This window comes from Python bivittatus, unplaced genomic scaffold (assembly GCF_059951505.1).
Source record: "Python bivittatus isolate LINGU-HERP-01145 unplaced genomic scaffold, Pbiv_v1 ctg000610_np1212, whole genome shotgun sequence".
Taxonomy (NCBI): Eukaryota; Metazoa; Chordata; class Lepidosauria; order Squamata; family Pythonidae; genus Python; species Python bivittatus.
Genome location: NW_028277088.1, coordinates 29953325 through 30025413, shown reverse-complemented (window position 1 = coordinate 30025413; position 72089 = coordinate 29953325). Strand labels below are relative to the sequence as shown.

General features: G+C 38.3%; 1 protein-coding gene across 1 annotated transcript; it reads right to left on the bottom strand.

The window, feature by feature from the left end:
- Positions 1-25173: 25173 nt before the first annotated feature.
- On the bottom strand, positions 25174-64917 carry ABCB5 (ATP binding cassette subfamily B member 5). The gene is made up of 28 exons (XM_088150539.1): positions 64869-64917; positions 63756-63840; positions 63616-63673; positions 62708-62855; positions 61746-61812; positions 61253-61444; positions 59205-59376; positions 57626-57750; positions 56577-56754; positions 54940-55053; positions 53854-53964; positions 53356-53481; positions 52953-53156; positions 49425-49595; positions 46698-46859; positions 44706-44981; positions 43806-43952; positions 41897-42001; positions 41322-41399; positions 39761-39844; positions 38816-39019; positions 37665-37765; positions 36510-36650; positions 34339-34495; positions 33326-33523; positions 28107-28313; positions 26091-26237; positions 25174-25956 (listed from the first exon to the last, which is right to left on the bottom strand). Exons 1-28 carry the CDS (start codon positions 64915-64917, stop codon positions 25759-25761), a joined length of 4005 nt encoding a protein of 1334 aa, XP_088006665.1. The 3' UTR covers positions 25174-25758.
- Between the last annotated feature and the right edge of the window lie 7172 nt (positions 64918-72089).

Sequence of the window (72089 nt, the reverse complement as noted above, 5' to 3'; positions counted from 1 at the left end):
TTAAAAAGAAGGCGTGGAAGGGGTATTGCGCTGCTGCTTTTCTATAGCTCACATATGTAGTTCATATATATAATTCATATATGTCGTTTTATATATTCCTCAGTGTGCCTGGATTAAATTACACTTCTCATTATCATGGGGGGGGGGGAGGAGTGTTACCTCCAGCAAGAATGCTGGTTGTGGATGAAGGGAGTTGTAATCCAACACATTTGAATGGCTCTAGGTTGGGAGTCACACTGAAATATTTATCTTTACTTCTCTAGAAATAAAATTAAGATGATTTCTGTGAAGATATCACAAACTGGCCATTGATATGGTCTTCTTGGAAAGCACAGTTGGTTACAGCAGAGATCATCTTCTATCCCACTTTCCCTCTGGCTGGTTCATGGGGTCACGAAGAGTCGGACACGACTTAACGACTGAACAACAAATTCCCTCTGGCAGCAATCCTATGCCAATGTAGGCTATGCCAAGAAATTTAGTGGTAAGCCCAAAGTCAGCCAGTGACCTTCCACAGCTAAAGTTGGCCTTGAAGCTGGGTTTCCCCAGACCCAGTTGAGTATCTTAACTAATACGCCATACTGCTGTTGAGAAGAATAGACAGTGTGTGGATTTATGTGTGAAAGGACCGTGCTAGCAATTCTAGCTGGACCTGGTTTTTCTACTGCCACCAGGAAATTACTTGCAAATGTTCATCACCATCATTACCATCATTATCATCATCATTGTCAAAGTATAGCATAGTTGCTAATATGTATCATGAAGTTCCCTGTCCAAACATCCATCAGGCCATATTTGTAGGAGTGCAAGTGGATATGGCATGTTAAGTGCTTTAAGTCCTTGTGCATGCTACAGAAATGTTTGCTTGTTTTGATGACACTTTCTTTGTAAAGGAGTTAAGGCAGGTTCCTAGGCACTGAGGAGACCAAATCTCTCCACTTCAGTTGCTTTCATACTGGGGTTAAAGCTGACCTTTTAAAAACAGTATTAAAGAGGACAGCACCCTTTTGTGTCCTTGAACATTTTATGTAAGACAACAGACAGTGGTATACACTGAGCCAAATAAAAATCGAACCAAAACAAATTAATTTCACTCGTCCAGATAATGTGCCATGTAACAGAATACATGGCCAGAGTAGTTTCTGGAGCCTCTCTTACTGGGGCTTAAGTCAGGCTGGATCAGCATGCATCTGTTGGAAGTGGCAAAAGGTATGATTATCTTGTGTCTGCTATATAGGTTAGATTAAACTCTACACCGACTCTTTCTCACCCAAGTCTCACTATTCAATCTCTTCAGAAATCTTGGCCTGAATACGGTGCAGATTAATGTCAGCAACCTGTCTGATTTAATTTTCCATCCGTAACACGAGGAGAATGCCTCGATATCGGATCCACTTGAACTGATTGTCTGGTGTTTCAATGGCACTAAGGAAATATGCTTAAACCTGCCAGGATGCAAAGTAGGTTTCTGCCAAACGAAAGTTTGGCTGCATTTTAAATGCACCCGTAAAGTCTTGTGGATTGCCATTTCTGCAGATGATGTGTTACAGTACAGCTAGCAGGCCTCTTGATTCCCAGCAGTACTTTTTGAAACTTTAAATATAAATACCTACACCTAAATGAGAGTCTTGGTGCTTCAGCAAATTGATAATGAAAAATTAGAAATCTAATGATCTAGAAATGTTGCCCAGCGTATGCAATTCAGTATGGGGAGAAAGGGAAGAATACCAAAGATGGAGCTATATTCTGGATTTGTTTTTAATGTTTTCTTGGGTTTTTTTAAATTATCCTTTTCTTTTGCAGGTGTCTTATATTGCACAGTGCTGCTTAAAAAGAGAGAGCTGTACTGCCAACTGCCCCTTTAACCCAACATTTGGCAAAGATGTCTGTAGCAATATTCATAAATATTGATATTCTGTGTTAATACAAAATCCCAGATTAAGCTCGCAAATACCTGCTCCCGCCCCTTAAGTTCAAACTTTCCACTTTTTGACATATGTCAGTGCACTCTGCATGCTGAGGATCCCATTTACTTGACTATTAATATTGATCTGTATTTCTAACTACATTGCTGACTTTTTTTTTTTTTATTAAACTTCCTTTGAACTGTCAATGTTAACAAGTGAGATTTTGGATACTGAATATTAGACAGAGAGTAGAATATCTGGCCGTGAACACTTCAGTGCAAAATCTCACAGGTACTTTTGTGATTAAGGTGACGCCTACAATTTCTCTGCAAAACAAGTTTGATCTAAAAATAACCAAGCTATTAGATTAATGTGGGCAGTATCATGTTGTGCACAGAATTCTGGTGCGTGAATAGAGATTGCCCCATCTGCTTTTGGGATTAGACAATGCCCTGCTTGTATAACAAAGATCTCTAATATGATCTTTATGGATGTCAGAGTTTCTGTGGATATGTAGGTTATCTTTATGGTACTTGCCAGACTCCCTGGCCCTTTAATTTTCTTTGCAATATTTTTAATAAAAAACTTTAAAAAGCATCAGGGGAGTCTGGCATGCTGCACAGAGAAGTATGAAACTGCAATGCGATCATTGTTTCAAGAATTTTTTAACACAAAAATGGTGGATAGCTGCAGTCCAGGGTTGGGTTTTGAAACATGCCCAGATGCCTAGAAAGTGAAAGGAAGTTGGGATTGTAGAGAAATCTGGTAGACTTGAAGTGACGTTCTCAGCACAAAGAAGGTGGTGGAGGATAAAGCAAACATTTTGAATATTTTAAAAATGTATGTGATTGTTCTTCAGTTGTGTATGTTTCACTTGTTTCTTCTGATGTGCATATGGGAGTTTTGAATTTGTAGATTTCAACCACCAACCCTGCATTCTGCAAAATGAATATTTTGTTCTTCTTGGGAGAAAATGTATGATTCAGCATTTGGCCTCTTGCCTGACTTATAAGCAGCTTCTTGACCAACCAGTTTATCATGAGTTTTGTTAGATTGCCATTTGGAAAATGGGAGTTTTGTGACTGGCTGTGCCACTATGCCTGTCATTTTGACAGCGGCAAATGACACACTCTGAACATTCCAGATGTACCCACCAGTCCAAAAAGATACATCAGACCCCTACATTGTTGTACTAGCAGAACACTTCCTGGTTCCGAGTGGGCAGTCAGCAGAAATGCATACCGTAGATTAGTTTATCAGAAGCTGCTCTTACAAAGATGTTTTTTTAAACCTGCACTTGGTTTTCTAGGACTTCCAGAAAATCTGGGCTGCCAAAATTTGGTTGGCCATTAGGTGGCAGGCAAGAGAAACATAAACATAAACATAACATTGCTGTTCTCTGGTGGCCATCCGGATTTTTTGCAGCCCCGGTTCTGGTAGCTTTATGTTTGGGGCACTAGTTGGAGCTTCAGACTTCAGACTCAAAGGCTGAATATGGATTGCCTCTGTTTCTGGAATAAGATTCATTAAATCAGAGTTGCTTGCCTCAGAGCCTAACATGGATTTTTTGGGGTGGGGGGAGAATGTCGCCAAATGTGCAAGCAAACCAAACTTTTCTGATCAGATCTAGGGAGTCAGGCATGTAAAATGAAACAGGGATGTTTTAGCTAAAATCTTTTAAAATCAGTGTGTGTGTGTGTGTGTGCATGGAGGGGGAAGGAGTTGCAGTAGTTGCCAATCCTGGCACCACTGAAAAACAGGTGGGTCTGAAACCAAGGGTGTCTCTAGGCTGCTCTTTGTGCTCCTGCTCACACATCCCATTCTGTTGTAACATGTTTAATAAAGTGGTTTTAAAAATGAACCATCAAAGGGAGTCACAGAAGGAAGTGAATCACTTGTAGCATAGAGTGGTGCTTGGTCCTCCCATTCTACTGCTAGACTGCTGCAGCCTGGCACAAAACTGGCACTGCAACAGAGAAGGGCTTCTCAACAATACCAGCTGGGTGATCTTGCACTATAGTGCACTATAGTGCACTATAGTGCACTATAACCACCAACACAGTGGCAGCCTTTGCATCTGCCCCAAGTGTATGTTCAAAAATTACATGAAGCCTCCTTGAAGATGAGCTCAAGTGCACTTCCCTGGTGTTTTCTTTGCAACAGCATGAAAATGTGCAATGGTGAAAACAACCCTATCCAGCTCTTTGGGGGGCAAAATGCAGAACGGTGCTCTCTGGTCACTGCCACTACTGTCACCTGACTTCATTTCCAGTGTTGGGGGTGGCAAAGCGTAATAGATTTTACACGTTTTGAAGCTGCTACTTGAAGGCTTCCAAATAAGGGGAGAAACATTACTTTGACAGTGGTAAGCTACAGATGGCTTACAGTTGTCTAAGTTATGGGCTGGTGATGTGTGTGTGTGTGATTGCTGTTATCCAGGTTAATTTACTGTTGCTGTCATTGGGTATAAGTGGAGCCCTAGAATAAAGGAGCTACTGCAATGGCTTGAAGTTGCACAACTACAAACTGGGGGTGAAGCTTTTTGAATGTCCAGATCCAAACCAGAGCCAAAGTGGGTTACTCCTGCTTTGTTTCCAGGTACTGAAAGATCAGTCAAAATTCCCATTGCTTTATTCTAGATTTAGGCTTAGTCTGAATCTGATGCGTACTCCATTCTTTAATTGAGCCATGCCTTTTTACTTCTTTTCTCTAGTGTTGCCTACACTATTTTGTAGAACATACGTGTGGACATATCCCAGTTCTTGCCTTCTGATAATGCAGGAGTCCCGGTTAATGTATCCTTGCACACAAGAGGCTGCAATAACTCTTGAGAAGGGCTAGCATGAAAAGTAGAAAGGCTACTTTTTCTTCTTGTCTTGCCTCGTTTTAACAGGAGTCGACTTGCAAGCTGGGCTATGTCCCAGGTGTTTTGTGGCTATATCAAGAGGAAGATAGTTCAATGTGCATCGTTTCCTTCTAACTCATTTTCAAAGTGGGGCAGAACAATCAGCTTATTTAACAATTTCTGACGTTTTAAAGCCAGTACCTTGGTTTGGAACAGATCATCTGAACACTTTGTTACATCACAGCTATGCATTAAAGTAATATGTGTCATCACTAACTGAACCCTCTAAAAGTTGGTCAGGAGATTTAAGTTGTTGAGAGAAGCCAATATAACCATGCAACCTATATATAATACCTGTTACTCAGCTTAACTAAGTTAATTGCCTCTTGATAACTGAATTCGTTCATTCAGAAATGGCATTACCTTTTTCCTATGACAAACTATTGCTTCAGTGGAAGTCAGTTGATACTAAGTTCACACAACACACTGAGATCAGTTAGTGTTAATTTTGCCTAGGATCTGTGTGTATGTGTGTGAGTCCATGAGGGGGGATTAGCATCATCCACAGACCCAGATTATTGTAGAAGGCAAGATTGCATAGCTCTCTTCTGTCCCATTCCCTACCTTCTCTATCTATGTCACACATACCCATGATCCGAAAGACGAAGTGATACCTAGGGTGATAGTGTGGAAAGCAAAAGTGAATCTGCAACATCTGAAGGGTGTGATGATATAGAAGCTGCATGCAGCCTGCAACCACAGGTTGTCCATCTCAGCTCTTTGAGTATTGGGCTGCAGCTTCATGCCTCACCAAGTGGAATAGATCTGTGGCATATTGAAATATAGATGGCATTGAGAGTATCGCAGCATGTCCTGTTCCTAGTTACCATCAAATACATCTTATCTGGTGTTGTACATATGAATGTGGGACTTCACTTCCTATAACATCTTACCAAGGAGGTCCAAAAGCTGGCCCAGTGTGTCTAATCTAATTGTAGAAATATGTGCTGCCAGTCAACACTTGTAGCATATAATCCTTTTCACGATGATAAGAGAAGGTTTCTTCAGAAAGTGTTGCAGGAGAAGATTGAAAGGAGGACTGAGGGGTCTTCCAGGCCAATCTGGCTAAGTCTGGGGGAATCCTGCAGGGTGTGCTGGAGGCACCCAGGCTAATGCCTCCTTGGAATTAGGGGGTCTGGGGGAAGGTGAGCTAGGGGTACTGCCTTGTCTGCTACCCACCCATTTCCTCTGGTACTTGCTTGCCAAAGTTCCTGATGGACATAGTCTAGTGGAGGCAATCCAGCAGCATCAACCACTTGTCTCCCTCTGAAACTTCGCCCAGGGGGTGCCAGTCTTCCAGAAGTGGCTGGTCAAAGCTCTTGGTCCGCAGGTGCCAAAGAAGGAAAAGCGATGGTGCCACTGGCTTCTCTCCCCTAGGATGTTCTGGTGAGGAGCTTTAGCCACTGAATGTGGAAAAGGTGGATTCTGGTAAGGCCGCCTCCTCTGAACCTGTGCCTGTGCTGATCCTGCCAACACAGCTGGGTCTTCACCTCAGCATTCAGCACTCTAAATAGGGACATCTTGGCTGAACCTTCTTTGCTTTTCAGTTCTCCATGAGTGGGGCAGCTTTAAGTCTGTCAATGAACAGGGAGCACTCTACTAACACATTTGTGGTTTTTGAGAAAAAGATGTGGCAAGGTGATTAATGCTACTTTTTCTGTGCCAGCCTGGTTCTTTGTGGTCTGCTTGTTTCGGGGGTGCTGTATCTCCTGATGTCAGCAGAATCTGCTCCCTCTGATAACTAACCACCTATCATAAAATATTGTCAGCAAGCTGACACTCTGACATAGCTGGGTCCTGTGGGACCTTTCAAGGAATGGACAAGCTTGCTAACCAATGATGGCAACCCTCCTGCCACTCCAGATGCCCCCCCCCCCAACACAGGTGAATCAATGGTCATTCATCTCAAGCCAAGTCTGCCGTCCCTGAAAAATAAAGAGGAACCAGTTTAAACTGTCTTTGATTATTTTTATATTAAAGTTATGGTGGAGCACTTTTTACATTGGTTCAATACAATTAGATCCCATCTGGAGGCCATAGTGCTGTTCTTTCTTCAACCTTGCTATTTTTGCCTTAAAAAAATTGCTGGATGATTTAAAAAAATATTAAGATGAAATTCTTCAAAATATCCTGCTAGAACTTGACAGGGAAAGTGTCTTCCAAAAGCTATATAATCCCTGGTCCCCTTTGCTCCAAAGTATGAAATAATTATAAGTGTTATACTCTATGGATGGGTCTTTTTTCAAAATAATGCTCAACGCTGGAGGCGTTTTGAAGTAAGCTTGGTTATCCACAACATCTCAAGTCTCAAAGTGGCATTCTTCCCACCTTGAATTCAAACTGAATTAGTGCTGATCCATACAGGCCTACTATTCCCAGCACAGACTCACAGGGAGTAATATTGAGCACTACAGAGCAGTATTATTGCAGAGACACCCATTAGAGTCATATTCTTCGAGTTGACATTTTGTTATTTTATCACATTTTGTGATGTATCCTGCTCTCCCTAGCTAAAAACAGCATTGCGAGAATCTCTCTCTCTCTCATCTCCGTCCATACACATACAGACACACACACACACACAAATGAAACTCTGGAAAGAGGAAAATAATGCCTAGTTATAATTGATGTAATAAACTTGTGTCTGAGTGAAGTCAATCCTTCCCGTATACACTGTTCTGAGTTTCTAGAGAAAAGATGGGATATAAATGCAATACATAAATAAAAAGAAAGAATATGCCATAAAGAAAATTTGGATTCAGATATGTGTAAATGCTGCCCACAGGGACATGTTTTGATTGATTACACACCATTAAGTTGATGTCGACTCTCAGCAACCACATAGACAGATTTTCTCCATGCAGAACATGTTTACCAACATTATATAAATATTTAAAATCAGTCAGAATTTCCGTATCTCCAAGGAGGTATATTTTAATGCAGTCACATACTGAGGTATTAATCAGAAAACTATTGAATGAACAGAGAACAGTGACCTCCAAGACATCTGCCAGTGCAATGATTTGAATAGTTGAGGAAAATACAGACTTATAAATGTCTACCAGTTTTCATGTATTTTGGCGTGTTTCCAGGCAAAGCTTTTCTTATACAATCCCTGCCATAAGCCCACAGTTTTATGGGGAATCTCGACAACGCTTTTCATTTCTAACACTCCCATGTTTGCATCCAATTTCAAAGTGACATTCTGTTACATTATGTATTTTCCATTTTAAGCCTGCAGGTGGCTGTTTAAAGAAAAAAAGAACAATATTTCTTGTGTATTTTAATTATTTAATTTCTAAGGGTTGATAACAGATTTTGTGTAATTAAAAAAAAGATTACTTTTAGTGATGGGAAATCAAATGCTGGGACATCAGTTTTTCCACAGAATTAATATATTAATTATAAGCCAGGTAATTGTTAAAATTAATGTCATATATATATAAAGACATACAATCTTCCTTCCTTCCTTCCTTCCTTCCTTCCTTCCTTCCTTCCTTCCTTCCTTCCTTCCTTCCTTCCTTCCTTCCTTCCTTCCTTCCTCCCTCCCTCCCTCCCTCCCTCCTCCTCCTCCTCCTCCTCCTCCTCCTCCTCCTCCTCCTCCTCCTCCTCCTCCTTCTTCTTCTTCTTCTTCTTCTTCTTCTTCTTCTTCTTCTTCTTCTTCTTCTTCTTCTTCTTCTTCTTCTTCTTCCATGGTACATGGTACATGGTACATGATACCAGAATTGAATGTAACTCTTGCCCCAACTAAAATTGTGTGTGTGTTTAATTGACATACTGTGTTGCTATTAAGATCTTTTGGAGGGGGACATGAGGAGTTGTTAGCATTGTTTTCTTATTGTACCACCTTATTTTGTTTACTGAGGTGCTGCTTAATCTAAACAAACAATTTGAAACAAGCCACAAAGGGGAAAGAAGAAGAAAAGGTCAAAAATTAGTGGTCAACTTCATAGCCTCCTGAAAGCTTCTAAAGAGCTCATACATGTTCAGTGACAATAATTAATTCCTTGTAAGTAATAAACATGTTCCACTAGAATAGGCTGAGTTGGCTGGAATAGAGGATATTTCTCTGCTTCATTGTCTGACTGAGAACAAGTCCCTATTATGGAAGTAACTTATGTTAACATATTTGTTAGCCCCAGTGGTGAGGTCTAAGGTTGTAATAGCCATCATCTGCAGGAGCTAGTGCTTGAATTGAAAAAGCAGAAGTCACTGTTTAACAAGAAAAAACAGGCTGCACAATTGGACAACTGGAGTAAGCTAGTCCAAACTGTCAAAGGTAAGACCTCTTTAGCATTTTGGCCCTTAATAGGTTACTCTTTCCCAAAAATCTCTGCTGGGCCAGGTAGATTGATTCCTCCTAAGGCCTGGGCTAAGCATTTTCATGTGACCTACATGACTCAATCTATCTTGAGCTGTCCTCAGCTTACATCCCAGAGTGGCCACCTATGTCCCCTCTTGAGATCCGTTAACCTCTCCTACAGCTGAAAATGGCAAAACAACTGGGGGAATCTTAATCCTGAAACCTTGATTGGGGGTCTCTTTATTTACTTCTTTTAATTATTCTCTCCAGATCTTGAGGGTTGGTCAATAATAGTTCCAATCTTTAAGAAAGGTGCTAGAAACAATCCAGCAATTTTCCACCCAATCAGCCTTCTGAACACAATGAACAAAATATTATTGAGATTGGCAGTAACAACAGAAACTTGCAAGTCTGATTGTGTTGTACCTCCTCCTCCTCCTTATAGTTCAGTTAACTAGGGAAGCTTCTGAGCTACTTCTGAATGTTATCTGGATGTTCTGGACTTTAAAAATATTTTACTGCTTGTTGCCTTGGCAATGGAACTTGCATCTCCATCGAGGTCATTTTCCTTACTCTCTACTGATAGAGAAGGCATGTTTTCTGGATCCCATCAAATGACATTGTTTAATGGATGGTCCTCAGAGCATATCATCTCTGTCTGATCTTATAGGATGGACAGAAACAATGAGAGAGAAGTGGTGCCTCAAATAACTAGGCTCTATATCATCTAGGGCTTTGTAGGTGATAACCATCATCTTGAATTGAACTAGAAGCCTACCAGTTTGCAAAGCAGAGCTTTTAAATGGGCATAATTGCTCCAGAAAATGCATTCTGGATCTACTGAAGCTTCCAAGTGGTCTTCAAGGGCTGCCCTGAGTACAGTGCATTGCAGTAGTCCACACATGAAAGTAACATAGGTGTGATTGACAATAAGAAGGACCCCTGATCCAGGAATGGGTGCAATTGGTGGACAAGACACATCTGTGTAGAGGCCTCCATCTGCTACCTGCTGTTCAAGCAGGAGGTGAGGGTCCAGGAAAACTCTCAGATTATACACTAGTTCTATCTAGAAAGTGCAACTCCCTTCAGAACTAAAAATGGAAGGTCCACATACCCATAGCCACATGATTTTGCTATGGTCGAGCTTAAGCCTGTTTCTCCCTTCTAGACCCCCATAACTTCCAGGCACTGGAACAAGACCTTGGCAGCATCACTCAGTTAGTCAGGGATTGAGATATACAACTTATACCATCCAGCACCTTCAACTTTTCTATCAATTCTATGACTACCTGTGTAAAATAGTAAATTCCTTCCTTCTAATTTGGCTAATAAAACCTGTTTCAATCTTTGTATATGCTAATTATGCTGCCACCTCTCTACATCACAAATAAGCTTAAAGAGAATCTGTTATACTCTATATTGTGGAGAGGAAAAACTCACTATTCCAAGTCATATTAAATGCTGCCCATCTACAGCTATTGGTAGGGGGGAAAAAGCTTGTTCCAGTATAGAACAAGCTAAGGCCTTCAAATTCATGGGAATTATCTTCCAGTCCTCTGCCATTTCACAAAAGCTATCACTGACTAGGCCTATAAGGCTGCTAATGCAATTTTGCATTTTTCTGGGAACAGAGTGGCAATTCTGTGTCCTCTGCTGTAAACATTTATAAGCTGAAGTGATGACCCTTCTGTTTATGGGTTACAGGTTTGTAGTTAGAGCAAGATTTAAGATCCCTTGAAGCTGACCATTCCAAATTCTTAAAATCTATACCCCAAGTCTCTCAGAGTGGATCTCTTAGTTACTTTTGGAATCTGGGCTGGCTTCCCTTATGGCTCATGTGAAGTTACATCAGCTTGGATTTTGGTCCAAACTAATTTTTAACAAAGGATCTCTTGCCCCTTGGCCTTATTGTATAGTTACCCATCATTTTTTGGGCGGGGGGGAGAAATAGAATTAGACAATGAAAATTATGGTCTATTGATCCAATATTTGGTCTCATTCAGGTATGAGGGAGTCAACTTGGTACTTAAGCAATGTATCCTTGATTCCAATCTTCAGAAGAATAAATTATAATGGGGGAAAAAGCTAAAGACATTTTACTCCAGCTATCTAATTATAACATCTTGGGTTTGCTGCACTGGAGAGCCCTCTTGCTGGCAGAGTTTAATACCTTGCCTTCTACATTACTGGAGAGAAGGTATCACAATACCCTAGTTCAGGAACTAACATGCCCCTGCTAAGTTAGAAGGCACTGAGTCTGTCACACACACTCTATGCACTGTCCTTTTCGTAAGGGTCGGCACTCAGACTTAATAACCCTTGTTCTTAGATTGCTCTGGCTGGTGAGATGAAGAGAAATGCTATTCCTTTCAGGGACATGCATGCAGCCACTTCTAGAAAAGTAGCCAAGATCTGTCCTATTGCTGTTGCTGAGGTAAGGACTTATGGTGTAGGTGTCCAAGAGTATAGGTAGTTCCCGGATTAAGAATGCCTGAGTTACGGATGACCCATAGTTAAGAACAGAGCCTATTGTAGCAAAATTCTACACAATGATTTGAGTTAAATACACAATGATTTGAGTTAAATGTACAATAGTTTGCGTTCATTACACAATACTGCTTATACAGTATTATACAATAATACTGTTCCGCCTTACATACAAATGCAATTTAAGGACAGATCTTTGGAACAGAACTCATTCTTAAACTGCAGGCTATCTGTACTCCCATACTCTTCCTGTTTCAGAGAAAATATCAGAAAGCTTCATGCATCCTTAGAAATTTTACCCTTACTGTTTTTACGTTTTTCAACCTACACATATGTACTCCTTTCTGAATGTGTTTTGCTTTTAATGATAGTAAATTTACTATTGTGTACGTGACACAGAATTTGAAAGCTGAGATCTGAATGGCAAAAATATGAATTTAAAATGCTTTGTTTGAAAAAAAATGAAGCATTTTCCTGTCTATCCCTCAAGAGCTTTAGCTGGAGGAAAATGTATTTATATTTAGCAAATAAGATGTGTTTGAAAAACAGATTGGTTATTGCCACAGTTATACAGTATTTTCCCAACAAATTCTTTTCCCCCCCCTCTCTTTTGAAAAAGCAGATACTGAGAATGATCTTGAATACTTTCATAGCAGCTTGTATGGTTTTCTTTGTGCTGTTATATGGTCAGTTTCCCTGTTTTGATTCCTCCACAGAGAGAATACTGCTGCAGTGAGTGTAAATGATGATATGCTATCATCTCAACCTGAAATCCTGTTGGTTTTCTGTGCTAAAGCAAAGCAATCAATTCTCATCATATTCCAGCTGCAATAGTATTCCAACTTACAACACGGTGCATGCATGCATGCACACCCACAAGTCGAAGTGGATTGGGCCCTGCTCCCTTCCATGACAGGGTCTCCAGCCTCCACCCATGTTGCTTCTGGATCTTCTCTGAAACTTCTGGGAAGGGCCACCTTGGTAATGTTGCCGTCAACCATTTTTCCACAGGGAAATCCCTCTTTGTCTTGGTTTACTCAGAAGAAAGCAAGTGTCAATTTTCCTCCTTTCAGTAGCTTGATTGAACAGGAAACATATGTTCTAAAGTCTGGCATTCTTTTTCAGAATGAGTACCGAATATACTCGTGGGTAAGCTGAGAATTTTAGGTACCAAGACACACCCCAAAAGTTGGGTTTGGCTTATTCGTGGATGGGCTTATCTGCAGGTGTCTACGGCATCACTTTTGGGAAAGGCTACATGATCTGCAGCAGGCCATACAGTTAGCCTTAGAGGACTAGAGGTAGTTTCTGGCCCTGCATGGCCTACCTTTATATCATGGTCTTGCTTATTATCCTGTCTTTTACAAATCCTGCATGAGGGAACATGGGGCTGGGGCTGACAAAGAAGCAAACTTTATTTGACCTTGCTGCAGTAATAAAATCCACCATGATGCATTTGCAAAAGCACAATAACCTTCTGGCTATATATTCACTTATTATATTTATATCAAGCTATTCCTCTAGATCAGTGGTTCTCAAAGTGTAGTCTGGGGTCCCTGGGAGTTCCCGAGATCCTTTCAGGGGTCCGCAAAATCATATAAATAAATATTTTAACATTTCTCGGTTTTAATTTCTAATACAATACATACTGATAGATACCCACAAAAACCAAAGCTCTTTGGGGTCCTCAATCATTTTTAAGAATGTAAAGAGGTCCTGAGACCAAAATGTTTGAAAACTGCCATTCTAGATACATAAGGCAGCACACATTTTTATTTTCATAGCTACCTGGGTGCCCCCCAGTCTTAATCCTACACTGACAGCTATACCACATTGACTCTAATTTGAAGGCTGCTATATGGAAATGTTATGACTTTGATCAGTAGATGGCACTAGAGTCAGAGGCTTGGCAGAGTGTTTACACGTCTGGAATCAATAAAGTTGAAACATTCAGTGGCTGGCGTTCCTTTGCATACACAACAGCTGCAATCCTATAAACCATGGGTAAGGACTTGTAGTTCTCCAGATGTTGCCATCAGACCCACTCAGCATGACCAATGGGACCTGTAGTCCAACAACCTACAATTCTATCTCTACAATTGCCCCCCCCCTTTTTTTTTGGTACCTTCAAGTTAGTGTTGACTTCTGGCCACTGCCTGGACAAGTCCCTGCAATTTTCTTGGCATGATTTCTGAAGAGGTTTACCATTGCCTGCTTCCTAGGGCTGAGAGAAAGTGACTGGCTCTCCTTGTTTCTAGGCTGGTACCTTAACCACTGCACCAAACTGGCTCTCTGCACATTTACTTGAAAGTAAGTACCAGGTACTACTCTTCCTATTTTGAACAGACATACATAAGACTATACTATAGAATACTTCCCGTGGCAAACATCCAGTGCTACTCTACTGACTAATTATGCTGGCAAAGATGTGCCAAATCATTCCACTATCAAGCTTTATTTGCCAACAGAGGAGCTCTTGAGCAGATATAAATTGTACTTCATTGTAAAAGCCCAATACTCCTGTGTGCCTCTTAGGGATGATAAAAGACCTGGAGGGTTGCATTCTAACCACATTCACTGATGCATGGTTTGCTAACAATTAACCCTTAGACCAGAAGCTTTCAAAAACAGAGTAGTTATTTACAAAAAGATGATGTCAAAAGAACATGACACAGATTGTTCACTAGTGGAACTGGTTGACAATATACTGATTTTGTTGCTGTTTCATACTGAGCTTAAAGAAGGTTCTTGCCAGATTTTCCACCTGAAGGCTCTGTTTTGGGGGTTTCCATTTGCTTTTGAGTTATTTTGGCCATGCTTTATTAAATTTAATTTTGGGAACAGATTTGTTTCTCCTGTGTTTAAGCTCCCAGGCCTGTGTACATTTTTAAAAATCCTAATTTGCATAAATGAATTATTTTTAAAAATAATTGAAACCAATTTGCCCTTTTAATTAAAAAAGATAAGGGAAAATTGTTTATGAGAGAATTTCACTGTAACTGGTGTTTGTATTCTACAACTCACTTCCATTCTAAACCTTGGACCAGATTGGGGATATTGGAATGCAGAGAAAACGAAGAGGCAGCTTGAATTCAGATAGATTTTTCTCAAATGCTTGAAACAGAAATCTCTGCCTTTACATCTTGAACCATCACTTCCCACAAATAGTGTCAACATTGGTGGAAAGTGAATTAGTAGAGCTTCCAATCAGTGCTCACTTCTCCATACTTCCATTCCATGTTCAGCACCGTACCCAGATGTCTAGCTCTCTTCAACCTGAGGTACTGAATTTGGACTATACTACTTCTGACAATTGGAATAAGAACACATGACTGAATGCATATCTATTAAAGGGGAAAAAAACATCCTTGCCTAGAAAACAAACCCAAAAGGAAGAAATCTAAGAAACTTTTGCCTGCACATATACACAAGCAGAGAGGACACCCCTCTTGTTCTTTTGGAGGATTCCAGTGATGCTTTAAAACTCAGCAGGCTGCAAAACAATGGGGTGGAGGTGGAAGGAAGTGCCTTTCTTGTCTGTTGCTCCCATTCTCCCACTGTGAAGGGAAATCATTGATCACTGATTAATCAGGTATATACTTTATCAGTGTTGATGGGCTACAAATGGCTGGGTGGTGGGGAGAGCTTAGAGTCCAGCACAGACTTAGTCCTGCTTGTCTTAAAAAGACCCTTTGGAAACTCTCAGAAGTCAGTGAGAAAGCAGGAAGAGCAAAATCTGCCTTGGCATGTGTAATATTTCCTATCAAACCAGCAAATTGCACAACCAAATACTGTCCCACCTCCTGTAAGTACAGGTTAGCAACTTAATATTTAGAAGACGCTATTTCTGCTTTTCATGAATTGAGTAAAGTGCAAGGCTGATGAGCTTTGTGTATACGAAATTTTGCAATGACATGAACCTGAAGAAATAGCCCAATGCCTATGTTCAAGAGGTGGTTCGTAGGACCATTGTGATAATCATAGTAAAGCCAGTTTTGTTCTAATTTATCACAATATGCTTACTATTATCATAAAAAAGAAAGCTTAATGGGATGAATATCATAGGACTATTTGCAAGTGAATGGGTGATTGGCAAGGCATCAACAAGAATGCCCAGTCCACAAAAATTGGCATTTATATTATATTAGAAAGGATATGAGAGTCTTGTTTTCCCCACCCCACTTTGCAACATCACGAACTACTAACTTCATTTCAATTACTATCAAGCCACTGAGTTATTTAAAAGAACACACATGATCATGCAAACTTGTCTTCTGAGGGGGTCTTTGAGAATCATACTCTGGATCATGAACTTATTAGGCCATGTAATGGCCCCTCAGAGAGCTGGCACATGTACCATTTATTTATTCATGTATTTATTAGCAAACTCTCTATACCAGCAAGAGTAGAAATTCTCTGGTTGGGATCAACAGCAGTCATAATTAAAACACGACTGCTGCAAACATTCTCTGGTTGGGATCAACAGTTATCCTCATAATTAAAACATGACCGCGGCAAACATTCAACAAAGAACAAAATCAGCTACAGTTGCAGCTAAGAAAAATTGAAAATCCACCAGCATCCAATACATTTTCACAGATTTAAAAACACAGAGATTGCAGTATTCAAATGCTTGAGAGAAAAGATCTTCATTGGATGCTCCCATCTCGCTTCTATGGAGTCCCCCCTGCAGAAGCTCCTGGTGGATGTTTCTCTTATAGCTACCCAGTTTATCTAATGAGGCAGGCTACCTACAGAAGGAGCATTAAAGATGGTCTTCAAGATGAAGAACTTTAAAGCTCAAAAACAGCTTGTAGTCTCAAGCAGCTACTAGGGCTTTCTTTTCCTAACAACAAAAGGCTTCCTAAAAAGCCAGTCACATGAGGCTTTCCCCCTGCACTGAATAAAAAATTAGATTAAGTTTACTCAGTTTAAATCTATGTAATTTCCCCAGTACAATGTCTAATTTAAGTTCATTTCATGGTAAAATGAAAAGAAAATGGGAAGGAAAAATCTAATCTACTTCAATAAATCTCTTTTAATTAATTACTCAATTAAAAATCCATTCATTCCTAAGTCTGGCTTTTTAAACAGGGTTAAGAGTTTTCATTCCATCATAATTAAAGGATTGGTGAGTGTAAAAGGAAACAAGTTGGTCGAAACAGCTAAGCAATTACATCAAACTACTGAGTGGCAGACAAACATTTTCTTGCAGCTTGTAATTTCCTGAATTCACTGAATTAATCATACTCTGATGGAGTATGATTACTTACCAATCATATCTATTGTTTTGAGGAGACAGTGACTACAATAGATTGTTGTAGTAGTATCAATAAAATGTGAGTTTCAATTATTCAAATATGTATGATATGAATAAAAAAGTGAAATATGAGTTTCAAGAATAAAGTAAAAACATAGACCCACTGTGACTCTATAGGAAAAAGATTTGTCTCCTTAATTTTGCCAATTTAAAATTTACAGTGAGACTTCTACAAAAATTATACAGAGATTGATCAGACTATAGAATAAATGTTGATACATTGTACAAATCAAAGCTATTATTCAGGTGAAGAGGGATAATATTTTTAGCGGAATTATCTCCAGTGCTGTTTATATTATTCTGATTATCTGAACATTCACTTATAACCATCTGTCAAAACCTGGTTGTTAGCTAGCTGATTCCCCAGGCATGGTGGTACCTGTTCTACTGAGCAGAAACCCCTGCTGAGGATCAGATGAAGACAGAACCTACCTTCCCATGGATCAGGTGCTGGAAGATCACAAAACCCATATTTGAAAATAGATCTGCCAGCTCAAAAAAGAGGTGATGGGTGGGGAAGTTTAAATCACTTCTTACCACTTCTTTCTGAATTTGACAGATGTGAGAATGATACTTTAAATATGGATCTTCTGATCTTGAGTGCAAGATCAGAGTTTTAAAAAACAATCCTCTTTTCTGCCAGCATGAAAGGGGTGGTGGTGGTGGTGGTGGTGGTAGCAGTTTAGAATATAGCTCTGTGGAAGTCAGGTATCCAGTCTTTCTTGCAGCCCAAGGTAAAATGACCACAGAGGGCAGTTCAAGCAACCGGAGGAGAGGCGACATGCCTGCAGCAGCCTAATGTACAATGGGAGCTGGGCAGATCTCAGCTGCTGACCATGTCATCACCATCGTTGCTGTGGAGGTGATTTGTACAACATGAGTTGTGTTGGGAAAAGCAGAATTGCTTCTTTAACACTGGAACATCTAAATGTGATCTTAGGAGCCTCCATGGCACACTGGAGTGTCAACATTGTGGGGACATGTCCTTTAACAATGGTGAGTGAGACATCTTCTTGCCACAGTGAGCAAGTTATGGAAGAGGAAATGCCCTTAGTATTCATTTATTCCTGTCCAAGAGAGGATTGTCCTCTTAACTCACAACTACCAAGTTTTCCTCAAGTAGTGGCCAGAAATGAATGTATTTTTGGTGGGTTGTTTTGTAGGTTGTTGTTGTTTTTAAAGCAGTTGGGGAATTGGGTCCAAAAGCAGTTTCAAGGAATCTACCTAGTCTAGTCAACTGCTCAGTGAAAAAACTGCCTTGTGGGATGCTACTACAGGATCTCCATTAATCCTCTGCTTAAATAGTGCCAGCAACAGACATTCCAGCCATCCACTCTGGATCTTTCTGTCACTCTTAAGAATTTCTTCTAGTGTTTAGCTAGAACCTGTTTTCCTGCAGTTTCCATTTTTTGGTTCTAATCTTAAGAGTCTGGAGCAACTGAGAAATCTACCCAATGTCTATATGATGCAGGCAGTCAGATACTCGAAGACAATTTTTAAAACTGACTAACTCTTAATCAGCATTTCCCCCCTAAACTCAGTATATACAATGGGCATTATTCACCCAAAGCAGACACATGGGATTTCATTGGGAGAGCTGAAATTACATGCCTAATTTTGCAGGGATTCTATTAACAACATTTTGTTAATGTTTCTTTTTTAAATCCAATTTTGTTTCAAACTTTCAGAATTTCTTCTCTCAGATATGGTGCCTGGGAGCTGTTTTGTTGAGATAAAAGGTTTTTAATATGTATCCCTTTGAGCCATAAGAGGTCAGTGTTGTGTGAGAAAAGCTTCAGATCTAGAAAACTCTCTATGACGCAGTGCTGCTCTGTAATGGATCGAAAGCTCTGAGACTAATTTTCTGTAGATATTAAGACCACAGACATCTATATAGCCAGAGGTTTTTAATCAGACAACTCTATTTTAAGTAACTCTAGACGATGTATAATGGTCAATATTGCCATTAGGACAAACTTATCCCCAACAGCATGGATTAGGCATTTCCTTCAATGATTCAGTTTTATTTCTTCCAATTTATATGCACTTCACTTTAAACAGAACAGGGATTTTATTGATGTGTTATATCCAGAATCTTTTGCATTCTTATATGTATTATACCCTGCTTTTGCTAGAGAGGCAGAGTGTGAGTTTCTGCACCTGAAAACAGGGAACACACACATAAATATCTGCATAAACTTGGCTTTTGAAGATGTCACCTCTGTTCTTAACAGAGAGACATTGTCCTCTGTTGAGACTGCCTAACAAAGACATAGCAGGCCATAAGGTGCATGGCAGACATAGGAATGACTCTCCACATCACTCTTCTTCCCCACTGCATTCCCATTCTCCCCAGTATTGCTTTGGACAATTGGAGTAGTGCATAAGAAAAGTTGAAATGACATCCATGGTGGGGGGGGGGGTGTCAAAGGGAGCGAAATGCCAAAAGAAGCATTGTGACATCATGACAGAAGCCCGCCCCTTATATACATGTGTCATGATATTGCATAAAAGTACAAAAGTAATAGAGCATGTGGTGTGATGTCACAATGCTGCTTTAATCATTCTAATGAAAGTAGCAACCTGGGAACATTGCTCGAAAGATAACTATGCCAAATTTGATAGTAGCAAGGCAAGGATGGAACCTGGATAAACACATGAAGTGCTTCTCACATTGCTCTATATGTAGGAATTCCCCTCTCCATATGTGCAAATAAACACTTCAGGTTTAGAGAGTTCCCATTCTTAACAATCAGGACTCAACTTGTTTGCTACCACACAACGTCTTCCTATGAATTAAGGTCAGTACATAGGGTTCATATTAGGGTGTTGTTACTATGGGATATGAGACTGGTAGCTACCAGAAGGAGAAGATTTTTGATGGCCCCTCTATAGAGGAACTTTATGACATAGGGCCTGGATATATGAGACACCATTTTCTGCCCAATTGTTTCTGCCTGCCCAATATGTTCCAGAAGAGTGGGTCTGCTCAGGTCCCCCCCCATTAAAAGTTGCCATCTTGTGAGACCTAGGAAGCATAGCTTCTCTGTTGTGGCCCCCACCCTGTGGTACAGCAACCCCCCAGAGATAAGGACAGGGTGTCTATCTCGTGGGGTTCCAGAAAGCTTTGAAAACCTGGCTTTGGTCCCAGGTCTGGGGTTGATGTTTGTCATTGTTTAAGGCCTCTGTTTTGTTTTATTGATTAGATCATTTTAGTCTAGGCTGCCTGTCTGATTTTATATTTTTAACTGTTTTTATATTTTGTTTTGTTTTTAGTTTTGTATGCTGCCCAGAGTCCACCAGAGTTGGGCGGCCAATAAATTTAAATAATAATAATAATAATAATAATAATAATAATAATAATAATAATAATAATAATAATAATTCTGGATTCCTGGAACACTATGAACTTCAGCAAAAATTCCTCTCTTCCCAAACTTTTTAACATCACAGAAATCTTGTAGGATTTAATAATGTTATGTTTTATGATTACTTGAAAAGTTAATGAGTCTTTGTGTTGGAAATGGTCTTACATTCCATAAAAGAGAAAAAGGTGAGATATATCCTGAATTGTTCAACAAATGATGCCAAAGAAAAAAACACTGATTTTTTTCTATAAGTATTACAAATAAAATTACTTTATACATGTCATAGCACATAGCTCCTGTGTGGCAGAACTGGCCTTTTCATTTTTGCAGTTTTCTGTTCATTGTTCCATTAAATTTACAGGAGGTAAATTGGTGAAGACTAGTTATATTGTGCTAAAACAGCAGAAGCATAGGAACTGAATGTGTAGGAACAAACAATGAACTGTAAATGAATGCAGCAGATTATTTAAATCAAAATGCAGTGTATCGTTGTTCTCCATTAGGAGTGGTCTGTATGTAGAAGCATAAGTCTTCTCATATTCTTTGTTAGATCACAAACCATAGGCCTAATAGGTACTGTGTGTGAGTTTCCTTGGCTGAATTCTTGCAAGCTAAATGATTTTTTATCCATCTTTATTGACTAAGCCTTAATATCTGGATTCATGCATAATAACAAGCCATAGACAGTTTATAAAGCGCAGATAGCTGAGTTCATGCACTGCACTGAGTCAGACCAGAAAAACTACATTATGGCTTAATATTGTGCATGAATTCAGCCTGTAAATGGCTTTAATAGTTAGACTGGGATTGGCATGGTTAGCTTTGAAATAGTGAATAGTGGATTGGGGAGAAACTGAACATCATAGAAGCCATGAGACTTTGATGCAATGAAAAATAAAGTAGAAAGGTGCTTGCAACTCATTTTGTACTGAATGGAGTACAGCATCTTGGGGAGGACACTGTGATAATAGACAAAATTCCTTAAGCCCTATAGTACATAAAAGCAATGGATCATGGTCCATCTGATGGCTGCAGGACAGCAAAACAACAGTTGTTTTCAGGGGACGTTTAGAGCTTAAAAATTATTAAAAGCTTCCATGTCAAACTCTTATGGCCAGGAGCAAATTGTTCCATAATATTGGTCTTAATCTATAATCATGTCTCCCCTGCTCTATTTAATTTTTCAGCCATGGGTGAATCTTAAGACATTCAGATCCTGGGGAGCAAATGAGGGTTAGGGCAGGGTTAGGGCAAGTAAGGAAGAGGCAACAAATAGGTCAGACACCACTTCTTGGCTTGAAATGACCATGTTCTGATTTAGGGTGACAGATGTAACTTCTAGTACCATTTTTTCTCCTTATGAAATGTTTATAATTACAAAGGCTCCTTTTATTACTTTTACTTTAAAATACATATTATTATTTTCCAGAATGGGTACCCCCAACAGGAGCATTGGGGGAGGGGGAGGGTAAAAAAAAAAGTCAATATGGCAGTTGCAATCATACAATTCAAGGCCCTCCCTTTTTTTACCACTTCACACATGTCATCTTGTCTTTTTTGGACTCTCCCATGGATGCGCCTGATCCCCAATGTCAAGTCCACAAAGTCCAAACCCCAATTCCGGAAGAATTCTCATGAAACCAGACTTGGTTCAGATAAATACTCCTTTATTGGTTGGTACATGCAGCTCAAAGCAAAGCATTGCTAAAACTAAAGCCTGTGTAAATTTCCCTCTACTTTTCCCTTCTTGCCCCCCCCTTCTATTTTGGCACCTGATTTCTTTCTCACTGAATTTGGGACCTCTACCACCAACATCTTTGTGCCCCTGCCTTTGGTGCAACAGCCTGCAGGGTCATCTTTATTTCCCAGAAAACCCTTGAATTCCATCTAACTCCCAAGGCAGCTTTAAAAAATAAAGATGATGAGTGGCTGCTACGCTGTGGCTTTGTAAATATATCCACCTTAAAAAAAGAAAAAGAATTTGGGATTGACAATGAGCACTATGGAAAGCTAGAAAGGAATAGCAAGGCACGGTTTCATCATTATGTCTTCTGGCAGTAATTCACAGAAGAGCAGCCACTTTCTTTGAGTGCCCACAACATCTTCTCAAAATGTCCATCGTGCCCATGGATACAGAAAAGTTGAGGACTCCTGTTTGTCCTTAATCATGCTTATTTAGTAATACCTATGGCCATCTAAAAGATTTAGGTCCATTAAATCACAACCACTGGCCTTTTTGTTGTTCAGTCGTTAAGTTGTGTCCGACTCTTCATGACCCCATGAACCATATTGCGCCAGGCCTTCCTGTCCTTCACTGCCTCCCTGAGTTTGCTCAGTTTCATGCTCATTGCTTCAGTGATGCTATCTAACCATCCCATCTTCTGCCATCTTCTTCTCCTTTTGCCTTCAATCTTACCCAGCATCAGGGTCTTTTCCAAGGAGTCCTCTCTTCGCATTAGGTGACCAAAGTATCTGAGCTTGAGCTTCATTATCAGTCCTTCCAATGAGCAATCAGGGTTGATTTCCTTTAAGATTGACTGGTTTGACCTCCTAGCAGTCCAGGGGACTCTTAAGAGTCTTCTCCAGCACCACAGTTCAAAGGCATCAATTCTTCAGCGCTCAGCCTTCTTTATGGTCCAGCTCTCACAGCCATACATTACTAACTGGGCTTTATGTAATAGTTTTCATTCTTTTATTCTCCTTTCACATATGGGAGTCTGCAAGGGACAAAGCACCCATTGCAATGTTGTGATGCAAACTCTATCCCTTACATACTTTTATGTGACACCATCATGCAAGTATGAAAGAACAGAGCTCATGTTATGACATCACAATTCACATTTTGTTACCTGTCATTATCATTATCTCCTCCTCCTCCTCCTCCTCCTCCTCCTCCTCCTCCTCCTCCTCCTCCGCCTCCTCCTCCAGCCTAGTTTGCAATTCTCAGCACTCACATTGGCAGATGTATCACATAGTCTTTCACAAACACCCAAGTTCAAGAATGTCAGTGTATATCATGGGCAAAGGGTTTTTTAATTTGTTTTTAACACCCATTGCATGTAATTGCATTCCTCTTTTTTATGTCTCTGTATCTTGTACTACCCAGTTCAACAGTTATTTTTCCAGTGTTGAAACATCGTTGCAAACATAGTAATTATCAAGCCCCACAAAACTGGGCAAGTTCAAGGAAACAAGAATTACACAGACTTGAGCAAGGCATGTTTAGTGCTAGTCTTGGGGGAAGATACAAAATATTGGAAACTACAAGAGGAATTTCCAACTCTCATTCATAGCAGAGTTTATCAAAGCAGAGTCTTTTTGAATGATTTGAAATGCTTCTTCCTCAGTTTCTCACCACCTGGGCTGATTTGCCCTTTATAAGATAAACTACCACCTTCTATCTCTTGATCATATATGCCCATTTACTTTGAGTAAATTATGGCCTCCCCACCATAAGTAGGGCCTCCCCTACTCATTATGGCCTCCCCACCATAATCAGCATTATATCATTTTTCTAAAGAGGAAGATTTCTTTGGTGGGAGAGTGAAGAGGTTGGTGGCAATGGACAAAACTTGTTTTCAGCCACATGAGCTGTGATGGGTATTGCATAAAGGAGAGGAAATTCACAATGGAATGCTAGCTTGAGATGGCACTCAGGACAGGCTGCAGATATACCAAGTAGTAAGTTAGTTTACATAGGAGTAGGAAAACGAATCTTTCACATTATGTCCCCTTAAAATTAAGGGGTCTTTGAATCTCCAAGTCTCCCCCAATGTTGCACACAGTGATTCTAAAAATAGGCTGGTAATTGATTTATCATTTGAAAATATTCCCTATTAATTATGTAAATTATGTGTATAATTTATATAAAATAATGACTAATACAGTAATTAAAAGTTTCAACCTATTGGTTGATTGATTAAGTGCTAACATGTCAGTGGCAACTCTTAGTGGCCCCATGGATAGATTTTTTTTTCCAGAGGATATTGATTAGGCATAGTGAAGTTTTGAGTACCTTATTAAAGTACAGTATATATAATGCATATAAGTATATTTTCAGTTTGCGTTATGGTCATGATAGAGTTTTTCAAAGCCCTTGGTGTTAATTATTTTGTCTTGGTCTTTGAGTTCAAAATTATAGTGCCATAGTGCCAGATATTGAACAATTATGGCTGTTTTGATGGGACCAACATTTTTATTATGGGCATCCTTGATAAATGTTGATAGCATTGTTCCAAGGGACAATTGATTCTCTTGTGATACTACAAAGCTTCCTATGTCTTGCTTAATAGAATACTAAATTGCAAACCTCTTGTGGAGTGCAACAAGTAGAACATAGTTAAAGAGAACAATCAGAAACTGTAGTTTAACCGAAGCCTCTGGGAAAGTCTCCTGACTTCTAATACTAGCTTACAAAGCTAATACTGGAGATAAAGTTACACTCCATTCTAAAGCTGAGGAATATAAAGCAAAGACATTAAACTCCTATGCTAGTGAGATTCTGAAAGAACTGTAAGAAAGACCAAAAAAAAAAAAAAAAGATTCCTGAAAATTTACAATGTATGACTAAGCAGGAGTCAAATTACAACATGCAGAATCCCTTATCAAGAGGAACCAGAACATAATTTTCAAAATTATACTAGCAGAAATATCATTCTGACATTAACTGGTGTCACTATTGTTTCAGTCTAGTGTGGCAATTACAAATAAAATGATATCAGTTTGTTTTCTGTAAAGCCAGTAGAAAATTATTTTTTATTTCCTGGTTTGCCCCTTTTGAATAAAGAAGAAAAAGAGACATCATGCACTATTTAGATTTTTTAAGGATGTTTTCTTTTTATTATTTCTTGAAGTTTAACATTTTGAGGAGATGTATGTTCCACCGGCACCTTGGCTATCACTTGCTCTCTGCTTCCTGGACTTTTGGACTTTGATTTTCTAAATGAATTATTTTGGAAGTCTATATTTAGAAGATATTTTCAGTAGGACCGGGCTGATTACTTTCAGAACTACTTTACCACCCCACTGAGTTTCATTATGGAGTTACTAGTTTTTTCAACATTTCTATTACTCTTACATAAGTTACCATCAGCATTATAATAAAAAACACATGTGCAACACAGCAACATATAAATAAGTATCTTCATGCAAATAGCCAAAATATTATGCATGCACCTGAGAATTCCTTGATAATGGAACATGGAACAGCAATCTTCATATTGATTCAGTGAATTCTTTTTAGTGTGCTCAATGGGTTGTGCAAAAAAAAAAATTAAAATGAATGAAAAGTGTAATTCGTGCACAAGAGACCCACTTCCACCATATTATTGGTGCTTCAGTTTCAATGTGGCACAGTGGATTGCTCTTTGAAAACCCAAACCTGCCTTGGACTTGCTGAATAGTGGTTTGTAATATTGCATTTTGGTCTAACTTCTCAAAAACTTTTGTTTCTGGCTCTATCAATACAACTACTGGGGTACTTGGGCATTGACAAGCGCATAATAAAATCCCTCCAATGCCAGCAGCTGGCTGTGAGTTCCTTGTTCTACTACTCTGCCATTCTGGATGACTGCTATGACGTCAGAATTCTGGATTGTTGACAGTCGGTGAGCAATAACAATGCAGGTTCGGCCTTTTCGAGCATCATCTAATGCTTTCTGGACAATCTGCAGTCAAAGGCAAAAGGGAAATATCTTTATAATGGCACCAGAGATGCACTTTTTTTCCAGTTTAGATCATTTTTCAACTAGTGGCCAATTGCTTATATATGAGGTAGGAAGTCAGCTGTGGTTTTACTTACCTTTTCACTTTCTGTATCCAGAGCTGATGTGGCCTCATCTAGAAGCAGAACTGCAGGTTTTCGCACAAGAGCACGAGCAATAGCGATTCTTTGCTTCTGCCCTCCTGAAAGCTGTGCTCCTTTATCACCCACTCGAGTATTGTATTTCTGTTTTTAAAAAGAGAACACTATTGGTATTGTAAGAGAGTCAACACAGAGTCTTAAGATAGTTTGCATAACTCTAATATCAAGTATAGACAGTTTGTAAATTAGGAAGGAAAAACGAATGTAAGTAGCATTAATAAGATGCACTTTAATAGGACAACAGCCTAATCTTTAAAATACAGTTTTGTAATTTTTCACAGGAATAGAAACATCTTCAACTTGGTACTCCTCTAATTGTATTGCAAATTCTTGACTGGCATTAAAAAAAATTCTGTTGCTTGGGTTCTAGGACAAGAATTCTCACTCCTCTAGAGCAGGGTTTCTCAACCTTGGCAACTTTGAGATGTGTGGACTTCAACTCCCAGAATCCCCCAGCCAGCATGCTTCAGTTCTGGGAGTTGAAGTCCACACGTCTCAAAGTTGCCAAGGTTGAGAAACCCTGCTCTAGAGGATCAGTGGCTTGGAAGCACTTTCTTAGAGAAATGTAGTGAGTTTGGAATGTCAACAATAGTTTGCTGGCTCACATAAAACTTGAAATATTTATTTTCATAATCTAAGAGAATTATATTAAAACAAGTCAGTCCACTGAACAATTAAAAGAAGAAGCCTGCACTTTCATTTTTATATGGAAAGATCACATCAAATATTCCTTAACTACTCTTAATAAAGAAGTCAAGTAGGAGCACTGAATTTTCATTGAAAATAAACTAATATACCTACATTTCACAGTATGTAGCACTGTTATATGAATGAGAGAACTGAAGAGAATAATCAGCCAATTCCCTTTGACCTACCTCAGTTCAGCTGAGCTTAAAAAAGTAGACATTTAACAACTTCAGTAAAATACGTAAGAGATTGTCAACACCCCCCCCCCCTTGTTTTAAAAAGTTACTGAATGTCACCAGGTAAGTATCAAGTTATTACTTTCAAGTACCTGTTGCAAAACAAAAATAGCAATGCATTTTTTAAAAATTAAAGTCACATATGAGAAAGGGTCTGTCTTACGTTAGGCTTGCTGAAATACAATAAAAATCATTACAGTGGTGCATCAGTTCTTGTCTAGACATTATTTTCACTTGTAAACAGGGTTCCTTCTGGGTAGGGTTACCAGATATCTTAATAGGTAAAGGAGGACATGGACAACTGGAAGGAGGACAAATGGGGGGGGGGGAAGGAGTTTTGACTTTTTGGCATCCATGACAAAAATTACAGCAAAAAACTATCAAAAAAAAAAAAAGTCCATAAGATTATATGTATATGAAATGACTTTCTCCAGCATCAGAAAGACTGGTTTCACAATAGTTTTCCAACAAATCTTTATCTTCAAGAACATATGCTAGTGATAATATAGAATTGATGATGATGATTTTCAAATTTCACCCTAGAAATTTATGATGAGTCATGTGATCTAAAGACTAGACTCTTAAGTCTGTCAACAGACTAGGGAAAGAAAGAAGCAGATAATTTACAACGTCATAAGACATGAAAGTTTCAATGTGAAAACAGTCCGAAAAACCCAAAGACACTCAGAAATATTGATTTTAAGGCTACACCTGCCCGATGGAGGATATCAGGACGAAAAGGAGGACATGTCCTTAAGATTATTATATCCTCCATTTGCTGGATGTCTGGTAACCCTCCTTTTGGGATATGTTCCCTCCACTGTTTCCAAGGTCCAAGTTATGGATCTCAAATGAAATTATGGTACCTGAATTATAAGAAGAAAAATTATCAGTTGAATTTCAAAATATAGCCTTACTTTTTGTTTGTTCGGGTTTGTTTTTTTTTCCCCTGGTCATTAGCCTTACTTCACAGCAGAGATCTGTGCAAACTGGGATAATTAATCTCATGCAGAAAAAAGATGCTAGATACCTCTGGGAGATTTTCTATAAAATCGTGAATATTGGCTGCTTTAGCTGCTTCTTCAATTTCTTCCTGGCTAACAATTCTGCTGTTATCTCCATATTGGATATTCTCTGCAATACTGCAGTCAAACAGAATCGGTTCTTGTTGCACAAGGCCCAGTCTAGATCTTAGCCACTGTATATGTAGCGATTTGGTGTCTACTCCGTCTGCAATCTGAAAATAGAAAGGAAATATAGCTCTCTTCACTGCAAGGTTGAAAATATACTCTGTACAAGCACACATACTCTATGCACTGTTCCCTTCTGGAATAAGCAATGTTATGCAAAACAGAGGAAAAAAAAGTAATAGTAAGCAAAAGAAACTGGACTAAGAAGATAAGAAAAAGAAACATAACTGAATTTAGTTTTCACCAACACAATTCACTCTATCTCTTTATACGTCACACTTTTCTACCCTTGAAAATCATCCTTGCTTCCACTACATACTCTTTTTTTGGAGCGGGGCGGTGCCTTCTAGTCAGTGTTGCCTGGACTAGTCCTTAAGTTTTCTTGGCAAGATTTCAGAAGTGGCTTGCCATTGCCTTCTTCCTAGGGCTGAGAGAGAGTGACTGGCCCAAGGTCACCCAGTAGCTTTGTACCCAAGGAAGGACTAGAACTCACAGTTTCCCAGTTTCTAGCCTGGTGCCTTAACCACTACACCAAACTGATGGTGGTGGTACTTATACACCCTGCCTAATACGTTACTTTTTGTTCTTTAAACTTCACATCTCCCTCATTTTGAGGATCCCATCATGTCCGTCCAACCACAACTTTCTTGGTTTTCTCCTTCCTCTCCACCTATTCACTTGTTCCTTTATATAGTTTTTGGGGGATTCTATTCTCTTCTGTTCTCTCTATATGGCCAAATCACCTCAGTGTACTTCTTTTATGCTGCTTCTGTATTCAGTCCACATTAATTCAGAACCTATAGATTCTTAAGCCATCTCTTCTTGTTTCACTGCTCAATTTCTTAAATATCATATTGCCAGTGCCTTCAAATTTTATGTTTCTCCTCAATTATCCAATTCTCACTTTCATAATAACAAAGTTGGCAGAAGCGTGCTCTTTCTCACAGCCATTTAACTTCTTTCAACAAACATACATTCTTCGTAACAGTTCACCCAATATCCCATCCCTTTCTACCAGTATTTGCCCAACTTAAAATTTCTCCACCCACTTTCCAGTCTTTAGTAAACATTCTACAAATTCATTTAGTTGCTATAGTTTTTCATCATTTATATATAACTTGCAACCATTCACTCCATGTCAAATACCATTATCTTTGTTGTTGTTTAGTCATTAAGTCGTGTCCGACTCTTCGTGACCCCATGAACCATATTGCGCCAGGCCTTCCTGTCCTTCACTGCCTCCCTGAGTTTGCTCAGTTTCATGCTCATTGCTTCAGTGATGCTATCTAACCATCTCATCCTCTGCCGTCCTCTTCTCCTTTTGCCTTCAATCTTTCCCAGCATCAGGGTCTTCTCCAAAGAGATCTCTCTTCGCATTAGGTGACCAAAGTATCTGAGCTTGAGCTTCATTATCAATCCTTCCAATGAGCAATCAGGGTTGATTTCCTTTAAGATTGACTGGTTTGACCTCCTAGCAGTCCAGGGGACTCTCAAGACTCTTCTCCAGCACCACAGTTCAAAGGCATCAATTCTTCGGCGCTCAGCCTTCTTTATGGTCCAGCTCTCACAGCCATACATTACTACTGGAAAAACCATAGCTTTGACTATGCGGATCTTTGTCGGCAAGGTGACGTCTCTGGTTTTTAATATGCTATCTAGGCTTGCCATAGCTTTCCTCCCAAGGAGCAAGCGTCTTTTAATTTCATGGCTGCAGTCTCCATCTGCGGTGATCTTGGAGCCCAAATAAATGAAGTCTGTTACTGCTTCCATTTCTACCCCTTCTATTTGCCAGGAATTGATAGGTCCAGATGCCATGATCTTAGTTTTTTTAATGTTGAGTTTCAAGCCAGCTTTTGCACTCTCCTCTTTCACCCTCATCAAGAGGCTCTTTAGTTCTTCTTCACTTTCTGCCATTAGGGTGGTATCGTCCGCATATCTGAGGTTGTTGATGATTCTCCCTGCAATCTTAATTCCGGCTTGTGATTCTTCCAGCCTGGCATTTCTCATGATGTACTCTGCATATAGGTTAAATAAGCAGGGTGACAGTATACAGCCTTGTCATACACCTTTCCCTATTTTGAACCAATTGGTTGTTCCATGACCGGTTCTAACTGTTGCTTCTTGTCCCGCATACAGATTTCTCAGGAGACAGGTAAGGTGGTCTGGTACTCCCATCTCTTTAAGAATTTGCCACAGTTTGTTGTGATCGACACAATCAAAGGCTTTTGCATAGTCAATGAAGCAGAAGTAGATATTTTTCTGGAACTCTCGTGCTTTCTCCATGATCCAGCGAATGTTGGCGATTTGATCTCTAGCTCCTCTGCCTCTTTGAAACCCAGCTTGTACATCTGGTAGTTCTCGGTTCATGTATTGCTGAAGCCTAGCTTGTAGGATTTTGAGCATAACCCTGCTAGCATGTGAAATGAGTGCAATTGTGCGATAGTTTGAGCATTCTTTGGCGTTGCCCTTCTTTGGAATTGGAACATAAACTGACCTTTTCCAATCCCGTGGCCACTGTTGCGTTTTCCAAACTTGCTGGCATATTGAGTGCAGCACTTTAACACCATCATCTTTTAGTATTTTAAATAACTCAGCTGGAATACTGTCATCTCCACTAGCTTTGTTGTTAGCAATGCTTCCTAAGGCCCACTTGACTTCACTCTCTAGGATGTCTGGCTCAAGGTCAGCGACCACACCAGTATGGACATCGGGGACATTAAGATCTTTCTTGTATAGTTCTTCTGTGTATTCTTGCCACCTCTTCTTAATCTCTTCTGCTTCTGTTAGGTCCCTGCCTTTTTGTCCTTTATCATGCCCATCTTTGCACTAAACGTTCCTTTCATATCTCCAATTTTCTTGTAGAGATCTCTAGTCTTCCCCATTCTATTGTTTTCCTCAATCTCTTTGCATTGTTCATTTAAGAAGGCCTTCTTATCTCTCCTTGCTATTCTCTGGAAATCTGCATTCAGTTGCTTGTATCTTTCCCTTTCACCCTTGCTTTTTGCATTCCTTCTTTCCACAGCTATTTGTAAAGCCTCATCAGACAGCCATTTTGCTTTCTTGAATTTCTTTTTCTTTGGGATGGTTTTAGTTGCTGCCTCCTGTACAATGTTATGGACCTCCGTCCATAGTTCTTCAGGCACTCTGTCTACCAAATCTAATCCTCTAAATCTATTCATCACCTTCACTGTGTACTCACAAGGAATATGATCTAAGTCATACCTGAGTGGTCTAGTGGTTTTCCCTACATTCTTCAATTTAAGCCTAAATTTTGCAGTAAGAAGCTCATGATCTGAGCCACAGTCAGCTCCTGGTCTTGTTTTTGCTGTCTGTATAGAGCTTCTCCATCTTTGGCTGCAAAGTATATAATCAATCTGGTTTCGGTATTGACCATCTGGTGATGTCCATGTGTAGAGTCGTCTCTTGTGTTGTTGGAAAAGAGTGTTTGCTATGACTAGCTTGTTCTCTTGACAGAACTCTATTAGCCTTTGCCCTGCTTCATTTTGTACTCCAAGGCCAAACTTGCCTGTTATTCCGATTACTCCTTGACTTCCTACTTTAGCATTCCAATCCCCTATGATGAAAAGGACATCTTTTTTGGTGCTAGTTCTAGAAGATGTTGTAGGTCTTCATAGAAGCGGTCAACCTCAGCTTCTTCAGCATCAGTGGTTGGGGCATAGACTTGGATGACTGTGATATTGAATGGTTTGCCTTGGATACGCACTGAGATCATTCTGTCATTTTTGAGGTTGTACCCCATTACTGCCTTTCCGACTCTCTTATTGACTATGAGTGCAACTCCATTTCTTCTAAGGGTTTCTTGCCCACAGTAGTAGATATAATGGTCACCCGAATTAAATTCACCCATTCCCGTCCATTTCAGTTCACTGATTCCCAAGATGTCGATGTTCAGTCTTGTCATCTCATGTTTGACCACATCCAGCTTGCCTTGGTTCATAGATCTTACATTCCAGGTACCTATACAATATTGTTCTTTACAGCATCGGACCTTCTTTTCGCTTTCAGATACATCCACAGCTGAACGTCCTTTCGGCTTTGGCCCAGCCGCTTCACTCTTTCTGGAGCTACTTGGAATTGCCCTCCGCTCTTCCCCAGTAGCATATTGGACACCTTCCGACCTGAGGGGCTCATCTTCTGGTGTCATATCTTTTAGCCTTCTAACATTGTCCATGGGGTTTTCTTGGCAAGGATACTGGAGTGGGTTGCCATTTCCTTCTCCAGTGGACCACATTTTGTCAGAACTCTCTGTCATGACCTGTCCGTCTTGGGTGGCCCTGCACGGTATAGCTCATGGCTTCACTGAGTTACGCAAGCCCCTTCGCCACGACAAGGCAGTGATCCATGAAGGGGACCATTATCTTAGTCTTCAATATATTACTTTTCAGATCTGTATTCCTTGGCATATCATACAATCTATCTAAAGTTGCTGCAAATTATTTAGACTCTCAGGCCATGTGGAAACCTATAGGCACATCTTCTGTTTGCAGTAAAGCCACGCTGTACACCCCAAATTTTGCTCCTCCTCATCTCCTGTACCTGTCAAACATCTTCCCAGGCACATTTAACAAACTAATCCTCCTGTAGTTTTTTCATTCACTAATGGTATATTTTGCCATTATATAAAGAAACAATAACATTATTCTTCCAGTTGTTGGGCACAGATGCAGTTAAGGAAGCAGCAGATCTACTCCATAAGCAAACCTCATCCATATTTTAACATTTTCCCAGTTATTCTGCCTACACCTGTGTCTGGACTGCTTTTCTACATCCTCACAGCTTTGTCCCCTCTGTATACAACATCTTTCTTCTTCATTTTTTGAGGCAAAATCTCTTATATGTGCTGTCATCCATGAGGAGTTATTCTCATCCTGGCTATGATAAAACTACCCCTACTGCTGCACATTAAATCACTACTTATTTGGTAAAGGTAATGGCTCATAACTAATGATCCTGACAGAGAAGTAGCCCTAGATATTACAGCTCAGATATGTCATCATGTGCCAAAGAGATGTTTTCAGCCGAACCAAGGCCCACTTACCACTTGTCCTGAAAGGGGGTCATAGAATCGCTCTAGAAGCTGAATCGAAGTGCTCTTGCCACAGCCGCTGCTACCCACCAGAGCCAGAGTCTGGCCCTTCTTAATCTTTACATTGAGCCCTTGCAAAACCTGAACTTCTGGTCTGGTTGGATATGCAAAATGGATGTCTTTGAATTCAATGTTGCCTTCAAATTTCTCCTACAGTGGGGAGAGGTGAGGAAACGATGAGAACAAACACAAAAATGCTGTGATTTTGCACAATTTTCTGTCTTTTTCTTTTCCTGTGCTCCTCATGTAGTACTAATAGTAGTAGTAGTAGTAGCAGTAGTGGAATGGTTGTAGTAACAACAATAAAGTACTTCCATCCTATATAGAGAAAGACATTGATTCTCCGTGGGATAGTTTTTTTTAACTCTTACTCTCCAGATCTGATAAACTACAATAATATGTCCAAAGAAAATTCTACTATTTGATTTTTTTTTTTTTACATAAGCAGTCTGATGTTATTTTAAATTAACTGAAATAAAGAAAAAAGTGAATTACAGGATGTTCTCCATTTTTTAAATGGCTATTCTTCTTAGGCAATATATATTTTCTTGGTCATTTCTGTATATGAGGAATGGTTAGTTCCCCTGTTATTCCTTTTATTGTTTACAAAATACAATGCAGCAAACATTTAAAACACATTAAAATATAAGGGGATAATCTGATGAAAGTGAAGTTCAATTTAAGAATGAGTTTAAATTTCCCACTGAAACAAAGGGACTGGGGGAAAACTCTTATAGAAATAACATTACTTGGAAGTAAGTCCCAGGATTGTAAAATGATGTTTATTGTGCAGTATTGAATTTATTGGTTTATTCATTTATTAGATAGCTAATTATACACATTACCTAATAAATTTTCAGATCAAATTTGCAGAAACCAAAGCAATACTATTGCCAATTTCCATTGCACTACAAAAATCATGCCAATTTAATATATTAAAAACAGCATGAGCTGTAAGATCTTACTAATTTTTCCCCTTCTTCATTATAGCTGTCAATTAGAGGCTTTCGATCCAAAAGCTGAAATATTCTTTGGGCAGAAACCTTTGATTTGCTAAAATCAGGTGCAAGAGAATTAGCTTGGCCAGCATTCATTGCAGCAAAAATCACTGATGAGAAGACTCTGGAAATAAAAAACAAAAATACTAGAGCTGTATCAGAAAAAAATATAAATATATACTTTTAAGTAACAACTTTGTTGAAGCCAGCTGTAAATGGCACTGATTTTGCAACTAGAGTTCTACACTGTAAGCCTTTTTGAACAGAACCCATTACTCTGAGTTTTGTATCTCTACAGGGCATACTAGACATTAAATAAGATCAAGTAAAACATTTTGCCAAATGTCTGTATATTTGGCCATATACGCTACGTGCAATAAAACTAGACAAAAAGTACTGCATGCAGTGCAACCTAACATGAAAAATTGAAGCAAAAGGATTTCATGCTATCCAAGAAGACTAAGTCAAGAGCTTGTATTTGTAGCTGTCATCCTATATGTACTTTCCTGGAGAAGTCCCAGTGAACTCAGTCCATCTTAGTCTTAGACAGATATGCATAGAATTGTCTTGTGACAGTTTACTTCAGCAACTAAACCAAAGATTATCCCCTCAGTCAAACGAATTATCCATCAAACAGAACAAGAAAATATGAAACTATGATACTCTGTTGCAAAGATTAGAGGTTGGAATTCAACATTATCTCTTGTCAAGATTAAAGGTTATAATAGACAACTTGAGAAAAAGTGTCCATCTTTCCCTTCTCAGTGACAGTTGACCTTAAATACTGTATGCCAAAAGTTCCACAAGTCTTGATAAGTATGAATAGAAGCTGTTGAGTTAGTGGCAGATACTGACATTATGCCCCAGTTCTTACTATAACTTAAACAGGACATGAAAGGAACAATCCTTCCCCATTGTTGCTTCACAGCAAGGGGTATCCAGAGGAGTACTACTTTTGAACTGGAGATTCCCAATGACTTATTATATTATCATTATTAGTAGGAACTATCAGCTTTGTCTTATATGGAATCAGGGCCAGGTTATTTGAGGGACCACTTCTCCCCAGTGACATCTATCCTTCCCATCAGGTCTGGCAGAAACAGCTCATTGCGGGTTCCATCCACTAGAGAGTGTCATCTGAAGGGACCCAGGAGGAGGGCCTTTGCTGCTGCTGCATGCACCCTATGGAACTTCATTCCCCCCAAGGTCAGGCTGACCCCAATCTGGATGGCCTTCCAGAAGGGCCTGAAGACCTGGCTTTGCCATCTGGCCTGGGGATCAGAAAAGGTGTGGAGCCCATAAAATGGCTGTACTGTTCTTGAATGACTGTGCTCTCCAGGTAACTGCATTGCATGGTTTTAACTGTTTTAATGTTTTGTATTATTTGTATGGTTGTTTTATTCTGTGTTTTTTGGTATTGTAAGCCTCCCAGAGTCATTCATGTGTGATGGGTAGCCAATAAATTAGAGAGAGAGAGAGAGAGAGAGAGGGAGGGAGGGAGGGAGGGAGGGAGACGGAGGGAGACGGAGGGAGACGGACAGAGAGGGAGAGAGAGGGAGAGAGAGGGAGAGAATGAGACTGATTCCTTGTATATGACACCAAGAACTTTTCAGCTGGTGCCATCATTCTGTAATCTCACATAATGGCACAAAGGTCAATAAACAAACAAATAATACAACCACAATAGTGAAAATTCTCCAAATCTTTGGGGAATATGTTAAAAACTCATGAGATTTGACAATATCACCTCAAAGATCCCGCCTCTTATTTTGCAGAATTTCCAAGTTTTTGCATGGAATCTTGACAAATTTTATGTGAGAATACCAAAAAGGATTGAGATTTCAAGCTTTTTAGTTTACGTTTTTAAATTGTGTGTGTGTGTTTTTTTTAGGTTGTGAAGAAAACATCCAAAGGCAGCCTGGCTAATGGCACCTATACACGCTAAATGTGTAAGCCTTTCTATAAGCAGCGTATGACCTGGCTAAGATGTTACTCATGTGGACTTCTCCTTCGCTATCAACATGACTGCATTTGCTTTAAAAGCACACATATATGCACATACCTACATATGAAAATTGATAACAGTTCATATTTTCAATTCATTGCCATCCATAAAAGCCAAAAGCAAATACACTCACATAAACAGTTGTTCATAGTTCATAAAACAGTGGGCAATAAGCCACGCTCCGAATCTGAAGACAGCTGCATTTATAAAAAAGTTGAAACACTGGCCTATGGCATAGGAAAACCCATTAATAGGAGCATTCTTCAGGGTGTCCCTAATAAAAGAGAATAATTGAGATAATTCACAAGCAATCATAGAATAAAAGGAAAAGGAGGCAAAGCTTCTACATTTCAAACCTTCTACTCAGTTACTATTAATTTAATTCTTAAAAAGCTCTCTAGTAATGAACAATCGGAATGGAAATAAAAATCCAATCATAAATAAGTAAAGTGGTACTGTGATGAAAAGAAGCAGAAATTAAAACAAGCACTATTAAAAATCCCCCAAGTACCCTATGGAGAGAGAACTAATTATCCACAGAAAAGGAAGAATTTAAATGCTTGCAAGAATAGCTGAGGATTTCCCTAGAGCAAAACAACACCAAATCCAAAATACAAACAAACCAAAAAAAAAAAAAAAAGTAGATAACTATGTGGACTTTTCAGAAGGAGAGATATTCTGCAGACAGGGGATTCCTACTGAAAAGCTCAATCTCCAAATAGCTACACCCTATCTTCACATGCAAGGACTCTTGGTGTGGATTACTATAACAGGGCTAGATGGAATTTGGGAACAGCTGGTACGGTTGTCATAGCACATCGGAAAAGTAAAATGCATGTTTAATTGGATCTGTTATATTGAAAAGACTGGGAAATTGCTTTGATGTAAACAAAGGAGGACCAAAGATTTTTTAAAACTGTACTCTGAAGGATACATGCATTAAAATCTGACCACCGCTTATTAGCTATATTAATAATGCTTTCCCCAACAGATTACTTCATCTGTTCACATGATGTTCTGGACAGAAATATTGAATGTAGATGTTAAAAATGTTTGCATCACAATTACATTTGTGTCTGTGTGTGAGAGACGTTATTGCTATACTGTATATGTTTTTATTCTTTTTTGTTTCGTTTCCTTCATTTTTATTGATGGTTTCTTTTTCTTTTTAACACTGTTCAATAAAAAAGCAATTAAAAATAGTGCCTACAAGGAAGAATATGCATCCAAACACATGTGTACACACACAAACACACACACACGAAGGTATAAAACATCAAGTCCTTACTTGTATGGTTCATATAAGCTTGCTTTGTAGTTCTCAAAAAATCTCTCTTCTCTTGTTAATGCCACTACAGTTCTTATATTTTCTACAACTTCTGTTGAAATCTAGGTTTGGCAAAAAGGAAAATATGAGGCATTTACCCACATATATGAGGATTTTTGTGATGTGTAGCATTACCCACCTACAGATGCTAAACTAAGTACAAAACATGTGGGATGGCATACTATAAATGTGGGCCACTATAGTTTCATGATTTATCATGTGTGAACCCAGACAATTGTGATTTATTAAACCATTGTTAAATAAACTATAGTTTAGACAATGTAAGAACAAGTCAAAGATTTTCCTATCATTTTGTTCATCAATTACATTTGTTGTTTGGCTTTTCTCAAAAGGCAATGCAGACCAGCAAGTGAAATCTCTGCCAATCCTTTTCAAAGTAATCTTCCACTAACTAGTTAACTTCCTGGAATCCCTTCTCCCTTGACCTATGTTCTTCCCGGAGAGGGGAGGGAGGAGAAGAAATCAGGATGTTCTTTCTTCCTCTCCAGAAAGAAAAACAGAAAACATGAGATAAAATGCTTCCTTCTTCTCCCACTCTGCTGATCAAAACAAGCTAAGCTGAACTGGGTGACTGACTGTGTGGGGGAACATTTTTCAGTTTTGTGCAATGTGTATGAATCTTGCACTGGAGGCCCGGGGAACCTGTGACCATCCAAGTCATTCTGAAGGACAACTCCCAGTAGCTCTAGTCAGCATGACTAAAAGGATGATGGGAATTGTAATGCAGCAACATCCAGAGGGCCAGGTTCTTGCAGGCTTGCTTATGAAATCTGAGTTTTCCATTTGTTGTGCTTTTTCCCCTGCTTGTTTCAGTGTACAGAATCTCTAAGCTTGTATTAGTGATTTCACATTGCACTGCCTGTAATACATTTTGAGGAAGGGTGGCATGTCAATCAACAGACCAGATTTTCCTGGAGAAGCACTATTGAGAAAAAATGAAGATTAAGGGCTGTGTTAAAATAGACTCAGATCTTGCTAAAATAGTGAAACGGATGTAACTTTATTGAAAGTTCAAATCATATGGCATTTCCTGCCTACTGTCACCACCATAGTCTTAAACTTATCCATGTGTTTATATATGTATAAGATACCCTTCCAGCTTCTTCAAGGGATTTTTGATCCTTAGCTGCATGACCTTCCGTCGATTTCGCTTGAATAGCCTTTGCAACAATGATGAAGGGAATACAAGCCAGGATGAGCAGTGTTAATTGCCAACCGTGTGCAAAAGCAATAATAAGAGCTGTCACAAGTGTAAAGGTGGTCATGGTTAATAAGGCCAATCGACTTCCAGTAGCCTTGAAAATAAACAATAACAACAACAACAACAAAAACAAATTATATCTTTTCTGGTATAAAGCATTTTTTTTTTATAACATTCAATGCACAACAGGGGAATGAGACGCTGTCCAAATGTGGCTGAATTACAACTTCCAGCATCACCAACTAACATGATCAATGTTAGTTTAGCACATCTGAAGGCTCACAGGCTCTCTTTCTCTATAATAACACAACATATCTATGTCTTGCTAAGGTATACTGAAACAGGCATAACTTTATGGAAAGTTCACATCAGATGGCATGATTAACATTTATTCCCTGCGTTTCCAAGTCATGTTGCTAACTTTCTTGAAAAATACAATTTACATAGTTTCTCTTTATTAGTTGAAACTGCCCATTGGGATTTTTATAAAAGTACCATGGGGTGGATGCAGAAGCATCTCTTTATGCTTATATATCATCTGGCAACGTTGCAAAGCCAGTAAGTTAGCTGGCAAAGTTATATCTTCAGTGCCAGACTGATTCACAGGATCTTGGAATCCTGTGGAATGTATCATCCCCAACAAGCTTGTTTTGGAAGATGCAAGTAGAATAATTGTCTGAAGTCGTAAAATAAGACACTGGCACTGATATATTCAAAATGCTAAAGGGGTTCAAATAATGGATTTATTCTCCTGTGACCTGCAACAGTCTCTTATTGAAACCAAGGCAATTATAATTCCAATAAAAGACACAAAAACAATAAGGAAAAAACTTACTCCTTTAACTTGAGAAGCATCTGTTGAAAGCCTGGTTAACAGAACTCCAATACCATTATTGTGATCATCAAACCAGCCAATTTCCTAAAAACAAAAACCAACAAATTGAAGTAATATTTGAAATTATCAACTACTCTTGTTAGAACTCAGAGCCTTTCTCCCTTCTACCTAACCATGGTACAAACATGCCTTGGCAACATCATTTTTTTCTGCTAGGACCCCCTGACATTGCCTTCATCTCATTCCCAGTTCATCAGTGATTCAGGCTTAAGTCACCCTTAGTTGCAAAAGCAGTGCTTTTCCATTGAAGTCCACAACACTCAGTGGCAGTCACAAAGCATGTAAAATCTGTTACACTTTGTCCTCCACTATACTGGAATCAAAGTCAGGCGATCAGTCCTGGGTGGGATCAAGGCAGCAGCTGTAGACAGAACAGTTGGTTGAATAGTCTATCAGTGCTGATTTTAATTCACCAATTTAGTAAAAGGCTGAAATAACAAAATGAGGGGTGTCCACACAGGGGGTCAAAAAAGTCACAATGGTAACTGCAATTGCATGGTTGAAGCCCTGACCCCTTTTTACTTAAAAAGGGGCAGAGCTTCAATCATATGGTCACAGTTGCCAACTTGATATTTTATCCACCTCCACCCTCCCTGTGGATGCACCCAAATAAAACAGTAGAATGGAGGAACAGTGAAGAAGTAGAATGGGCTGAAAGAGCATAACAGGTTGAAATAGTTTAACACTGAAATAATAGGACCAATCTGTTCTTCCATATTACTTCCCAAACAAAATATGATGGACTCTGGAAGTCAGCATTTGTTGCCGCTATTTAAAAAAAAGAATCTAAAAATGCCGCTTTTGATTCAGCTCTGTTTTTTTTCCTACCTAGCTATTCATGAAAATAAAATTAATACTTGGGCCCTCAAATGTTGTTTTCCACTGTTAAACTTAAAGAAGGTATGTTAAATTTAGTGCCTCTAGAGATATGTGAATGTTCTGTAGGTTAATGAATCAATCTTTTTGCAGTGTAACTCCATTCAGAAATTATCAGAATCTACAAGGATGAAGTGAAGGGCTTGCTTTAGCATAAATGCATCGCTCCTATATCTATGTAGACTATTCTAGGCTAGATGGAGGTCAGATAGCTTTTTAAGCACTAGCTTTTTATGCAACAAGGCACTATTTTGGACTGCAGGGGGCAGTTCCTTACCAGCCTTGGCTGAATTGGAAAATCAAAGCAGAATTGGGCCAGTTTAGTATTTAGATGAGAATGTTCCAGGCAATCCCAGGGCTTAGGCTAGCTGGGGATTTATAAAAACATCCCTGAAAAGTCAATGGCAAATCAGCATTACATCGTTGCTAAGATAAGAAAACGACATTGATACGTCCCTAAAGTCAGCAGGACTTTTACTTTTATAATGGAGATTTTCTGCTTTCATTCATTAGTTGACATTTGCTAAAGTATGTTTCTAAAGTTTGATCCATTGTAATTGAAGGCAAGCATTGAAGCCAACCTCGTCCCTAAACTGCTCTTGTTTCCCCTTTCACGCTCTGTTACCTGCTGCAGCAACGCTTTGAAGGAAAGAGAGCGCAACCGCATGGTGAGAGCTTCTCCAGACTTCCCAAAGGTGAATCCCTGCAAGGTGTAAAAGGCAAAACCTTTAGCTTTCTACTTCTAGAAAAGGACCATCAACATCTGAAGGGGGAACATCCAAGAGATGGGGGTGACAGTTCCGATATTTATCAATGCAGAACTTAACCAAACATTCAGGGAATAAAGACAGAACCATACCACAGATTAAGGGGGGAAAAATCACTAATTATGATAGTGATATCATGAGGAACTGTACAATGCAATTTGAATAAAAAAGTTCATGGAAAAGCACGCTGAATGTTGAGAAAGTCTGGATGTAGCCAAATCAGTCAGAAAGACACATGTGCAATTTATGGGATTGCAGTGAAGTGTTTCTACCTGATAGATAAAGAAAGCATGGTGTCAAAAGTCCATCTTTTTAAAATTGTAAGGCTTTTCATGTTGCACTGGTTGAGTAACTTTGTGCCCAATCCTCTGCTTCTTAGAGGATGTTCCTTTGTGACAATTTCTTATTAAGTGGGCCTTATGCTAGCACATACCTGGATTGTATAAGTTATTAAACTGATCACTCCCAACACAAGAAACATGAGAGAATACAGCACTGTATTGCGGCTTTTCTTTACATCATCTTGTTCTTGGAAAGCCTAGTTGCAAAGCATAGCATTAATCACCAGCACAACAAACTATGCAGTTCAAATTATGACCAGTTCCTGCTAGTCAATGTCCCTGGCTTCCATGTTGCTACACTGCACATTACTATCACCTATTCTGAGCATCACATTGCATTTGATATGAAGAATTCCAAACCAATTCTATTTCAGATGATAGGAAATGACCACTAGATGGCAGCAAAGAGATATAGAACAGTTGACCTCTTTACCACCATCTAGTGGTTGCATGGAGCTTTGCAGCCCAGATTTGGTAGTTCCCTATCAGAACAAAATTTATAGCTGATCTCATAGCTTTCTAGAAACAGAAGACTGGATCATGACCAGTCCTTGAGACTCTGCTCAAAATCACTGAATTCAAAGGTGAAACTTAATCAGGGCCAAGTAGAAGCTTGGAAAACATATTACTATAAGAAAAAAAAAGTTAAAAGTAACTTTACTTATTTGAAATATCTATATGTCACAGTTTTTCCTACAGGTGCTTATAATTATAATATGGATAGAACAAACATATCAAAATAATTGTAGGAGGAGATCCGTGTTAGTCTATAGTGGGAAAAAAATCAGGAGTATGGTAGTACCTTTTTCAACTAACAAATTTTATTGAAAAGCATAAAGTTTTGTGAGCTGCAACTCACTTCATCAGTTGTGAATCAAACGGTTCAATGAATTATCTTTTTAAAATTTATATCTCCTTGTCCACCAAAAATAATGCTCAGTGTGGCTAATAAATAAAATTCTGATAAATAACTTGGTGGCTGAATCAAACTAATGTAGAAGGTTCTGTCTCCTATGCGGGGAAAGCACTCCACCGTTAGGGAGATCCTTCTGAGAAAGTCAGAGGGATCCACGAGATATGGTGAAAAATAGTCAAAATGGCATCTGCGATGTGTAATCAAAACTCCTTCTATTGTTATATGTGGAGCTTCAATTGCACTGTCATGGCTGCCATCTTGATGTTTTTTCACCATATCCTGCAGACACCCCTGGTCTTTTTCATAGTCATGAGTCATCTAATGTTTCAAGGCAGGGGCACTTGACAAAAGGACTGTTCTAGACCTCAGATTCATATGGGAGAAAAAAAGATTCCCTTCCCTTCCCTTCCCTTCCCTTCCCTTCCCTTCCCTTCCCTTCCCTTCCCTTCCCTTCCCTTCCCTTCCCTTCCCTTCCCTTCCCTTCCCTTCCCTTCCCTGCATTTCCACAGGAATAATCTATGGAAAGCGGGGGCAGAACAAGTATTGTGCAGAGCCAGAATGAAAAGAAGGTGGAGCTTCCATTTTCTCTCTCTCTTTCTTTATATTCCCCTTTCTTTTCCTTCTTCATTTTCATACAGCAAGGTGATGGGTAAGGGAATGGCTTCCTTGCCCATGGCTTTTGAAATGAGTTATGTATGGTATTTTATTATTCTATTAACTTATTCAATTTATATGTCTGTCCATAAAACGACCATATCAGAACAAAATGCAAAATACTCATCAGAAGAACAATAACATATGCGCTCCAGGCTACTCTCTCCTGCTTTATACTATCTTGGGTCACATGGATTAAAATTATTCATTTATTTTTGGGAGGAATGATTTAGAATACGTTTTTGGAAAGCTAGAGGTAGAACTGAGATGGCAGCAAAATTGAAATCCCATTGAGCTAGCATTGCTAAAGAGATTGTAAACAACCTCAGCTTCTGTGGTGTATGATAGATTCTGTTGCATTCGGTAGATTTGTTGCATTCGATAGCTTCTGCAAAAAAGGAAACAGAGGCACCGAGCAGTCCTAAACATACCCCAATGATTTTGCCAAACAGAACTGCAAAGGCAGGAACAACCCCTCCTCCAATGGCAGCAGCAATGACTCCAACCACTATATAGCAGAATTCAGGCTTATTCAGAGCCAGAATCCTGGTATAAGGAACCTCTTGGAGGGTCTGTTCCTGTAAGAGAGAAAATTCCCCTTGTTACCGACAAATGAAGAGATTACAAGAGGCAATGCCACTGGTGGGCAAAATGTCACTGAGAATTACCCAAACTATACAGTACTGAGAAGAAACTGGCTTATATGTTCAAGCCCACTCATTTCTATGATCTCAGACAACTAGTACACATGTGAAAACAAAAGAAAAAGAACAAAAGGCTAATTCGTCTCAAAATCTGTCTAGAAAGGTCATTGAAAAGTGGGAGTAAGCCTCATGAATGGCAACATCTCTGCATGAATCATTCTGTTGAATTACTGCGTGCTTTAGGCCTTACTGCCTGTTCTTTAATTTTGATTTCTCATTATTTTAGTGTCATGCGTTTCAGATTAAATTTTGACATGGTGTGTTTAAAATATAATATATTTTAAAAGTCCAGAAGGTAACACATTTTCCAACTGGATTTTCACAAGTTGTTCAAATTGTTTGATTTGTACATTGTCATAATTACCAAACACAGGGCAGGGATGAATGAAACTGAATGTCTACTTTTCCTAACAATATGGATATCTTTGCCCATGAATTTTTCTGAAAGTGAAATCAAACGCATGAATAAATACAAAGCATTTAAGGAAAGAACAAAGCCTCTCTTATAATTCTGGTTTGTTACTAGAACCACAAGGTGGGGATACCAGTTTACACAAAACACTAAATCACTTACTGAGGGGTTATACCGTGTTTAGCCACACAAGGTGTTTTAGAAATAATACTAACCACGTGGTCCTTCTTTGGTTTCTTCTTCTGTTTCTTCCTCTTTTTCCTTTCAGAGGATCTTTTCGTAGAAGCCCTACCAAGGCCACGTCTGTTGGATATTCTTCGAAAACTTCCCCTCTTAGCCACTTCTATGCCACCATTAGGATTTCCCAAATCATTTAGATCTACTCTTTCATTTAAATCTTCTTTCTCAGAATTTTCACTGTCTTCATCCTCCATCTCAGATTCTGTCTCTTCATTTGATGTTTCACTCTCTTGTTCCTCTCCCTGACAACTCTAAACATTTATAAAAGGAAAACAGCTGATTTAGGGAAAAAATACATTACCAATGGGGTTAATCCTTTTAATTACAACCAATGACAATTAAATCGATATGCTCAGGAAATCTATATGTTTTGATACTGCATTTTGAAATATTCAGTTCCAAAATCATTGGTTACTTGATATCATTGCAAAATTATTAGCTAGATTTAGGGCTTCTTTTAAACAACACTTTCATTTTCGTTCTCCAATCGACAGCAATGTTGTCTATAGATGCCACGTGCAGGGTTTTATTGTATTGTTTTACTAAAATGATCGTTTCGCATGTAGGAATGTTTTGACAGGAGAAGAAATTCAATATGGCAACTCCTACACCTGGGCTCTCAAGCCTATGCATCTTGTATCACTACATTTCCTGGACAGACAGATGAACTCTAATTTCAAAAGATGTGGATATATTTATATGTGAAATAGTATATGTAATGCTAGCTAAGTATTTTTGATTCTCTCTCTCTTTCTCTCTCTCCCTCCCTCTCTCTCTTTCATATATTTTCATAAGGCCAATGTCAGACCTTCAAGATAGACCAGAACAGGAAATGGACTCCATGAGTCTATAGGGAACTATACTTTATTGAGATAGGCTATAGTAACAGAATCTTGAAAGCCTGATTGTGTTTTCCCTTCCCTCCTTCCTATGCCCCAGGGAATTCAGGTGGAGCCACTGGAGTTCCTTCCTAATGTTTTCTTTGTTTCCTGAACTTAAAGCATGTTTTTGTATGTTTATTGTAACTATCTCTCCATAGTTTCTCCAAGGTCATCCCTGTAGCTCTCCATACCCATTTAGTGATCCTGCTTCCTGCTCCCCTGTTTAGCCTCCCAGAATACTATCAACCCCAAGTTTATCTATGTCTGAAGCATTACTGTTTTCATTTCCTAACATATGTGGGATCCATACAGAATCCAATGGCCTTCTAGGGAAAAAGAGAGATCATTCTGAAGGCTAATGCCTTGCTTTGCAACGTACCAGCTTCCTTTTAACTTTTATTTAAAGATTTAAAAAATATGTTTTTTTTTTCTAAGTAGACAGCCATGCTGGCTCGGGAACTCTGGGAGTTGAAGTCCACACATCTTCAAGTGGCAAAGGTTAAGAAACACTGCTCTATCCATGAAATAGTGTTTAATACCAATGAAAAGCATTTTGTTCCTAACTGAGTACACTTGAGGCTTTAATTCCTCTGTGACAGGTCCAAGCAACAGGAAGATGTTAAACATTCAGATTTTAAATAAATAAAAAAAGGACAAAGATTTCATGAGGTGCTCACGTAGCTTAAGGGTCATATTATTTTCACCTTTGGAGACAGCCAATAACATCTCATTAACTTTGGCCATAGTTCAGCATTATGGAACAGTGGGCTTATATGTTTCTCTACCCTATTTTGGGCAGCTACAGCATTTGTGTCCATGTTCAGCTTGCAGCATCTAAACCTGTAGAAATTGTAGCTTCTTTTGACTAGGATGAAGGAAAACAAGACAGTTTCTAGCCATCATTTATAAAGGTGGCATGATTTTTTTTTCACTTGTAGATAATGCTATATTGTAATTTGCCTGAAATGGAAGATTCCAGACCCTTTATGGCTAGAATGTGGGAAAGGGGGAGAAGGTGCACCCTTGAGAATCATCCTCATAAAGCATATAGCATCACATGTAAATCAGGCCACTGAATTTCCTTACCTGCTGCATCACAAGGGCATAGTAAACTCCTTTATGTGCCATGAGTTCATTATGTGTCCCCTGTTCGACCAGAACACCCTTCTCAAAGCCAGCAATAACATCAGCTGTCCTGATTGTAGAGAGTCTGTGAGCAATTACAATGGTGGTGCGCCCAGTCCTGGCCTTCAAAGGAGGTTAAAAGAAAAATAAGGAAAAGAAAAAGGCCATCATCTAAAATATGGATTTCTACACAACTTCACCCTCTATTTCTGCAAGTATGGTTTAGAGCATTGTTTCTCAGCCTTAGCAACTTCAAGATATGTGGACTTCAACTCCCAGAATTCCCCAGCCAGCATGCTGGCTGGGGAATTCTGGGAGCTGAAGTCCACATATCTTAAAGTTGCCAAGGTTGAGAAACAGTGGTTAAGAGAGATCAGATCCATTAAGGTTTTAGCTCATGACATAAATGATATATATTTCTCAAATATTTTGTTGGTAAGTCACTTATTTGGTTCAACGAGACATTCCAGTGCTTGTTTATATCTCACATTTTCTATCAATATATCTGCAAACCATAATTGTTTGTGTATGCTTGGACTGATATACTTGGATAAGATATGCTTGGATGTGCATCAGGAACTTGCAGGGCAGATTTCACATTACGTTTATAGCTAAATTAATCTGGTTAACATCATGCTACATCAAGTTTCATTACTGACAGAGTGCTTTAATTCTTCAGACCAATTTAGGTATAATGTGGGACAACTGTAATAGAGCCTACAGTTTTCGGTTTGCTATTTAGCAACAGTAGAGGATTGCTTTGAAGACCTCTAGCTTATAATTTTTTAGGAAAAACAAAAACCCTTTTCTCCCCAAGACATTTCTCTAGTGTAAATCACGTTGTTCCCTGACCCCTACAGCAATCAGCACTGGGACAGGACAAAACGGAACAGACAGACATTTTCTGTTTTGTGGAACTGATAGCAATGTTTTAACAGGGAGAGTATTATAGTTTCACTGTGTTAATTATATACTTATATATAATATTAATAAGTATATAATTAACACAGTGAAACTATAATACTCTCCCCATGAAAAAGTTGCTATCAGTTCCACAAAACAGAAAATGTACGTCTGTTCCATTTTGTTATATACTATAAATATAACCACTATTTCTGGTTATTGGAAGCCATTTAGGATCATTAAAAAAAAAACCTAAATAGCTATCAGATAAATAAAGAAGCCACTTTCCAGATTTTCAGAGTAGCCTTGCAAGATCTTTGGCCTTATGTCCAGATTGGCCTTTGGTCTGTGCACATTCCAAGAATTATGAAAGTACTCATGATCATTCCCTTTTATATTATATATTCTTGTGTAGTCTTGGTTGATTAAAATAATGGAAATATTGTCTATATAGTGCTAGATTTCACTTTCTTTTGGTGGATTGGGAATAATGGGAGACAAAATCCACCACCATCTGGAGCTGATTAAACAAAGCTCCTGGTTTGGTAGATTAATCATGGGATAATCTTGGGTAATTTAGCTTCAGTTAAACCTACTAACTCTGTCAATGAATCCTTTTATAAAATGGAAACAATCCCCCAATTCATAGAAGAAAACAAGAACTGGAATGCTTAAAGGGAAATTTCTGACCCTTTTCTCTGGAAAGTTCATTGACTTTAATAGAACCACAGGATAAATGGTTAGTGAATCACTTCTTCAGAAGTGATTAATACCAAAACACACACTGTAGAAAAACATAGACACACACACGTATTAATAAAAGCACATCCATGTGTACACAATTCGTTAATGACACTTTCAGTCATTCAGTTTTGAATCAGATGCTTGTGAAATGGTTGGAAGCTCATAAATGAAATGATAAACTGTGGATAAATTTTATTGCTTTTGATTTTATGAGGTTGAAAGTTTCATTAGTAAGTTTAGAGTATTAATGGCATCTTTTTTCTTAAACAACTCATCTAATACATGCAGGATGAGCCTTTAGGTTTTATTTGGGCATCCGCTTTAATTACTGACCAAACAATGCTGAGTCTGGTCAAAAGTTATAATACGTGCTGTGCCTATCCTTCTCCATTCTGAAACACTGGAAGATTGATATCCTTTAGCATTTTTGCTGCTAGCTGATTTTTATTTTGTTGTTACAACAGTCATGGCATTTCAGAGTATGTGTCTGTGTATCATAGAAGTAAATTGACAAAACAATTCGTTTAAAAACAGTAACGCTACCCCACTTTGGACTTCAGTTAAACAAATCCTCTGCTCTATTCTCCCATCCTGCAAACTTTGTTGGACCCTCATGCTGGATTTTCTCTTACAATGTATAGGATCCTCATGCTGTTGTACGAGCCACATTGGCCTTACATATGTGCAGCAACATAACTTTGCCTTTAATTTATTGCCTGCCCACCAAATAACTGATTACATATTCATCTGTGTCCTAGAGACAATAGCTTTTCTGTTGTTTGTTCTTCTTCAGGGATTTGTGTTTCATTGATTCATTTCATTAGTTATTGTTTCAACTCAATTATCACACACTGTCATGAAATACATATTTTACTAAATAATACATATTTGAACAACATTTACTTTTTGACAATAAGCTGATCACCTGTGGATGCATTTACTTACACTTATTCACCAACTGGTTCTAACCCCTTAAGGTCATTCTTTATGTCTAGCTGAAGCTCTACACAATCATAATCAGCCTTAATTAGGCATGTTTACCTTATCAAGTGCTGCTTGCACTATGGATTCACTCTGATTATCTAGAGCAGAGGTGGCTTCATCCAGCAGCAAGATCTTGGGGTTTCTGGACAGGGCACGAGCAATAGCAATACGCTGTTTCTGACCCCCACTGAGCTGGGCTCCTCTTTCTCCAACCATGGTATTAAATTTCTGGGATATTCAAAATATAGAGATGAAAACTATATACGCTCATATGTGTTTCTAAATGAGAAAAGATTACTAGCATTCAAACAAGTATATTGAATATATTAGCCAAACATACAATATGTACTGCAGGTGCATGTGGACACACATACACAATTTTGAAGCAAACAGATTACTTTCTATCTGCAGACACTCTTTCTCCTTGAATATAGAGATAGCTTTGTTGCTCTCGGCATTTGGATCAGATGAACTGTGCCAAGAGTTTATCTCTCAAAGTCTCAGGGATAGCTTAATTAACAATGACATGAAAGATTCTTAGAAGAGAAAAAGGAAGTCCCCTGTTGGCATGGTCTGAGCCACATTCATTCATTTGTATAAATGCAGTCTAAACACAACATTTCATTGCTCTACTTCTGAGCTATTGCATTGACTCTGAATGTTTCCTGTGTTATTAAAGATTGCAATTGCTCAAAAGAGGTTTTCTCTACCCAAAGGAAGTAAATGAGTATACACTGATACACTGATGCACAAAACCACCTTATAATTAACCATAATTAAACAAAGCCAGTGATTAACTATAATTAAACAATGACTGCAAGAGCTGCAAAAGTGAGACGGCCAGCTCAATCTCAATTACAGCAAAAATTCATATACAATGATTGAATATTCAGAAGACATATCAGCTAATAATTTCATTCAAGAAAAATTCTGGAGCACCCATGTAACCAGAATGAGTGTGCTTTTGATACCCTGTTTATGTAAGAGTCTGCCAGTGAAAGGTGTATGATCCAAAGGTTATTCTAGCAAGAAAAACAAAGAAAATTGTATAATAACCATAAAGAATTGACCTCATTCCAAAATATCATGGCTTAGGAGAGAAAATGAGCTTCAAGAAAGAAGAAGATGGGGTGGGATTCCTGAGCCTGGGGCCTCTCTGTAGTCATTAGGCTGACTGCCACTACAGAGACATTCTGCATTTCTACCACACTTTGCACCCTCTCAACTTTCCAGATCATTTTTAAAGGTCAAACACCTAATATAATAGATGATCTCTGGATGATCTACAGAAAATTCAATAAAGATTACTGACTTTTAATTGGCTAAAAATTACAGAAAGAAATTGATTCCCCACACTAACCACTCTAATTTTTACAGATGAATGAATACAGTATGTATCACCAGGATTTGTGTGTCTGTATGCAAGGCCTGTTAGCACAATTCTGCTGTTGAACTCAAAACAAAGCTCAGAATTATTTAATCTGATGTTTTTTGCACCTGGCTCTATTTGGGGGAATCATAAGTCCTACTACAGAACAAAGAAGACCCTACACACCTATATTTTCTTATACCTGACAAGCATGATATTAAAAACATGACCATTGTTCATAATCATGATGTTCTGATATATTGAAACACTCAAAGGGGTAAGTACTATATAGCTAATAATATTTATAACTTCAAATGATCTATATCAGATATAGTACAATACTGTAAAGATTAATAACAGGACAAATTCTGATTTATAACATCAGTTACTTCTTCATGGTTCCAGCTATCTAGCAGGAATGGACAACTGATGATTCATAGAATGCATGGAGCCAGAAAACATTGTTCTCTGAAATAATGCTGTCAAAGGTCTGCAGGAACTCCTGATAGGTTTAATGAACCTACATTAAAGAAAAACTCAACCCCAAATACACAGAAAAAAGAAGGGTAAATTGCAGCTCCACCAGTGTGTTACCACCAGCTCCTCCATGATCCTTAGAGATTAAAATAATAATAATAATAAAAATATGTCTCCTATCCTTAAAAAAATTCTCACCATCATACGGTGATAAGTTCATTTTGATAAGAGAATTTTAACAAAATTGAAGAGCCATAATCATGTTTTAGTTTGCAGACTACTTCCAGGAATTAACTTGCCTTTTTCATGATTGCCAAGATACACATCACACATCCATAAAAATAGAAATGTGATGACCTATGAAATTTAAACAGCTGTGGCAAGTTAACATGAGTTTATTATTTGTGAAGTTCAGTATCAACTTCATTATTATTTATAAAATTTAACTTCAATTTCTAAATATATTTATTTGGTTAATAACTTCTTCATTCATCTTTGGCTCTTGCCATGTTAAATACAATTTACTTTAGGGACTTAAAAAGTTATCAGGTTAATGCAACTCCCTAAAAAAAGATTATTTCTTAAATAATGCAGACTCCTGCATATTTTATTAAGAAAAAAAGAAAAGAAACAATAATGTCACACAGGTGGAAGGTTATTCATCTCAAAACAGTTGTAAGTATGTAAGCTCCCAAAAATTTCTGTGTCACTTTGTTTCATTTGTTATAATTTAACAGAACCTTTATGTTTTTAAGTTAAACCAAGCTCATACCTTTTCAACAACTCAGGAATTCCTAATACTCAGTCAAAGTACTATTCATCATCTTTAGCTCAGAATATTTTTAGTATAATATTTCTTCTATGCTTTATGGATTTTATTTTAATTTCTTCATTTGATTGTCATGAGCCTCTCAGAATTGTTGAGCGTTGGGCATTATACAAGTTTATTTAAATGGGTTGGGTAATATTACAGAGCATGCTTGAATGAGAAACAAAACATGTAGGGGGGGTTGTAAGTGAAAAGTGTGCTTTATTGTTCACCAGTAGAAATACATTCCACTTCTGTACCTGTATGTTCAGCTAGCAATGGAAAAAGATCAGAGGAACAGCAGTGTCTATGGGGAGAGGAGGTCAAAGCAGGCCAGATGGCAATTGAAACATTGCAGTTGAAGCTCTCTCCCTTTTGTCAGTGCATACAAAGGGGTGGGACTTTGATCCCAACACCGTGACCATCATTCTGCCTCTATAACAGTGTTTCTCAGCCTTAACAAATTGAAGACATGTGGGCTTCAACTTCTGGCAGTTGAAGTCCACATGTCTTCAAGTTGCCAAAGTTGAGAAACACTGCTCTAAAAGCTTCCATGCACACATCACTGCTCCCCTATTTTTAAAAATCACTGTAGACATCTCTACAGTGAGGGATCCTGAGAGTTATTCGTTTAACAATGTCTGGTTGGCTGCAGATGCTCTGTACCTCTGAAAAAGATAAAAGAAAAAGATCATCCAAATGAATCAGCTACATAACAAGGTGTCAAGCGTTAAGTTTAGTTGTATGAAACTGGCTTCAATAAACACCTGCTCTACGGTAAAGTACATGGTGCTTAAGGAAAAATGGGTAGTAGATCTGAAAACCACATACCGTAAATTGAGGGGGGAAGGAAGCAAATGTTTAGGTTAATTTTTTTCCTATCTTTACTACAGTTCCATCCTTACAAGAATGTGAAAGTTGAGCAACTTACATCCGGAAGTTTCGATATGAAGTCATAAGCATTTGCTTCTTTGGCTGCTTGTTCAATTTCAGCATCAGTAATATCTTCTCTGCCATAACGAATGTTGCCTGCAATTGTGGTAGCAAACAAAACTGGTTCTTGGCTTACAATGCCAATGTTTTCCCTCATCCACTTGATGTTAAGTGTCCGAATATCATGCCCATCTATAGTAATCTGAAGGAAAGAGGATAGAAGTTTGTAAGAACCACCAGTGTAGATGTTTGATTGCTAGATTCAGAAGACTTTCTTAGATACTGTACATTAGAACAGTTGTTACTGGCATTGTCAGCACTGTTTTGGTTTTTTATTTGAAAAGTCAAATCCAGAAGCCCCAATAATAAGATGTCACAGTTGCCCTTGGGTTAAAACAAACCTGTCCTTGTGCTGGATCATAGAATCTTTGCAAGAGTTGAATGGTAGTGCTTTTCCCACAGCCACTGGAACCAACAAGAGCAATGGTCTTCCCGGGTTGTATTTTTAAATTCAAACCTTTAAGAATCTGGAATTATTCAAAATATATACAGTATATTTAAAATACAGGAAACTTTAGCCACCTCTCTGGCTTAATATAGTATATATCACGCCTACAATACAGGAAAAACAAAGATTGCTTCTTCAAGATGATCTAACCCATTTTTAGTCAGTGAAGACATTTTAAAAATGAGGGTCTCATTTAAGACATTTAATAAAGATCCTTTATCTTCTATAAATACGCCTTTTTATTACTGCTAAAATATTTTTATTTTGTAAAGAAGCTTGTAATTATATATTTTAAGAACCTTTCCTTGATCATACAGAAAAGAGCCTTAAACATTTCTTTTACACAGATATCTGCATCCACGAAAAAGAGGAAGAAAAAAATCTGTCTTACTTGAATATCAGGTCTAGAAGGATAACTGAAATGGATATTTTTGAATTCAATTTCTCCTCGGAGTTTATCTAGCTTGAATCCTTCAGTGGAACTGCTATCTATGGGGCGGGGCTGGAAAGATATGGGGAAGATATCTATAATTTCTATAGACACAATTTAAGACAGGCATGTTTTTGTTCAATGTTAAATAACATTGAGATTTACAGTCTGCAAAATGATACATACTTTGTTCTCTTCTTACAGTGTTGCATTTCTGAGAACTATAGCTGCCATTTCAAATAAGGAGTTGGGGAATAGATTTCCTACAGATTTCAAAGCCAGGACTTGGTTATATGAGAATCAATAGCAGTTAAGGCTAATTAGGGGTAACCATGTTAAGGATGCCCTCTGCGGTTGCTGTTATATTCTCATAATGAATCAAAAGACTAAGTGTTCTGAGACTTAACCATGGGTTGAAACAAAGGTAGGAAGCAATTCTGTTCTTGCCTTCTGTAAATGACACTTTTGTTCATAACTACCAAATAGATAATTTGCTATTTTAAACTTAGAATAGTAAAGGAAGGAATCAAATGGAATATTGTTGAATTAAGACATCTTTTTCAGTTCATCCTCTATTTGCAGTGCTGAAATGCTGAGATAGTTTACAAGCTGTATTCTCATATTATTCGTGTGAATGTGCTAAAGAGGGCAGTGGAGCTCTAGATTTAGCCTTTGAAGTCACATTATTCTCATGCCACTATTGCCATAGACTCCTTTTTCCAAAATAGGAAACTCCCACGTGATTTAGATCAGTGTTTTTCTAACTTGGCAACTTTCAGATGTGTGGACTTCAGCTCCCAGGATTCCCTAGTCTTAAAGTTGAAAGTTTGAAAAAACACTGATTTAGATTCATTTAGATTTAGATTCTAAATCCATTGACAAGGAGTTCACATTGTACCCCATTGCTTCTTTGGCCATGGATACTCTGTTCATGCAAGTAATATGCCACAAGGTTGTTATTTCACTTATTTCAGAAGATGCAAAGAGATACACAACTGAAGCGTTCAAATATCCACAGTATATTTATATATCATAACCCATATATACCTTTTTGATAATTTTAAAGACTTCATAGGCTGCTCCACGGGCATTGGCCACAGTCTCCAAATTGGGAGAAGCCTGTCCAAGGGAAAATGCACCAATAAGCACAGAAAAGAAAATCTGTTAAGGAAAAGGGATGAAATGGTTAATATAGGCGCTCAATACTGTGGCATCAATTAATAAGCCAGCAGACTAATTAACAGCCAGTAATGAGGATGCCCAGAGTTATAGTGCAGCAACTCTGGAGGAGCATGGACTCCCTATCCAGAGTATTGTTATAATCCTAGATATCTCATGGTTTGATTTAAACTGAAGAACCAACTTGGTCTAGTGGTTAAGGCATCAGGCTAGAAAGCAGGAGATGGTGAGTTCTAGTCCCGCTTTAGGCATGAAAGCCAGCTGGGTGACTTTGGGCCAGTTAATCTCTCTCAGCCCAGCTCACCTCACAGGGTTGTTTTTGTGGGAAGAATAGGAGGAAGAAGGAGTATTAAGTACTGTATGTTCACTGTCTTGAGTTATTTATAAAAATAATAAAGGTGGGATAAAAAAAAAACCTAAAAAAATTTGGTAACAATTCATAATATGATTATTTCATATAATCAGGCAGCATTGATGTTTTATTTAGATCTGTTTTAATGAATTTTATTCTGATTCCAAAGGAGTTTTCTATAGTAACTCCAGCAAGGATAATTTATGGTCAGTAATATGATTTTCAGCATAGATCATCTTGCTGGGTATGTGCTGCAAGAAAGCCATCATGTTTATATGCTCTATAATACATTCCCTTAACTATTGGAGTCTCCCCCATCCAGAGGTTATTGTTGCCAGTATCTAACTTAAAGAGGGAGAGGTACTGTGGATAACAATTTGTGGGCCAAGCTAATCTGTGCAGAGTCAGATAGTAATCAGAGCATACTCTGTGTGTGTGTGTGTAAAAAAAGCCCATTCATATTTATGTGCATCACATGCACGACACAAGTGTAAAAAAGGTGAGGCACCTTCACTTTTTTGATCCCTTGCAAATGCCCCTAACCACATTGATTTTAGTGTCAAAAGATGGGGCCCTGAGTCTCCTAAATCTTCAATGAAACCTCTATGTAAATTTTCATTAACCTGTTTACTGTGATCAACAGATCAGAAGTACAATTAAAGAAAGCATAGACTCTTTCGTTAATAAATGGTGTAAATACTAACATCAACACAAAGCTGTGAATGGTTTAAATCTCTCCTTCCTCAGGGATCATTCATTTAGCAATATATCATTAACTGGTGCTTGAGTACATTATCCTCTCTATATAATTTTGATTACTTTTAATGCGAATGAAATGAATTCAAATGTACTTTTTGGTCTGACTGTCTCCATTGTGTTTTGAGTAAGGCCCTTGATGCACCACTCAAGCGCTCTTTGTCTTGGAAAATATTTTGCATCCCTGCCTTATGCATTTAAACTACATCCAGGTTCCTAAGACAGGTGGCTATCTGACAATGATTTTCGTAGAAAATATTTAAAGAAGGTGTTATTCCTGAGCAGAAAAGTCCTGAAAGAAACTTTCGATTTATTAGATATCTCACTAAGTTAGATATATTGAAATTAAAAGATTTTTATTTTAAACATTTGCATTCGATAGAATATCGAAACTTACAATTAGTACTGTTCCAATATCATAATTATCCTTTTCATCTACCGTGAGCTTGGTTCCATACCAAAAAGCAAGGGCATAGCATCCAAATGTCAAAAACTGGGACACACCCATTGAAATATTAGTGGTGATAGCCTTTTTTGTTCCAATAGACCTAGCCTCTTCTAGGTTTGCATCATACCTGAAAATAGATCCAGCATGTTAGATTCAGGATAGTTTTATTTTATGTCTTCCCTATAAGCAAACATTTGTACCATTTTTATCATTCCTTTAAAAATATTCACTTCCTGGAGCTGTTGAAATCTCACTGACATTTCCCTGGACCTCTCTTTTTAGAAGACATTTGCTTGAGAAAAGCGGGCACATTTTATCCAGTGATGTTCCATTGAAGAAATTGATGTTCAAGTGCACAATACACATTGGTTGAAATTTGCTCAGCCACAAGAACAAGCAAGAGCACATTATGAACTCTAATGTCATGTGAATTCATTTGATCTCCAAAATTTCATGATTCAACAAAAGGAAAACTCATAAAACTTTATCTTGCATGGCAATTCAAACACTAGGTGATTGTTTCATGTGCAGTTGTATGAAAAAGAAGGACACATACTTTTCATAAGCCAAGTTGCCATCTTCACTGTGAAAACTATCGGCTCCATAAATCTAAGTTGGTGAAGTATGTTCGTATACTAGATTGGAGCACTGCTTTTGCTGCTGATCTCTTCTGCTTCCCTTTAGCTTTTGGAAAGAGGGAAGGGGAATCTAATTATATAATTTCTCATGATATACATAATCTCAGGTCCAAAGGGTAGTTATTTACAGAAGGACCAACAACTTGATGGCTGGAAATCTAAAGACTGGAAAAGGGGATAGGCTTGATATGAGAGTGCCAGCTTTTGATGCACATTCCAGTACTAGCTCATAAAGATCTGGGAAAGATTGCACAAGCATTACTAGTTAACACAGGCAATGTTAACACAAAAATGAACCTGAGGACTGATTGCTATCTTGGCATAAGGCAGTGTCCCACAAGCATGTAAATGTCATCTTACCTTTCTATAGCTCTCTTCTGTCCGTTGAAAGCAACAACTGTCCTGATGGCTGTCAAGATTTCTTCTGCCACAGATCCTGCCTTGGCATAAGCTGATAGCTCCTTTGCAGTCAATACTGATAGTATCTGGTCAAGAAAAAATAATTGAACTCAATTTCTAGAATTAAGTAGTATATTATATTTAAAATAGTATAATTGTTTTAGGTAGCCTTTCCAGTCTAGTGCCCTCGAGATATGTTGGAAGATATTACCATCATTCCTTAGTCAGGATAAGCATTGGTCAGCACTGTTGGAAAGGCATCTGAAGAGCATCATACTGGAGAAACTGGTTTTATCTAATCTAACAGGAAAACAGAAGAGTGTTTTCTGTTTATATACTTTAATTCTGGACTTGAATATATCCTTGAATAAAAGCTTGATGTACGTCTTGTTCTCTGCACAAACGTGTCTACTAATTAAGTTGCTTTGCTGAAGCTGGTTTTAGCTACTTTTTGTTTTAAGCTGTAGATGAGGCTGCCCTTGAAGATCACACAGAAACTGCAACTGATCCAGAATGCAGTGGCTTGAGCAGCTATGGGGGGAAGATGATTTGCTCATGTAACGTGTCTGCTTCAAGAGCTGCACTGGCTACTACTTTGTTTCTGTGTGAAATTCATCTTTTGTTGTCATCTATAAAGCCCTTCCTCATTCAGAATCTGGATATCTGTGAGACCGCTCAGGGCCTATCCTGTAAGATCTGGAAGAGGATGCTCCCTTCAGGTCCCTACCCTTAAGAAATGTCATTCACAGGGATCCCAGAGTGCAGCTTTCTCAGTCATGGCTTCCTTCTCTGGAACAGCATTCCTCTTGATATCAAAAAGGCCCCAACCCCATTAGCTTTTTGTGAAACCTTTAAGTCCAGGCTGCTTCAGTGAGCCTTTGAGGTCTGAAAATGGTTCTTTTCTCTCCTTGAGGGTAACTGTGCATATAGCCTGTGGGTGTTTATTGATACTGGGAAATTGTAACATTGTTGGGTTTAGTTGTGTTAGACTAAACTAAACCCAGGTCTCTCTAGTCTGTGATGTCACAATGCCATTGTCTCCTCTGGAACTACTTAATGATTGCTTTTTTAATGTGCTAGGAAAATTGTTGTGTCTCTGTGTTAAAGCAAAATGGTAGACAATCTTTAGAGAAGGCTATTTCAGAACCATGTTGAAATACAAATACACTTTCACGCATGTTGGTATTTGCATGCACTCCTCTTCCTTGCCATTTTTTTTTCATTTGCAAGCCTTTTTAAAAAAACAAAAACAAAACTTGTCTCCATGGTTTAAAGTGAGAGCCAAAAGGCTCCAATCACAGAGGAAATTATTTAGACTAAACACTGGGCGTGGGGGGGATTGTGTTGGCAGAAACTCTTCAACAGTGAAATAAATTGTTTTGAAGGATTGTAGGTTTTGCTTTACTAGAGATTTTTAAGTATAGGATGGTGCTATCCATTGGAAAAGTTGCAGTAATGAATTTCCTGCATCAGGAAAGAGTTGGACTAGATGATCTTTGATGTGTCCCCTGCCCTAATATGTATACCCCCAGCAACTTACATACGACCATATGGCCCCAGAGACAGCAATAAGAGGGGTAACAGACAATATCACCAGGGTCAGTTTCCATCCATACACAAATCCTATTATAATGCCTGTCAGAAATGTTGAAAAATCTTGAATTATTAAACTGATCTTGTCTCCAATGCCTTTGTGAATTGTGTTAATATCCCTGCGATTTAAAGAGAACAGGAGAGGAACAGTTACTGTCAATTACCTTTATTCACATATTCAGAAGAGACCAACATCCATGAAAATCAAATGTAGTGGCTTACATTTTTATGAGATATTTCAGAGGATAGATGAATATCCACAATTAGTAGTTCCAGAAATCTAGTTTCAGAAGTTTCTTTTTCAGAACACATGTCAAACAAAATATGCCTTACTAAATATATGCCCAGGTAGTAATTTCAGCAGATTCCAAGTTTGAAAAATTGTCAAGAATTAAATTTGCACCCCAGTACAGTTATTATTTTTAATTTTAGCATCCAGAAATAAATGGAAACATCCCCCATTCCACAAAAGCTACTCCTTTCTTTTCTTTTTATACAGGAAGCAAATCTCCCTACACATTGTTCTATACACAAGGATCTGCTCTCTATTGAAATTAATGGAACAATTTATTCCATGCATGAAATACTTTGAAGGGAAGCTGTACATTGGAGAACAATGCTTAATACTGAAACTCTAATGTTTGACAGACTATATTTTTGCTCACCCCATTTTGTGAGTCTCATTTCAATAGAGGGCAATATTCAGAAGCATTCAATAATCATTGTTCTACAATAACAAATGCAGGACAGAACAAAGACCTTAACTCATGCTAATAACTTTGGAATAATATACTGAGCAGAGATCATGGCTATGCAGATGAAGTACAAACTAACAATTATGAAACTCTGTTGAGCATCTGTGAACTCACACAGTTTCTATTGCTTCCAAATAGCCATCAGGTAGGATGCTGGCTTTTGGAAAATGGCACCACACAAAAAGCCTTAGCAGTTTGATCAAGAAAGAGAAAAATGTGGCTTCTTATGCTGAGGTGCTTCTTATGAGTGGTAGCCCAGGAGGGGTCTTTCTCAGTGGTGGCCCTCCAGCTCTGGAAATCCCTCCCTTATGAAGTTGGGTTGGCTTCTACCTTATTGTCCCTCTAGTGTCAGGGAAAAACATTTTTGCTCTATTGAGGCGTATTATTCTAATATTTTAATTTTGAAGTTCCTGTAGAGCTTTAACAAATCTAGTTCTTAATTAGGGTTACCAGACCTCTGGCAAAAGGAGGGCATGTCCTCCTTTTTGTCCTCATGTCCTCCATCCAACAGGCATAACCTTAAAATCAAGTATTGTCCAGCTTTTTGAGTATCTACAAGCTATCTCTTTCTGAACAGCTTTTCTCCACAGCACAGCACTTCCCTAATAAGTGCTAGCCTCAAGTTAACATCTCCCTTCTATGACCTTAATTAGTTGATAGGTACCATCCAGCCAACATGTGCTGCTACCTGAAATTGACAAGATCTTAATCAGTTACCTGCTGAAGGCTTTTGTCTCCTAGCTGGCTCCTGGGGTGAAAGTGCTAGGCAAACAACCCACGCTAGCACATTTCTCTCAATGTGCATTCCCCATTGTCTGCCTGTTTACTCCCTTGTAAGTCCTTCCTCTCCAATGAATATAAATACACTGTGTCCTTCTTTTATCCCCATTTGTCCTCCTTTCCAGTTGTCTGTGTCCTCCTTTGCCTGTTCAGATACCTAGTAATCCTAGGTCTAATAGGTATTCTGATATTATGCCATCTATGTTTAATCAGTATAAATATTTTTAAATTATAATTTCAGAATGTTGTAAGCTGCCCTCTGAAAACTCTGTTTTAAGGGTGGCAAACATTTTAAAACAAACAAGTAAACCTAATTAGGGAATGTGGTTAATCAATGATATGGAAATACACGTTTGGCCCTAACTGAACCAACCATGGAAATTGGACCTCATTTGGGTCCATGGCAGTGACTGTCTTCTCCAAATTTCATATTAAACAAAACAAAACAAAGCCTCCTTACTCTGTCAGTCTTGTATTCAGTGTTCCAACTGGTGTAGTATCAAACCAGGCCATTTCTTGATGAAGAACAGCAAAAAAGAATTTGTCACGTATCCTTGCTGTTTGTCTTGCAGATGTAGTCACAAAGGTCCAGATTTGAATAAAACTACAAATCAGTACGGCAAAGCCAACTCCAACAAAGTAGTATGCATGCCTGTTGAAGACATCAAGAGTCAATAAACTTGTTAATAATTTATTTCTATATTTTCAGCCCTAAAGCCCCAAATATGGTTCCCCAATGTTAAAAACATGAAGTACATTCTTGCGGACATAAAGTTATATGGGAGAAAGGAAACCAATTTGAACACTCCAAGAGAGTTGCTAATAGTTATACAAACAAATTCAATGTAATTCACTATTAAATAAGGCAACTATAAAGACAGTCAGATATAAACCAGGTACAGATTGGAAGAGGAGCAAAACTGGCTCTAATAGCAAACTGTACAGGTACGTACGTGGCCATTTTACTTTCTATATCTGAAGCAGCTTGAGGACATGCTGAGTTATTCATTTCTGCATTTCCTATAAGGAAGATTACAACAACAGTAGTATCAGAAGATAACTTATAGATACTGGACAGCAATACTGTCAGATAATTTTCACATAGTAGAGTCCTAGAAGGTCCTAGAAGGATAATTTTTATTTATTAAAGATAAACTGCTACTCTCTTTCTAATTTTTAGATTTGATCTCAAAATCTGGTTTTTCAGGCATTTTAATACCAGACTACAAACTGACTGATGTGTGCAATATTATAACTTCCAGATTCTTCAGGATTACATGGATATGTCCACATCAGGTTTTTTTTTCTTTCTTTTGGCAACATCATGAAAGTTATTGTCACTGCCTTCCTTTAGGGTGCTTTTTCAATTTTCCGGTTTAGTTCACAGCCTTAGAATTTCATGATAATTTCTTATCCTTACTAGGTCCAATCCTATACAGTTTTTCTGTGATCAACCAAGGTTAGCTAGGTATAGCCACCTATCATTGAGTTCCCTAAAATAAACTTTATAAAGGCTTATTTATCTTCAAGTAAAGATTAATTAGCAGGAATGTGGATAGATTCAGTTATAGTGGCAATGAGTGCACCATTGAGAGACTTAAAAGAACAGGTTAGGGATAGATCATCATGGAGAAAATCTATCTATTGGTCACTAGGAGTCAAAAATGACTTGATGGCACATAATAAATCAAAGATTAATTTCTCTTATTAAATACTAAAGATCTGGAGAAATGTTTTTCTTATTATATTCCAATAAGATCAATATTGTTGATTAGCATTCAGAGTCTTAGTTCTTCCAATGTTATCAGCCAATGGATTCACATACTGCTCTAAGCATTTATAAGCCACAATTGACTGGTTTGGTGCTATATCCTAATCCAATATATTACAGCCTAGTGTGATAGGCAGCTCTTACCTGTAGACACATTAAAACTAGTTGCCACAAAACTGTTTGTCATCTGGCCAAAGATAATGATGATAATTGGCTGTCCGGTTCCCGTGGCAGCAGCTGTGATGGATCCCAAAATCATTAAAATGATATCTAGAGCATCTGCAAAGCTAAACTAAATTGATAAAGAAAAATATAAATGAAATAGTGAGTGAAGGTTCCAAACAGCTTTAGAAACAAAATTGTCTTGATGATGACAATTACCTGGCTAAGTCCTATGCTGTATCCAGCTTTCATTTTTGGAAGCCAAATTACAAAAAAATTGCTTGTTCACCTTTTACCTCTACGCCAGCTGGATTCCAGATCCTGGTCAGTCTTGTTTCCAGATTTGTCACCCAGTGATCGAATAATTTTTAACAGGTTTATTTGACAGTAAGACAGAAGCATTTGTACATTATTCTTATTTGATGGACTTAATGTATATACTCAAAAAACATTTGCCAACTGTCCAACTGCATTGGTAGACAATTTGGTTCTGAAGATGCCTAATTTGATATCCAACATATTCCCTTCCCCACCCCATTTCATTTTTAAAGATTCTTTAGATTAAAAAGGGGGGAAATGGACAAGTTGCAGAGGAAAATGTCAGAGTTTAATATCATTTTTATTTATCTGAATGCTTCTAGGCCCCTGTATGCATTTTTAGGGGGAGGGGAATTGTAACTTATTACACTGCTTTGAAATGTGTGCATCAGCCTGAATTTTTAAGCATGCTGGAAAAAGATGTTTCAGTCAAAGATTTACAAAGCATGCTACAATTAAGTAACCATTTGCCTCATCTGGGTTAAAAAACTTATATTCTAAACTGGTCCTCTCCCCCATTTCAGAAATAAACAAATAAAAAAGAACCCACATCAATATGATTACACACTAACCAGTTCCAAAAATCCAACTGTCTGATTTTCTTTCTTCTTAAAGGGCTCATTTTTCTTTCTAAAAAGATTTGAGCAGGAGAATAAGTCAACTGAAGCAATTTGTAGCAAATTAAATATGGAAGTGCTTAAGTTAAACTTACATTTTCTTGTTTTTTAAATGAACCTTTTGTGTAGGAGTTTCATCCAGCTGGAAAACAGGGTTGTCACAGCCATTGCTTGAAAACTCTGATGAGAAAGCAGATTAGAATTAGCATCATACTAATAGATCTATCTATACACAATTAAGCCTGTAAAATAACTGCATATGGTATATAATTCTAAAAGGTCTAGATTTGGCATGCTTATGAAGCAACCCTGTAAATGCCATTAAGAAAGTAAACATTTTAAAAAATGCATTGCTATACAGGTAGTCCTCATTTAGTGACCATTCACAGTTACAACAGTGATGAAAAAATAATTTTATAACTAATTCTCACATTTATGACCTTTGTAGGCCTGTAAAGCAAAGGAAATCTGAAGTAAGATCATAAGTACAGTTGCAGCCGCTTCACTTAACAACTGAGTTGCCAGTCCCAGTTGTGGTTGCCAAATGAGAACTACCTGTACAGCTAATATTAGCAAGGCAAAAATAATTGGCTTTCTTCTACCAAATATATCCTTCATCATTAAAACATTTGCATATGTAGCTTTAAAAAGATGCTTATATAGGAAATTGTTCATGCATAATGCAAAAATGACACCATTCCTGACGATGTTTCCATTTAACAACTATTTGAATGTACAGTAGAGTTGAATGAGATGTTTTAATCTCAAATTACTGTTTTTCACACCTTCAACAATGTTCTGTTTCTCTTCCAAAGTGTGAACTGTAGGCCAAAGGCCTCATAATATAAAACACGGCTGTTTATCACCCAATAGTTTAAAACAGGACTTCAATCTGTTAAAGGAATAATACAAGATCTGAGATTAGCCATTCATCAAGAGTTTCTTAGGATGAACTTCAGAGGACTCTCTCCTATCCCACATGTCCAAGTTATGGACATTATCTTATTGTGGTACTGTCTTCTAAAAGGAAGGAAAAAAACTTTTTATCAAGTGTAAGAAAGATCATTGCATTTTCTAAAGCATTCTAACCCCAAAAAAGCAGTTTATTTGAATAGTGATTGGTTATAACACAAGGATATTTTTAATATGGGGTGGCCTAGAAAAGGGTATCTAAATATAAATAAATTATTAGAAATATCAGAGTTTACCAGGTCTAGAAACATCATTCACTGCGTAGCTTCCAAAATTATCCTTCATTGATTTGTTCTCTGGCCCAATTTCAGTCAAAGAACCAAATCAGGTTCAAAAAGATCTACATCAAAAGAAACCACATTTCAGAAATAATATAATTTTAAAATTCACATCAAACACTTTTATTAAGACGATCTTCTTAATTTTGGTGTTTAGTCAAAATACCATCTCCCATCCCAAATCTTCAAAAGTTTTGAAGTAAACTTAATTCAATTACTTCCTGTCAGGTTTCCCTGTCATAAAATATTGGTTAAAAAGTATACAGTCTTCAGCATAATCTCAGGGTCCCCTAGAAATTCATCTCACCTCTGCTTATGTCAACTTCATCTTGAAGCAAGGAAACTCAATTGACAGTTCATACCCCATTGCTATGCATGTAGTCTTGTATACTCCATATTCTTGTCTCAGCAAAGCACTATCTGACTATTTTGAGTAACCTTTGAAAAGGATATTTCCCCATCTGTATAGGTGGAGGTGGCAACCTGAGGTCCCCAAGCCTACATGTGATCCTGTCTCCTATGATGCCCCCTGACTGTAATTTCTGGAAACTTGATGGACCAATTCCCTGCCAGTTTGAGAGCGGAAAGGGTTTAAAAGTAGTATAAGCTTCCAGATATATAAATCTCAGTTAAAACAATAACACCCTCAAACCCTTCCCCATCAATCCTCACTCCCTAAAATGCTGCCCATCTGTGATTTACAGTGATAATCTTTATTTTTGACACATAAAGTTAGGGATGCCATAAGCAGTAATGACTTTAGAATATCTAGTTTGGGAAACATGTTTTTTGTTTAATTAGCTTGATATTTAAGTTATATAGATAATTTGTTGTGAAAAGAAGAAAGTCCCTCTAAACATTCTTCAGACAAGATACTTCTGTGAATATTTTTTCCAGTATCCAAGATAGCCAAATCCTTAACCAGTCATATGGTTTCTGCAAGTGTTAGCAGAGCATTCTCCTACTAATTTTTCTGACTCACAGCATATTTCTGTGGACGGAAGGCATCTCTTGTTGAAAACTAGTATCTTCCTAAGGAATTTGTTTCCCCAGAAGCTCTGTAATTTTAGTGAGTGCTCACTTAATATTTTTTTTAAAAAATTATTCAAGAAATGGGCCAAGTTCTCACAGGAAAACACAGTCTTTGGGGATACTATTAAACCTTCCAGTCTACTTTCCAGATGACCATGCAGCCTATTGCACATGGACTCAGCTGGCACTCTTCCAGCTCAGGTGTTAGTTTGGCTCTTGGGAGGGTGGAGAAATCTCTTGCCTGTCTGACAGCCCTGGCTTTTGCTGTTTGTTCTGGGGTAAATGAGAAAGAGGCTTCTTTTAAGATACAGGCTTTTCAAGCACCTTTTTCAAGCTATAAGACATGATATAGATGAATAGATTACCTTAGCTTGCAACTTATATATTCATTTCCCTGGAAATGTGGAATAGAATTCAAGCAGAACCTTCCTCCTCAACCATCAAAATGGGCATTATACCAAAAACCAGAGAGATCACAACTGAGTCCATCTCCTTCTGTCTTCTTCAAGCAAATCTTAGTAATGCCAGATCAGACCCCTTATCATGAATTAAATCCTTGATAGCTAAAGCCTGCCTTCCAATTAAGCCAACAGAACCTTAAAACATGGTGGGTTACTGACAGAACAATGATGATTCAGTTTGGTTGACAGATGATCCCAATTTCACTAGCAGCATCCTCTCCTTGCCATGTCTTTTCTCTCCACTCCATGGGTTCACAGATGTATGAAGTATAAACTACATATTTGTGTACCAATACAGAGTGACTTGATTCATGTATTAGATTCAGACATTTTTTTCCTAAACCATGGTTTATTAAATGATTAGCTGGGTTTACATAACATGGTGAAAATATTTGGATGATATGCTAAGGCTTACAGGAAATATACATATTAGTATCTTTTTTTAAAGTAATAATTTTATTAGAGTTTACATGTCCAAAAATAAAAGACTGCCACAAACTAAAGAAAATATAAAGTAAAGTAATGAAAAAGAGAAATGCAAAGAGAAGAAAAAAAAAAAAAAAGAGAATACGTACAAGATGACTCCTCCCTCCTTCCGGACAAATATAAACAATTTCAGTAACTTAACACCTTCCCTAGTATTTCAATTAAAAAAAAAAATCTCTTCTTCCCATAACTCATCCCATATCAATAATCAAAGTATAAAAACTCATCATTCAGTCCTAAGCAGCAAAAGTCTATTAAGAGCTACCAAAAATAACATATGTATTTTAACCTTAATAAAAAAAAATCCATTTTGTAATCTAATTTATTACTTTCTCCAAGAAGTAAAGCAAAAGAAATCTCTCCCCACTTATAAACAGATCCTTAAATCCTCATCATGGGAATATACACATTAGTATCTTATTTCCCAACCTAAATAGCCCTTTAACCTTGCTCCATGGCTTTCTTAATGCTAAGCATGTTGTCCAAACACAGATTGGTTACCATTTCCAGTTAGCATGGACTAAAATCTGAAATGGCTTGCACTAACTGGAAACAGTGGTTTCTGTGGGTTTAGATAAACCATGAGTTCCCCAGACAAGCTTCTTAGACCATAAAGAGTGATTTATAGTCCATAATGGCTTGAATCCTACAATAAGCTCCACCAAAACCAAGCAAGCCACTTCATGACATAGAGCAAAGTATGGATCACATTACAGTGTGTGTATAGGGATGACATTGGAGATAGTGAGATACAAAAGGACTTAAACTTCAACACCCTTTATTTTCCTTCTTTGTTGACCAAAATCCAGAGCTGTTTCACCAGTTATATAAACATATATATCCCAGTTACTTATGTCTAATATGTTTAAACATGTATAAAATGTATAGGAATTTTCTTAAATAGGATTGCTGACATAATACTTTAAACAGAGACCATAGCCTCATTTCCCATCTGTAACCAAATTCCTCTCTTGTTAAAGGGATTATCATTGTGGTTCATAGCAACTATCAACTCTGCAAACAAAGGAGTGCATAGAAATTCATAATCTGAGGTGCCTAGATGAATGGGAAAGCCAGTTTGAGGTAGTGGTTAAGGCATCAGACTAGAAACCAGGAGACCATCAGTTCTAATCCCACCTTATGCACAAAGCCAACTGGGTGACCTTGGGCCAGTCACTCTCTCTCAGCCCTAGGAAGGAGGCAATGGCAAATCACTTCTGAAATCTTGCCAAGAAAACTGCAGGGACTTGTTCAGGCAGTCTTTAGGAGTCAATGCTAACTCAAAGGCAGAGAGAGAGAGAGAGAGAGAGAGAGAGAGATAGGCGGGCAGGCAGGCAGGCAGGCGAGTGGAACTTTTAGTCTCAAGAGCAGAAAAGGAAAAGGGGTTTAATACTCTTTATTTTAAATACATTCACGCCTCTACATTGGCATGAGTAGACACCCAACAGGCTTATACTCATCTTCGAGCTATTTTGATACATATTTCTTTTACTCCTTACAATGTAATGTTAAAATATGAGCCTTCCAGATGCTGAGCATTGAACGCCATGATCCCAACCAGTATGGCATTGGCTGAGTTAGCTGGGGCTTATCCATCTTGCAGTACAATACAGTTAGGGGTGGCTATTATCTCCCTTAATTGGGCATGCACCTCACTAAATCCTGAGTTTAATCTTTTTTCTAAGTAGGACTGTGTGCCCAAGAGGGTGTATGACTAAAGTTGTCCAGCTTCCTCCAACCCCATGATTTCCCGATCTACTGGATCACAACTCCCATTATCTCCCAGCAAGTATAGAGTGAAGATTGTGGGAGAATTACTAAAACACACTTGGAGAGCACCAGCTTGGGGAAAGCAGCCATACACACACCCAACACACACACACGCCCCAGAGTGGGTCCAAGGCTTCTAGACAGCGAAAGGCTCCAAAAGTTATCAGAGTGCCAGTATGAGGGAGAGATGGATGGCTCAAAGTCGTCCTTCAATGACCAGCGAGGAAAAAGAGCTGAGGAGTGCCATATCCTAGCCGAATTTCCCTCTTTTCCACCACAGGATCCTCTTTTGTATTTTGCCCTCACGGATCAAGCCTGCTTCCTGTCCTCACCCACCACCACCCCGTCCTCAGATTGCAACTCGCCATCTCCTCACCTACGATCTTCTGGGGAAACGCACGCGGGGTCGTTCAGCGAAAAGCTTCGCGTACGGTCAGCCGAGGATCCTCCGGCGGCACCGAGGAAACCTCGCGAATGTCTTCGCCTGGGTGATGGGATGGCTTTAGGAACCTACCTTTCGCCCAGCAAGGTTGGTGCGAGGCTCGCCTGGAGCTATTCGGGAGACACGCCCAGAGAGCTCAACCTCTTCCCCTGAGATCGGGTTTCAATAAGGGGCAAAGAGCTGCTTTACTTCAAAAGTACCCCTCCCTCTTAAGAACCTTTCCTAAGGTTAGAGCAGTGTTTCTCAACCTTGGCAACTTTAAGATAGGTGGACTTCAACTCCCAGAATTCTCCAGCCAGCCATGCTGGCTGGGGAATTCTGGGAGTTGAAGTCCACCTATCTTAAAGTTGCCAAGGTTGGGAAACACTGGGTTAAAGGGAGAAACCATCTTCCTTCTCTTTGTCCCCTCTGCCTGCATTCCTATCCACCCAAGAGCATTTACTTGCCTTTTGAAACAAAACCGAATGTCTAGGAGCAGCTGACTGTAACGAAACAGACCATTTTGTTCATAGCAAAGCTACAGTATTTAGCTTTGTAATAAGCTTAATGTAGTTTAGCTTATAACTTCAGCAATAATTAACTGTATCTGCTGCAGGGTTTTTTCTTCCCTAACTCTGCTAAGAAGGGGAAGGTTTGATCCTTTCTGGATCGTATCGAACCATCACACCATGCTATAATAGCCATTCAGTAAAGGGTTATGTAATTTTTGTAGGGATAAATCCAACTTTTTTCATTCTGGCTTATTTTCTAAATGTATTTAAGACTAAAGGACTGGCTTCTGGATTTGATCAGTGTCAGAGAATCTCATAAACAATGGTCTATAAACGCTGCCTATTTAAAGACCATTTGCACGTCCCTCACCAAATACTGCTGAGTCTCATCTGTCAGTTTTCAAAAGCTGAAATAAGTACAACCAGTGTCAAATGCTACCTTTAAATGTTCATGGATTATTAAGACCATATTTGATTATCTACAATCTGGTCAATAGATGGAACTCACTTTTCAATTACACCATTGATGAAAGAAATGACATACCCAGAGAATTATTCTGAGCAGCTTCAGTTGTGACACTTCAACCCTTCCTGCTTGGATCATCATCTGTGGTCTCATACAGAATCATTTTGTTGTTGTTGAAATAGCATCCTTGTTAGGAGTCACTTAAAGATTTGTGTTATTTAGAATTTGCTAAACAGAAATGACAACAAGTATTCCCTCACTTCTACTGTCAGCGGGAAGATTAAGAGCCTGTAGGACTGGCTTCTCCTCTTCTTCAGAAGACCTTAGTTAAACAGTGTAAAAGCTTGAACAGTTCCAGCATTCAGAAGCAGCAGCTAATATCACCCCTTTGTTTTCAGCTCTTGGAACTCAAGTAACCCCAGCCCCTGCTAGAGAGCAAACTCAGAGCAACCATTTAAAATCATCTCCAACTGCACCCATTACACTCTTCTTTTTTAGAGGAAGGAAAATTATGCAAAGAAAAAAGAAAGCCAATGAAATTAAGACATCTGGTTAAAAAAAAGAAAAAGAAATATAGCTCAATCTTGCTCTCTTTTTTTGTCATATATGTATGGTTCGCAGCTTTTATGAGTTCCTTTTCCCCTCACTTTTGCTTGGCACTGAAATCTCATATGGGTACAGAGCCAAGCAGCACCAAGTAATCTTCAACCAAGGAACATTGACTACTATTCTTACTGAGCCCTAAGGCAAATCCTGTCCCTTGGAAAGACAGACCTGTACATGCCAGGGGCTGCCCTGCACTTTGGGGTTAGCCTATTGCTGGCCAGAATGGATGAAGATCTTTTCCAAGTGCCAATGTTGAGTAAGATGGTGTTGCTACAACTTGGCAACATCACTGGTATGGGTTGAAGAATTCATCTGAAGCACTGCTGCCCTGAGAAAAAAAATGTCACTAGCCTTCTTCACAGACATGGGAGCAGGAACATGCCAGATATACTAGCTAAGAGAACTGGTAGTCTGAGCTGACCATTTTTAATTGGTTTTAAGGCAAATAATAATGTCCATCTTAAATGGACTGTTATAAATATCACTTTGTGTTTTGTCTCAAGCAGCAAATGTCTATGGGTAGTTATAGATTGGTTTTATTACTGAACAACTGATGTTGCCAAACCTCAAGAGACCTTTTGTCATTTTAAGAATGATTTAGAACAGGGAGTTCCAGCAGGTACACCTTGTCATTTCTGTGGAACACTGACTCTTGAATCACAGTACTAGCTGAAAGTTGACTTTCGTCAGATATGTAAAAAAGTAAATAAAGAAGAAATATGAAGAAGCCACTGTAATCATGTATATGTTATTAAGGCTATAATCATGTCCAAACCACTTTTTTCCTTTACTTCAGAGTAAAAACATACAGGATTAGGCTGTCTCAGCTACTGGGAAAATGTGAACACCTTTCTTCACCTGAATTTTCTTACTCTTCTACTACAATTACTAGTGGTTATTTGGATACACTGGGATATTCAAGAATCCTGGAAAAAAGTCACACCTATGAAGCATTAAGGAAATGAACATTATACTTTATCCTTGTTCACCATCATAATGTAGGATTAGAAATAAAGAATTGAGGGAAGCTGATTTCTGGTAAACACTGAGGAAATTTCCTAAAAGTAAGAACTGTGTTAGGAGGAAGTAGACGCTTATTAACTGAAGTAAGTGGACAGTTATTTGAAATTCAAAGATTCCATACCTCAGCAGAAGATTGGAGAGAAAGAGCTAAATGTATATTCCAATAATGAAGTTACATTCTTTGGAACTGACCAAGTCCAGACAGGATTAGCTTTAGCATGGTTACTGCATACTAAATAAATTAACCAGTTGCAGGTTATTATTTAACTTGGTCCTGAGAAACTACTAAGTACATGTTAATTGACCTTGAGGAGATGTATATAATACACAGACTTTAGGAAAGGTTTTAACTGGTAAAATAAAAGAATCTGTCTGTAACTCTCGGGTCACAGAAGTTCATAT

What these genes read in the sequence shown, in the direction of transcription:
- ABCB5 (XM_088150539.1), bottom strand. Translation starts at nt 64,917, where the DNA reads ATGAAGGATAATTTTGGAAGCTACGCAGTGAATGATGTTTCTAGACCT. An exon ending in CATTTAAAAAACAAGAAAAT is followed by an intron (nt 63,674 to 63,755) that starts GTAAGTTTAACT and finishes AAATCTTTTTAG; the next exon opens with AAAGAAAAATGAGCCCTTTA. An exon ending in ATGATCCAGCACAAGGACAG is followed by an intron (nt 53,157 to 53,355) that starts GTTTGTTTTAAC and finishes TCTTTCCTTCAG; the next exon opens with ATTACTATAGATGGGCATGA.